Source organism: Eublepharis macularius, chromosome 5, assembly GCF_028583425.1.
Source record: "Eublepharis macularius isolate TG4126 chromosome 5, MPM_Emac_v1.0, whole genome shotgun sequence".
Classification (NCBI taxonomy): Eukaryota; Metazoa; Chordata; class Lepidosauria; order Squamata; family Eublepharidae; genus Eublepharis; species Eublepharis macularius.
In genome coordinates, this window is record NC_072794.1 from 24,421,820 (window position 1) to 24,493,908 (window position 72,089).

General features: G+C 43.7%; 1 protein-coding gene across 1 annotated transcript; it reads right to left on the reverse strand.

Annotated features, from left to right (window-relative positions):
• Positions 1 to 6,062: 6,062 nt before the first annotated feature.
• On the reverse strand, positions 6,063 to 46,088 carry LOC129330179 (flavin-containing monooxygenase 1-like). Its single transcript, XM_054980156.1, has 9 exons — positions 45,954 to 46,088; positions 24,992 to 25,180; positions 23,691 to 23,853; positions 22,335 to 22,477; positions 18,851 to 19,038; positions 15,694 to 16,049; positions 9,370 to 9,433; positions 6,746 to 6,754; positions 6,063 to 6,402 (listed from the first exon to the last, which is right to left on the reverse strand). The coding sequence occupies exons 1-9, from the start codon at positions 46,083 to 46,085 to the stop codon at positions 6,063 to 6,065; spliced, it is 1,584 nt and encodes a 527-aa protein (XP_054836131.1). The 5' UTR covers positions 46,086 to 46,088.
• Between the last annotated feature and the right edge of the window lie 26,001 nt (positions 46,089 to 72,089).

Genomic DNA, 72,089 nt, shown 5'->3' on the forward strand with positions numbered 1-72,089 from the left:
TCAGGATAAAGTTATCAGACTTTTACAGAACTGACACTTGGCTTTTCAAATTGACTTCTCAGCCATTTATTAGCCTGTTCTGCCATCTTGTGGCCACTGAATTGAACCTATGCTTCAATTTCACATGCCACTGTATGAAACTTTCACACTATTGTTCGGTCTTCAAGGACTTTTAAAAATGCAATCACACTCTTTAATTTCACTGCTAGGAACTTCTTCTTCCCCTGGACTGTGCCCCACGAGAGATAAATGACAGGAAAAAGATCCAACCCAAACTAAATTGGGTAACCAAAAATACTGAGGAAAAAGATCAAAATGAACAAAATGCAAACGCTAATACAGAAAATGAAAAGCTGATACAAAAATCTTCAATAACACGCATGAGGTGTACTGGAACATTATCAAGAGATACCAAATGGAGTAGGAAATACTTGATATACAAAGGGGAAAAACATAATTAAAACATAGGCTATATGTATAGCACCTAGGTAAGGGTAAAGGTATTAAAGGTAAAGGTATTAAAGGTGCAAACACCGAGTCATTACTGACCCATGGGGGGATGGGGGGGAAATCACAACATTTTCTTGGCAGACTTTTTACGGGGTGGTTTGCCATTGCCTTCCCCAGTCATCTACACTTTACCCCCAGAAACTGGGTACTCATTTTACCGACCTCAGAAGGATGGAAGGCTGAGTCAACCTTGAGCCGGCTACCTGAACCCAGCTTCCGCCGGGATCGAACTCAGGTCATGAGAAGAGCTTGGACTGCAGTACTGCAGCTTACCACTATGCGCCACGGGGCTAGGTATTAGATGGAAGAAATTTCAGGATCCATTTTTGAAAACACTTTGTGGCCTTCCCCTTGTATTGTATGAATAATGAACAAGATATAACAATATATACAAGGCTGTCATACAGATCACTTTCAAATGATGAGACACAACTTTATAATCATCAGCCCATAAGTCCTTCAGTGGCCATTAATGAATTGATGCACACTCTTTATCTGTTTATAGTTCAAGTTCAAGTTAGCCTTTATTGGCGTATAGCAGCAATTCAAGTTATCCATTTGCAAAAAAGAAAGAACAAAGTTATTTCCATGATATCCTTTGACGCAACTTCAAAGCAGAATAGAGAAACTTAGCCACCTTCTCAGTGACATCATGAAGGGAATCGTTCAACCATCTATAGACTTTGAGCGAGTCAGAGAAATCCATCATACTAGCTAAAACAGGTTTTAAGTATGTTTGACGTATACCAGCGTACAAATGAGAGTGCAAGATGACATGTGTAACTGACTCGACACATTTTAGTTCACATAAACAGCATCTAGCTGAATAGTCTATCCTGTTAAATCTGCCATGTAGAATGGCCGAAGGCATAGCATTGCACCTGGCCAAAGAAAAAGCTCTACGAAGTTGTGGCACTTGCAGGGAAGATAAATATGGGGGGATTCCGCATGATCAATTTTGATCGGACTTTCTGAGCAGTCATGCCACGGTGGAGTCCTACGAATCCACTTCTCCCCGATTCCACATTAGGCTTTTGTTTCGCACATTTCATCGGCTCAAAGTCCATCATGCGGAATTTTTGACAGGATAAAAATCGATTCCTCATCGCTTTTTCCGGGGGAAGTGTTGAATGATGCACATCTTCATTTTTTTTTATTCCCCCCCCCAAAATGTTGCTACACATAAACGTTGCATCAAACCAACACATTAGAAAAAAAATTCTCACAAAAAAACGTTGCTACACATAAATGTTGCATCAAATAAACATATTGGATAGGCAAGAGCACTTCCCGCCAATATTGTGGAAGAGTATTGGTTATTGACATTTGGAGGGAAAATTGTTACCAATGACCCCACGTCTATCTTTCCCGCTTTCTTCGTGAGCAGTGTGGTTTAGTGATAGGTGTTGTGTTGAGGACGGTCTCTTTCTCCCTCCATGAAATGCCTAGACCACTAGTTGAACGCTGAAGTCCCTCCATCACACTTTCACTCTACCTCAGAAGCTGTCGGCTGTCAGCGAGCAACAAGTAACAAATTTGGCGTGTTGTAAAATGGACCCGTTATTGGTCAGCTGTTGTCATGTGACACAGGATATGTTTCAGCATAGATTTGTAGAAACGTTGCAACGGTTTTTTTACATTATTTTTAAAAACAAAAAAAGAGGGGAAGGGAAAGGATAGTGGGTGTAGCTTAGAAAACATGATTGGCCAATCAAATTGAGTTGATTCGAAGGGCGAGAGAAAAGGGCAAGGGTGGGGAGAACATCAGATAAAGAATTCCGCATGATTAAAATCCCTAATCTGCTGCGCATGGACAAATAAGTCGGGGGAAAGCAGGATGGAAAAAAAACGGACAAAACGTGCAGTGACTTCAAATCTGCTGCTAGGATTGCCTTCCCACGTGTGGAAACACAAGAAAAAATCGAGGTCATTTAGAAGCTGAAGCAGGGAAAACCTTTCGTGCGGAATCACCCATGGAGCCATCCTCCCTACAGTGAGGGGGACTTCAAAGCTTAGGGGAGAGCAGGTTTTAGTAGCCAGGCTATATAACTTCTGGCACTCGATATCTAGCAACCTACTCTTAATTTGATGAAATGCAGTGTTTGATGTTAACATAGACAGTGAGTCCCCAGATATACCCCATGCCTTCCAAGGAAGGTTCTGCAGAGGAAGACAGTGGCAAACCATCTCTACATCTCACTTGCCTTAAAAACTCCTTGTTAGGGTCGCCATAAGTCAAGCGTGAATTGATGGCACTTTACACAAACAGTCAAGTTAGTAACCAACAAGGGTAGTGTACATGCGGTTAGTGTGTTAAACCAGGATCTAGGAGATCTGAGTTCAGATGCTGCCATGAACCACATTAGTTGCACTTGCGCTAATTGCTCTCTTTCAGCCTAACCTACCTAACAAGGAAGCTAACCCAGAGGAGGGGAGATCAATATATATAGTGCTGAGCTCATTGGAAGAAGGGAAGTATAAAAACATATTAGCAAGAGAGGACTGTTATTAGCCTTGGATCCAGTAAATATTTTGGTGGGATATTGGAAGTGCAACCCTAAGAAGAAAGCAACCTTTCTTAGTAGACTACGCAAGATTTTATTTTTATTTATTTTACTTCATCTATACCCTGCCTTTCTTCCCCAATGGGGACTCAAAGCAGCTCACACCATTCTCTTCTCCATTTTCCCCTCACAACAACCCTACAAAGTAGGTTATGCTGAGTGTGTGTGACTGGCCCAAGGTCACCCAGCAATCTTCCATGGCAGAGCGGGGAATCAAACCTGGGTCTCTCAGATCCTAGTCGTTTAGAAACCTGCTCAGGTCTACGCTGCAAGTCAGCTTTAGGGGGGCATTTCCAAACATTACCTCTCTCTTTGGAACATCATAATAGTTTTAAAAAATTCAATAACTTCTGATTGGTGCACTCCAGATGACTCAAAGAACGGTGACAACAACCAGAAATGACAAAATTTACTAAGAATGTCCAGTAGAAGGAAACCACCAATTTTGGAATAATTTTGGTTACTATATTAATTTTAGAAAAGATCAATGTAAGTACTATTACTGCTCTGGTAGATCACAAAGTCCTTAATTAGAACATTGTTTTCTTCTTATTTGGCCATTGTTAAAGATCTCAGTTTGAAAACATTTCATTTATTGTAATATTAGTTAATGATCCAGGTCTAAAAATCTAAAGCACTTTGTAAATTAAGTAACAAAAGCATGCACACAATTTTTATTTTGGTTGTGAGGACATCCAGGTCCAAATCCCAAATGAGCCCCATGCACATCAGGAGAAGAGGGCTGACAGTCTTCTTCATGCAGATTGTTTGAAAAAGAAATTCTACGAGGTCAAATGGATCACTGACTATTTGCCATCATAGCTCCAGAGAATCTCCACATACTGCACAGGAATAGCTCAGGATACCAATATAGGGTTGGTAACTCCACCATGGGAAATTCCTGGCAATTTGGGGGTGGAGCCTGGGGATGGGAGGGAGCTCAGTGAAGTATAATGCCATAGACTGGAGCACCCTCCAAAGCACCCACTTTATCTGGGGGAATTGATCTCTGTCAGCAGGAGATCAGTTGTAATTCTGGGAGATCCCCAGGTCCCACCTGGATGTTGGCAACTCTAATAGTTGGAAAGAGAAGCTCTATCTGGAGGGGACAGCAGTGGCCTTCATTCTCTTTTTGAGGCCTTCTTAAAAGCCCCTAGCAGGTCACAAGTAGAAGCCTGGTGCTGATCTTTGTTCTCTGCAAGTCTCTGCAGCTTCTTTCTTTATTAACCTTAAAGACGAAGATTTTAAAATGAAAAGCAGGGCTCTTCTTCCATCATTAACATTTTTATTGCATAATATTAATTACAGAGTAAATAATTGTTCTGAAAGTTATGGGCACTTGAAGTGAAGTAGAAATAGCATAGAGATCACAGCACTTGTAAAACTCCAAATATATAAAGTGCTTTGCTTAAAAACTGCATTAAAAAGAGCAGATATTGCAAAAAGAGGTAAATACAGAGCTGGTTGAGACAATATGGCAACTTTAAGTGTGCTAAGTAGTGGGAAAACATCTTACCCCTCCATCCACCTTGAGCTCTGGACTCTCTCATGCCAGGAGATTTCATAAAGTGGTATAAATGCAACTTGGTCAAATCCAGTGTACTCATGCACCACATGTGCAGCTGGATTAAATATAAGATTTCAACTGTGCGCGTGATATCAGAGGCCATGTTAGTCTGTTTCAGCAAAGTTAAACAGAGTTCTTCAAAGAGAACCAATCAAAGAGACTTTGTTCACCGAAGCTGCTGTCTAGAAGACTGGCATATAAGCACACTGTTATTAAAGGGAAATGATCCATTCCAAGTGAGCAAGTCTCACTCCCAAAAGTAGATGGCGGGACAAACCAGGACAAACATAGAATCAGATTCAGTCAAGGAAGGTGCAGCATGAGACATGATAAGCAGAACTCCCAGAAAGTATGGCCTATGCTGAGTTATTATTAGTACCTACGGTGAGCGATTTATCTGTTCCTGCTGAAACAATATTGTTCCTACTTTCTTTGTAACTCCCACCTATCTTTTGCTTGCATGTGCAACTGAATAAATGTTGTTAGTCTTTAAGCAGCCATTGGACACCTATGCTCATGGAAACTAGCCTGCATGGCTCAAGCTTGCCCAAATTCTAGATCTCTGAAGTTAAGCAGAATTGGCCTTGGATAGTACCTTGATGGGAGACCACCAAGGGTCGCTAGAGGCAGGAAGTTGCATACCACCTCTGTTAGTCTCTTGCCTTGAAACCCTAAGGGGTCACTATAAGACAGCTGCAACTTGATAGCATCTTCCACCACCACCACCACCACCACGGAAATTGTATAAGCTGGATTTGATTCCATCTACCTCTAAAACCACTGCTTGACTGCCTGCTGGTATGAGAAGTGAGACAACTTTGCATGGGAAGATTAAGCGCACTCTCCAACTCTGCCTTTTTCAGTGTAGGGCTAGCATATTGCCCAAATTAATTGAAAGAAAAGAGCATGCTAAGCATTTTCAGCCACCGTTTCCAATTCTTCCCAACTATTAAACTTATCCAAACAGTGCTAAGGTTAAGAAAACTTTTGAATCAACTCATCAGAAAGGCTAGTTTCCTTAAAGCATTCACAGGGCATTTGAATTTCAAGTAGGGCTGCTGAAGAAAACATTTTTGAATGTTACTCAAACTAAATCTCATATTTTAAATTTGTGAGCCAAAGTGTTGCATTTTAATGTCATACTGTTAATTTCCAAAATTTACCACTTTAATGTAACAGCTTTTAAAGTTGCAGTGAATTTTCTGGGTTAGGAATGGACTTTACTTTGCTGAGATCTCTCTTATGTATTGATATCGAGGAGACTTCCATTTTAAAAAGAGATATGTAGAAAAAGATATCTATACTGAAGTTGCCTGAATTTGAATTCTAGTTTGTCTAACTTGCCCTGTACGATTTGCTGAATACAGAAAGAAAGCCGATATCTGGAAAGGCCGCCAGCCATACCATAAAGCTGTCAGAACCTAATTGAAACCGTAGAGGATCCCAACAAAGACTGCGAACAGGGAAAGGGCTTTCAGCAAGTATCCAATGAAACTGGATGTGTCTACCACCCGGGTTCTCATAGGCTTCAAGGTCCGCTCCCACTGGCCCATGATGGCATTCCTGGCTCCATTCCACTTTCCAGGTCCAACCAGGCGGTACTGGTAGGGAGAGCAAGGCCCAAAGAAGATCTTAATGGCTAATTTTGGATCGCTGAGAAGTAGAGCTGGTACACTGGGCTTTGAGCCAATTGAGGAGGTCAGTTGGTCCATGTAAACAATCCAATTTGTTTGCAGAACCTCAGCAAAGCTGTAGCCAAACCTTCATCAAAGAACAAAAAAAGGGATAGGAGAAAGAAACAATAGCAGGTGAAAATAAATGGCTCCGCATTCAATGCTTTGTTCCTAATGGCTTGCCTAGGAAATCTGGAACTTAAGGTCTCTGACACAGGGCTCTTGAAGTGTTAAGATCCCTGAGAATGGGAATTTTTTACAGTTTCTCAGAAGAACCTATGTGGCAATAGATATGGTGAAGCCCCAGTGTCTCTGTGTGCATAAAAGCACTCCATTATGGCCTTTCTGTAAATATTCAAAATCAGCAGGCTGTGTTTTATTTATATTATTTATAGTCTGCCTTTTTCACCAAGACTCAAGGCAGATTACACCATTTGAGTCTGTACGGTCAGTTCTAAACACATTTCAATACACACATAATAGGGTATATACATACAAATTTGAAAGTTTTAAACCAGCAGTAATCTAATACAGAGTTCAAAAAATGCTGATACAGAGCACAAGCAATTCTAAGACTGACATATGAAACCATATAGGAGCTACTTTATAGGATCTTGCTTACAGCAATAGTAATAAAGTCTATAGTCACTCCCTATCCCTTTACTGATGCAACTTTTTGAGACTGCTTCCTTATTGTACAGCCCTCCTATTTGAAGGGGGAAAGCCCTCCATAATTTTTGGAAAGCAATGGTAGCAGTGGAATGAACTGGTAATGAAATGGTAATTTTAAGACTCTGGACTCCACGGTCATATGGAGTATGTGTGTGCTGAGCACTCTTTAGACAATAACTTCAACTCTCACTATAGAACATTTCACAACTTTGGCCCTCTATGCATGACCCCTCCCATGCTCAGTCATCACATGGAGGGGGGCAGGTAAAGATGTGCTGGCCCCTTACCCTCCTCTGTACAATCACCAACCCATGTGTGTACAACATGTATGTTGGCATACTCTTCATCCAAGGCGGCTTCTTGCAGCCTAAGGAACCTTCTTCCAACTTCATTGGCTCTCCCATTTGAAGAAGAAATGGGAGAAATTGGAGGAATCGTCTTTCAGCTGGAAGTTTGCTCATTGGAGTGGTAGGGTAAGGAAAGGGCCAATTTCATTCCTTCTCTGTGATGAGGGATCCTGCTTTCCAAAAGTTCTCGGTCACAGTGCCAGTGGTGTCAATGTGCTTATACTTCTCCTCTAAGTACAGGTGCCACGCATACTATTCAGTGATCAGATGGAGACAGGGAATTATCCTTTTCTCTATCCTGAATCTATTGCTCATCAACTTCACTGGATGCCTTGGGATTTAATATCCTGGGGGAGGCAGGAAATGTTCTCTCTGTCCAATGTCTCCAGTCCATGCATAATTTTATTATCGTTTCTTCTCTTGGTTGTTTTTTTTCTAAACTTTTTCTAAGAGTCCTCTGTGTGCCTCTTTGACTCTTCTCCAGAGGGCACAAGAGGAGGAGTTGCGCTGCTAGGGATCCAGCTAAGGCAGAGAGGCAAGTGCTTGTAGCTGCTCGGTTCTCTAAGTTAGCCCTGAGGGCAGAGGTGGCCTGAATCCTGGCCTCTCAACAGTGACATAGCATGGGGGGGGGCAGAGGGGTGGTTGATCTGGGTGCAAAATTCATGGGAGTGTACGAGACTATGCCACACCCTTGGGGAGGCAGGCCATACCACCTGTGCACCATTGGGGCAGCCGGCTCATCTCTGCCTCTCTCCACCCAGCCACCTGTGTCACTGCATCCAGCTCAGTGCCCAGCAAGCAAGCCACCCTATCAGTGCGCAGGTGGTGCAGGCAGCCTCCCCACAGGCACGGCACAGTTTTCACCTCCCTCTGCTGCAGCTGCCCATGCCACCACAGCCAGCACAGCTGCTGCAGGAAGGCCAGTTCTGTGCCCAGCTGCACTGTGCCCGTGGGGAGGCTGCCCACGCTGCCTCTGCACTGATGGGGCGACCGGTTCACTGGGTGCCAAGCTGGCTGCAGCAGGGAGGGCAGCTGCAGCGGAGGGGGGAGGCGCGTCCTGCATGATGACGTCACTGGAAGTGACGTAATATCATCGTGCGTGTGCTGTAGAGCAAAAAAAGCCACAATACTTGCCTTGCCTGGGGCGCACTTAACCCACGCTATGCCACTGCCTCTCAGACCTACTTTGCAGTATCATCTGAGACCATGACATTTCTCATGGTTCTTTGCCGTAGGAAGCAGATCTAGTTCATGGGAAGCAGATCTAGTTCATGACAGACTGCTCCAGTTATGGTTGGCAAGTGGCAGTATCTACACAATATTCAGGCAGCACATTCAGGACAGTCATATTAAAATTTTGCAACCATCCAGAGTTCTCGCCAGATAAACTGTGAGGCAAGGAAGGTGGGAAACCGCTTTCTATTTCAAAAAGGAACTTGGCATTGATTGAATGAAGCATCTCAATCAGGATCAGGGAACACAATTCTGTGGCATATACACTGGCTTCGCTTTTGTCTTCCTCCTCAGCTCCACAGGAACACTGGCCTTTGTAATGTGTCTTGTGGAAAGAGATTCACGGGCAATAGAATTCCTCTCTGTGCTACAAAAAGCTGATTTCTGCAGATCAAGAACCTGTTACAGATACAACAGCAAACCATCCAGATTTCTTTCAGATCAGTTGGCAACCATAAATTGCCCTCTCTTCCAACCAAGGAGGATGCAGCACAATACTGTAGCCTTACACACACATTACTGTGAACGCATTTGTAATCTATGTGATTTTTCTTTCTATGGGCACTGAGTAATTTTTACATTTCACTCAATGCACGTATAGCTAAATATTTGATGTAATCCCCACATTTATCCATCTACTGGTCCCCGATTTCATTTGGAATGTGAACATGAGTCAGCTTTTTCTTACAAACAGAGGTCTATGTGTGCATGCAAGATGTATGGACCTTGACTGTAACACGTGAATAGGGCCGAGTCTCACTTTTGTACAGAGGCTTTTCTGTACAGAGGCTTACCCTTTGGACTTCTTTTTCTTCTTTTCATTGACTTCTTCCAGCATTGTGTTCACTGGAGGCAACTTACATAAGCCTAAAAGACAGGAGGAGAAGGGTTTTTTTTTATAACCAACTTGTTTTTTAAAACAAAAACCTTACGCAAAAAGATAAAGAACTCTTTTGCAGTTAGTAACAACATACAGGATGTCTCCATACTAAACCACAGAGCCATGGTGGGGGGAGAGATAACATTATGTGGTGGTACTCACATTGGGTGATCCTGTGATTTGCTTATATTTGGGTTGAGTTGGGGTTTCTTGTGGGGGCTAGAGGGAATCTTTGCCTGGGGCATTCTGGTGGATGTTGGCTTCCCTGAAGATGGTCTGACTGTTACTGATCATCACAGTCTCTCTACACATTACTTCTTCTACAAATTCTCCATGAAGCCATCTTGTGCTCTGCACAGACATACATCACCTCGGGGGTTGGCTTCTATTTAAAAAAACAACAACATGCAAATGGGCTCAGAAAGATACGGCTGCAGGAGGGAAATCTGCCTTTTTCTCCCAAGCTTTTTCCCCCCATGCAAAAAAACTGCAGAAGGGAGACCTTTCCCCATTTCTACTGCTCCATGTGATGATATTCTGTGCATTTGAGGAAAGAGAAAGGGGGAAACTCTTCCACCTTGCACTGTTTTTGCATGAGGAAAAAAGCCTGGGAGAAAGGCAGGAGCTCTTCCTCTCCTGGCAACAGCTTTTCAATCTCATTTACAGTCTTGTTTTTTTAATAGAAGCCCATCTTCAATCTGATGTGTGTCTGAGTGGAGCACAGGTTGGCTCCATCGAGAACTTGTAAAAGAAGTAATGTGTAGAATGACTGTCAGTGTTGTGAGATTTTTCTCCCTATCTCACGGCTGCAGGGGGAGCCCAGCCAATCCTTTGGCTCCCCTTGGTTCGACGCCCAAGTTGTCCCTCAAACAAGGCAGGGCTTTTTTTCAGGGGGAACACGGTGGAACGGAGTTCCGGTACCTCTTGAAAATGGTCACATGGCCGGTGGCCCCGCCCCCTGATCTCCAGACAGAGGTGAGTTGAGCTTGCGGCGCGGAGGGCAATCTCAACTCCTCTCTGTCTGGAGATCAGGGGGCGGGGCCACCAGCCATGTGACCATTTTCTCTGAGGGCAACCCACTGAGTTCCACTACCTCTTTTCCCAGAAAAAGCCCTGAAACAAGGTAACCCTGTATAGTGAAACTAAACACACCTAACTGTCCCTTCCTTAAGAAATTTCAGTCTGTACAAAAGGTATAATGCTTAACCAAGGTTCAGAAGTTTATTGAATATAAATCAAAGAATATAAGTCAACTATAAGCAAAAGAAATCTCAACTTAACGCTAAAACTTAAAAGCTCTATGCATATAAACTTAAAAACTTAAACTATAGGTACTAATATGCAATATGCTCTATGCAATAAATCACTGTCCCATCCTCCCTTCTAAATTGAAAGCTTTCGGGCCACCCCCACCAACAGCTTGGAGAACCTCCTTAAAGGTAAAAGTCCCCTGCCGAATGGCAAGTGTGGCAAAGATGGGCTGTGAGCGCCTCCCCTTTATGGACACGAGTCAGAATGTGTTGTGTACAGAAGGTTACTGTCAGCAGGACTAGCTTGTTCCTCCTCAAGGACCAAATGGACTTCTACTTCTCACTTAACCTCCATCAGATGGAGAAAAGAATTACACACTCAGCTAGCCCAGGCTCTGTTTTGCTTTGCTTAGAACAAGAGAAAGGGACCTTAAAACCATTTATCAACATGACTTGCTAAAATTTAGAGGCAAGGCTAGAGACCTTGCATACCACTTAATGCCAACACCTCCAATTAGGCTAACATCCTCCCCCTCTTCTTCCCAGGAAAGGAATCTCCGGCCAGCCTTGAGAGGGACTGATACAGAAAACGAAAGTTAGAGGCCTCTTCTAAGGCTTTTGGGAGGTTCGTTACACAGATCCTGAGCTGGATCCGTTTTATTAGTGGCCTGGGCCGATTCCAGACGGCCCCATCCCGAAACGTCGTGCATTGTCGTGCGGAAAACGCGAAATATCGTGTTTTCCGCGTGACGTTTCGGGATGGGGAGGGCCATCTGGAATCGGCCCTGGTTTCAGATCCAGATTCCAAAATTCTTACCACAGTCAGCTTTTGCTTGATGTGGGATGAAGCAGAGTGTTAGGTACAACAGATTGATAATCAAGTGGTTCATACTACAAAAGTGGGAAATAGTGTAAATTATTGTCCCAACCTAGTTATGGAAATCCCCAACTAGATTAATTTTCTGTCAATGCAATAAATAAATAATCTATGTCAATGGTATTCGATTTATTGTATCTAGCCTTTGGCTGTTACAAGATTACAAAACCCTCAACAGTTAAGGGAGTGAATTATATACAAGCAATAGATCAGCAAATACACAAAGAATGAGATGTAAAACTGGAAACAAGTTTTAAAATACGACTACAAGCTCAGTACAATAGGGATAATAAAAAGAACTATTATCTAGGTAGCCTCCCTTCGCACTGCCACTTTGGAGCATATGTTCTTTGCAGCAAGGGCAAATAATGAAACTCTGTAATGACAAATAATGAAACTCCCATCCTACAGTCACTCCATTGGCTACCTATCAGTTACCATGCTCAATTCAAGGTATTGGTTATTACATACAAAGCTCTTCATGGCCTTGGTCCAGCAGACCTATGGGACCGCCTCTCTCCCTATGTCCCTCCATGGCAGTTTGGCTCATCTGAACAGGGTCTCTTTCAGGTGCCAGCCTGTACATGGGCGAAATCTACACAGCCCGTATATGGGCTTTCTCTATGGTGGCCCCTACCCTATGGAACAGCCTTCCTGAGGAGGTCAGGAGAGCCCCCATGCTCCTGGCTTTCGGTAAACAATGAAAAATTGAATTATTCAAAAAGGCTTTTACCTCAGATCAGAGGGAAGTATTATAGGGAGGGGTCTCAAATGCTTTGCTAATGCGTTAGGGACCACAGACTTCACCACTATGTTGCTTTGCATATTATCTGTTGCTCGAATATGTACTCTTATACTACCTGTACTTCATGTTTATCTAATGTCAGTCCTAGAATTGATTATGTTCTATTTCAACAATTCTTCAACTCTGTATTGGATCCTTGCTAATGCTGCATCTTTGTAAAATCCTATGACACTGTTATAGAAATATCCTTAACACTGTAAGGAAATGTCCTTGATGCTGTATGGAAATGTCCCCGATATTGATTGTTCTAATCTCATGCTATATAGTCCACCTTGAGTCTCAGTGAGAAAGGCGGACTATAAATGACATAAATAAATATAGAATACATAAGCATCTGTCTCAGATAACAAGAATGAAATTTTCTCCCCCAGTGAGTGTGACTTTAGTCTGGATAAGTTTCCTGCCAAAAATTTGGCCCTCGGGCTAAAGCAGGCAGAGGAGGATGTAATGAGGTAAGTCCTCGGGTACATGGGAAACACAGATACATAAGCATTGGGCCTTTGGGGTTTGGTTAAAGCGACCCTCCAGAAGTGCCATTGGCATTGATTGGAATCATAGAGAAGAGAAGGTCACTCTTAGTGCAAAGTAGGAGATATTGGCCGATTCCGCATGGCTTACCTGAAGCTGGAATGTTGCGGAACATGCTGGGAAAAACGCGGAAGATCGTGTTTTCTCGCGCGAGAAAACACGATCTTCTGCGTTTTTCCCGGCATGTTCCACAACGTTCCGGCTTCAGGTAAGCCGTGCAGAATCAGCCATTAACTAGATAGGGGGTTCTAGTATGGTCCAGTTTAATTAATTTAAACCATGGAGCTGTTTTTGATTTTAAAATTGAACAACGATCTAATCGGGCATTGAAGTCATATATCCAATTTCTAAGTTGGAAGTTGTCACTTGATGTTCCTAAAAGATCATCTGGGATGGAGTATCTTGGGAGAATGGTATTCCAAAATACAAGGTGTTGCAGATTCTTAGTTAACAATAAATTGAAGGATTGATAACTAAAGCTATTGGATCTCAATTTTTTTGCTCTTTTCCAATATCTAAGAATTATTAAATGGGCCCGAGTGTTGAGAGAAGGGATGCCAGTTTTAGCTCTCATCAGAGCAGCTGGAGACCCTTTGGGAATTTCCCTTACTAAGATGGGTCTGACAAGGATATTACACCAGCTCAGGGTTTATTGTAAAGAAGAAGCTCTTACTATCAACTTCGATAAAACTAAAGTAATGTTTTTTTTGGAAAAGAGCAAAAATCTCTTCCAGGAGTATCTTGGGCAACCCAATTAAACAATGCAACTCTTTTAAATATCTGAGTTACATTCAGAGAGACTCTAAATTGGTCTGCCCATCTGGCATCAGTCAAAGCGTCAGCATTAAGAATGGTTGGGTCTATCGTCAGTTTCTATTATTTTAAAGGTGGATGCCTCATAGATCTTGTTATAAAATTATATAATATTAAGGTTATACTTCATCTCTTTTATAGATTTGAAGTCTGGTGATAGATAATCTATGTGCACACTGTTGTAAGAGCAGATTTTCTCCATTGAAATTAATCGTGGTATTTATATACATGAGAAATCGACAGGACTTTTTTAACAGTGGTGCCTCACTTTTGGAATACCTTATTGGCATTTAAGTACCAGGCCAAAACATTTCTTTTTTTACTCAGACTTTTGACCGAGAGCTTTAATATTAATCATTCTTATACTGTTCCTACACCAGTTTGGTGTAGTGGTCAAAAGCAGAGGGACTTTAATCTGGAGAACCGGGTTTGATTCCCCACTCTTCCGCTTGAAACGAGCTGGGTGACCTTGAGTCAGTTACAGCTCTTCCAGAGCTCTCTCAGCCCCACCCACCTCATAGGGTAATTGTTGTGGGGATAATAATGACATTGTAAACTGTCCTGACTGGGCATTGTTGTCCTGAAGGGCGGTATATAAATCAAGTGTTGTTATTTTTATTATTTTATTTATGTCATTTATACTCCAACTTTCTCTCTGAGCCTCAAGGCAGATTACACAGTGTGAGATTAGTACAATCAATATCAGGAACAAAGGACCTGCAGGGGAAGCTCATCTTCCCTTGTTCCTCTCCCCTCATACTATTTCCTATTTTCCATCCCTGGTAGCCTCCAAGATCCCCCCATTTTCCTGCTTCCTTCTCTTCCACCAGCCAAACCTACATTTGCTTGCTCCCATGTTCATCTTTCCCTCCTTCCCTCCCCTGGCAGCCTCTCCATGGGAAAAGTCTGGCTCGGTTGCACACTGACCTGTGACACTGGACCAGGTGATATGAGTAATATGTCCCCAGTGGTCACCAACAGGCCTGCATCCAATGAGTCCTCCTCCATCGGGGGACATGAAATGAGAAGTGGGCAGGAACTGTACAAGGGTTGTTTTGTCCTAGTTCACCTCTGCTTCCCTCCCTTTCCCACCCCAGCTTCATTGTACAAAAACCAAGGCTTGAAAGGTTCAGCAATATTGTTATGGTTGCCTAGCAATCTGCAACATTGTGACTGAGACCTTTGTGGGCATTACTTTCTTAAAGCTACAGGCATTGTTTTTATTATTTTAGGGAGTTTCAATCCTCCAATGGATTGTTTCTAAGATTTCAGATATTTCTGCAAACTTGGGATTTCATTCAAGTTTGTGGAGAAACGCTCCCTCCTAATCTCTTGCTAACTTCATTTTGGTGATCTATGAATCCACACTCTGTAGCTCACTGCAGAATTAGACATATGATTGCATCGTTTTTACTTTGTGAGCCAATTCAGGGAAAATTTGGGAGAGGGAGAATATAAAATCTCCAAACAAATAAACCAGTGTTTGGTCTAAACAATAATAGGAAAATATTTTATTCTTGTTGTATATTTTGCAATGTGCACTTGTTTCCTTCGTCCTTCATTTAGTTTGCCTCATGTGGATAACCCACATATGAGGGTGAGGTCTCTACCTGCTCAAGGGACTCCTGAGGTATTCAAAAAATATGACTTTTTACAAAAGGAGGGGTGAGAGAGAAAACAAAAAAGCTTAACAAAGACGAAGCATGCCCCAGGAATGGATGGAAAATTGAGCACAGTCTTTTGAGTCTGTAGAGACATAGACTGCTATGCGGGAGTGAAAAAAACCAATGACTTAGATCCCACAGATCGGTTGTGCTAACAGCAGCACTCCCGAATGGAAGAAGCTGTCTTGTTTAGAACATGTGGTTGAGGGGAAGGCCCCTTCTGTCACAAAAAGGCGCTGTATTTACTTGGGATCCAGCCCCAGAGACATGACCTTGATTTTACGGAATTATTGTATTTCATCTTACCTACCATTAAAGATTCGGGTGACCCAGCGTGCTTGAATTTCATGAACTGGTATGACTGGCCCAAAAGGCCTGATGAAGCCTATGATGGCCAGTGTCGGCTTTTCCACACGGGGTGGGAAAATGTATTTGTACAAGGAGGCGTGTTTGTCTTCAACCTTAATAATGGACTCATCTATGAAAGGAAAAGAAGCTTTGTAGCCCGTGGCAAAGACAACAACATCCACTTCCTCTGCCTCCTGACTGCCCTCGAACACAACAGAGTTTTCCTTGAACTCCTTCACACCGGGCCTGACAGACACCTTCCCAGTCATGATGCATCCAGGGAGTTCATCATTCGATACTATGTCTCCCATCACAGACCTAACAGGGGGGGGGGAGGGGAGAGGGGGAGGGAAGGACAAAAAGAGAGACATTAGTATTTTGGTGAGGCATTTGTGCATGTTGTTGACCTGGTTTAACAAAATGAAATGAAGAATCTCAGGTTAACTTTTCTTCACTGGCTTTCATTTTTTTACTACGCGTTTGGAAAGTATAAAGAATAAGTCTGCCCTGTCAGAACAAGGATCTGTGTTTTCCAGTATCTTGCTTTATTCCAGGAACCAGTCAGGCATTTCCAGGAAGTGCACAAGCAACGCATGAGTTAAACAGACCATTCTCATTGTTGGCCTCTCAGTATTTCTTATTCTCAGGTATGCTGCCTCTGAATACGGAAGCGTCATTTATCATAGCTATTTTCCCAGAGAGTTTTTAAACACCTCTCAGCCAATGCTACACTGTCCGTAGTGGCAGTGAATTCCAAACACTGAAGTGAAGAAGTCTGTCCTGAATCAACTGCTAATCAACCCCAGTTTGAATTTTCTGAGGAAAGCCAAAACAAACCCTGATCTTTCAGTTCCAGAATGGGGAAAAAAGATACACTATGTAATAAAATAAAATATTGGTGTGAATCAAAAACCTATAAACAGTTCCATGTATGGATAGAGAATATCTCCACATATCCAGGGCAATCCATTGGTTTGCAGAAAAATCTTTAAAAATTGTTAAAGGAGGGTGTAAAATAAAACAAAAATGCCATCTCACAACTTATCTCACAAGATTCTGGCAACCATTTCGAGTTGACTTGGCAACCAATGTTATGTATAATTGCCTATCAGAGACTGCCAGCTTAGATCTCAAATAACTTCACTGCATGAATCCAAGTATGCATTGATAACCTAAGAGTTCAGTACAGAAAATCTTCTTGATAGGAATGGCTGTCCCCTCCCCCTGTTAAGTATTAAATTCTTCAGGCACTACTCACCCCTTCAGGCATTAACTACTCTACTCCCCCAGGCATCCTGGGAACACGTGTGGTGTGCATACTCCCAGCGGACAGGACAATGTCACTTTTTGAAGTGACATCATTATGCCTGCTGTGGGAGTGCTCCCGCACATGATTTGGGGCTGATTTTGGCCCCACATGCACAGATTCTTGAAGAATCAGTTCTGTGCAGAGTGTGGGAATGCCCCTGCAGCTGGCATAAAGATGTCACTTCTGGAAGTGACATCCTCACACAAGGGTCAGGAGCATGCATGAGTGAAGAAAAGACATGTAGAAGGCATTACATAAGTGCCAGGTCCCACTATGCTGCTGGGAGTGTAAAGGGACTTGGTAACCCTAAGACGCCCATCTAGGTGGCATAAGCCACCAGAAAATTCAGTGCATACCTCTCTGAAATTGATTATTTGCAGCTCATGTGCGTTGCAGTGAGGCTTGCACAAGAGAACTATAACAAAAAAATTGTATACCAGGCTCTCTGACTCTTGAGATGGCTCCCTATATTCATACAAATATCCTACTATATAAAAGAGTAAGCATGTCCTAGATGACTCACTTCCTACCCTGGCATGCCACCAGAGGGTGCTGCTGCAGCAGGAAACCCAGGCTGGGATCAGGAGCAGAGCAGGTGGAAATGCCCGCCCTTGCTGTCACCTAAACAGGATCAGGAGCAGAGCAGGTGCCAATGCTCCCCCCCTGCCTTCACCTGGCTGGGAACAGGCACAGAACAGGAGGCAATGTCCCCCCCCGCCGCCGCCTTCTCCCGGCTGGGATCAGGTGCAGAGTGGGTGGCAATGCCCACACCTTGCCTTTACTTGGCCAGGATCAGGCGTGGAGCAGGTGGCAATGCCCACCCCTCACCTTCACCTGGCTGGGATCAGAAGCCAAGCAGGTGGCAATGCTCCTGCCCACCTTCACTCAGCCAGGATCAGGCACGGAGTAGGTGGCAATGCTCTCCCCCGCCTTCACTCAGATGTGATCAGGAGCGGAGCAGGGGGCAATGCACGCTCCCTGCCCTCACTGGACTGGGATTAGGATCAGAGCAGGTGGCAATGCCTGCCCTCGCCTTCACCCAGCTAGGAACAGGAGTGGATCAGGTGGCAATACCCGTCCCCTGTTTTCATTCAGCTGGGATCAGAAGCAGAGGTGGAAGCAATACCCGTCCCCTGCCTTTACCCAGCTGGGATCTGGTGTGAAGCAAGCGGCAATGACCACTCCCTTCCTTCACCCAGCCGGGATTAGGGGCAGAGGTGGAGACAATGCCCCCCTGCCTTCACCCGGCTGGGATTAGGATCAGAGCAGGTGGTAATGCCTGGCCTATGTCTTCTTCGCCCAGCCAGGAACAGGAGCAGAGCAGGTGGCAATGCTTGTCCCCGTCTTCACCCAGCTGGGAGAGGGAGAGGGGGAGGCGGAGGCAATGCCCACCCTCCACTCAGCCAAGATCAGGCACAGAGCAAGGGGCAATGCCCACCCTTTGCCTTCACTTGGCCGAGATCAGACGCGGATGTGGAGGCAGTTCCTGCCTGCCTGCCTTCCCCTTTCTAGAGCCCGTTGTATTTTTTCGCACAATAGGCTTTGTTGCTAGTATTAAATCGATTTTTTAAAAACCCAAAACTTTCTTGACGAATAGTGTCTACTGTTCATCAGGGAGGGGATGTAGATTTTCCACCTGAGGGATCAAAATGCCTTAGACCATTTTCTTCTGTGGGGTCCTTCGGTGAGCATGTTAATTTTACTTTTTGGAATACCCCTTAGACATTCACTTCCCTTATGCACACACAAATCCGTTTGCATTCTTTACTTTTTCTTTTCCCTCTTCAACATCCAGTTTGGTCCCAAGTACCTGTCCTTTGGGACCACCCCATAGTTTGAATGGTTCACTTGAGGTGCGATGAGCCAGCCAGTTACATTGCCTGGGAGGAAATTACGGACAATATTCAAAAAACGAGTGAAGAACACCATGTCCCATGGGTAGCCATCATCGAATACACAACTCAGCACCCTAGCACCTTTGTTTGTGCTGATCATCACCTAGAAAAAAGACAAGATCGTGAAAACACAGCCGCATCTGCTGATAAGCAACAGCCAAAATATATAAGCAAGACCATAGACTTAAATGAGCTTTAGAGTGTAAACTACCTAAAAATTATTTGAAGCAAAGGCAAAGAGACATTGCCCCTGTTCACAGAAGGGTACACTTTCTTGGTGAGCCTGGCAGTTAGACAGAATGTGGTAAAATATTGATTTAGGTCTGTTTCTACTCCATTGGACCAAGAGGCAGAGCCCAAAGAACATGCTCTACAGCTTCTGCTTGCGCTTACAAGCCTCCTGCCACCAAACATTACAATACACAAACAATATCAAAGATTAATGTAAGACTAGACCTATGCCACTCTCAGAAATCAGAAAATAAATTAACCTGCATTCAAAGTAGATAATTCAAGAAAGTGAGCCAAGCTGCTGACTACAAGTCAAGTCATAAAATTATGTAAAAAATATGCAGAAAACATTTTATAGATGGACAACACTGAGACAAAGACTGGGGCCTAGAACAAATTTAAGGACGAGGCAAAGAATTTAATATACCCAAAGAATATAATCTCATGCAGAAGCCACAATGAACATCACATTCCTGAAAAGTGGGATATACATATTCAAAATAAGATAAATACAAATAATTTAGAAGACAGACACAGAGAGATTATTGAAGAAAACATATGCATCTGATTTTGTCAAAGAATTAAACCAGACCTGAACATGCATCACTATGGGCCAAGCTACAAGTTTATTTATTTATTTTTATTTTATTTTATCATATTTGTATTCCGCCCTCCCTGCAAGCAGGCTCAGGGCGGATAACAGCATTAAGAACATTTAAAACATTCCATATTAAAACATTTAAAAACATCATACAAAAATATAAAAAATAGCAGCACTCTTTTTCCTGATGGTGGCAATACAGTTAATAACAAATAATGCAACAGTACAATTGAACGTAGCAGCAGCTTGAGAACAGTGGTGGGAAGCTCTCATAGGGAGGGGGGTAGATGTTATATCCTCCAGCCAGCGGAGGCCCAGCCTCAACCATAAGCCTGGTGGAACTACTCTGTCTTACAGGCCAGGTGGAAAGATAGTAGATCCTGCCGGGCCCTGGTCTCAGTAGACAGAGCATTCCACCAGGTAGGAGCCCAGACTGAGAAAGCTCTGGCTCTAGTAGAGGCCAGGCAGGCCTCCTTGGAGCCAGAGACTGATAACAATTTCTTTCCTCCCGATCGGAGGGTCCTCTGGGGGATATACGGGGAGAGATGGTCCCTCAAGTACACTGGCCCCAGTCCACACAGGGCATTATAGGTCAATACCAAGACCTTGAACCTGATCCAATACTCCACTGGCAACCAATGCCGCTCGTGCAATATTGGTGTAATATGTGCCCTATTTGGTGCTTTCATAACGATGCGCGCCGCTGCATTTTGCACCAGCTGTAATCTTTGGGTCAGGCTCAAGGGTAGGCCCACGTAGAGCGAGTTACAGTAATCTAACCTAGAGATGACCGTTGCCTGGATCACTGTAGTTAAGTCACAGGTAGACAAGTAAGGGACAGGTTGCCTGGTCTGCCACAGGTGGAAAAAAGAAGACCTGACAACCGCTGTGACCTGTGCCTCCATTTTCAGGGAGGCATCTAGGATCACCCCCAGGCTCTTAACCCTCGGAACTGGCGAATGACACTTGATCAAGTAGAGCGCAAGTGAATAGAGAGGAATACACGTGAGTCTGTTCACTTGCAAGGCAAGTGTCATTCGTCACATGTAGCTTGGCCCTATAACTCTCAAGTACACACATGGAGCACATATATACAAGTCTTACATGACACATGCTACAATCCTAAAGACACTTTGCTGAGAGTAAGCCCCACTGAATGACATGAGACATACTTCCCACTAGATTTGCTTAGGATTACTTCCAAACTCAATCACAAGGCAACATCCAGAGTCAACGAAGACATTCACTCTTTCGCTAGCATGGGTAATTAAGACCCTTGATGAATTCTGAAAATGCAGCTATATTTACTTTCCGCAGGATGATAGTTGGCCCTTCTTAAAAAAATGGCATTTACCTACATGTCATGATGAACACTTTCCTTAAAGAAATAATAACTTCCCTTGTCTTTTCAGCTTTAAGTAGTCTGCCAAACTCACAGCTGTGGTTGCTCAAAGAAGATTTTATTTCAGGAAGATACAAACAAGATAAAGGTGATAGCGTTCTTGAGACATCCATCCCAAGTCAAGGAAACCTTGGGTTGACAGAACAAGGTAAGCCATTTGGGTGGAGTTTGGAGCATTCAGTCATGAGAGAGATCTAGCCAGCATTGTTTTTAACTGCAAACTTTCCTATTCTAAAACAAGCTCTCCTTCTTGAAAAAGATACATTCCTGCCCCAAGTTTAAAGGGAAATGTCTATGGGGTTGGGGCAGTATGTCCACCAGGTCCTATCCTGGCTCAATCCAGGCTTTGCTTTACACGTTCCTTTAGAAGATCAGAACATGCAAAACGAAAAATGTTCTCAAGGGTTTCAGCTGTGGTATTTGCTGCTTACTTTGCATTGGGGCAGTACTGAAACCTGTCTGCCACAAAGGTCTTCCACAGCTTCTGACTGCACTTTGGGGGAGAGGCTGTGGCTCAGTGGTAGAGCATCTACTTGGCATGCAGAAGGTCCCAAGTTCAATTCCCAGCATCTCCAGTTAAAAAGATCAGGTAGCTGGTGATGTGAAAGGCCCCTGCCAAAGATTCTGGAGAGCTACTGCCAGTCAGTGGAGACAATACTGACCTTAATAAACCAGTGGTTTGACTCAGTTTAAGGAATCTTCACGTGTGCACTCATTAATGCTCCAGCACTTTCAAAAATCATTACAATTCAAAACAGAAGCAATTCTCCGCAATTGCACGTTAATTTTTACACTTTGAGCTGTTTGTAAGGAACACTGATGCCCTGCAGCTGCAAATTAGCAAGAGGAGGATGTGATGTCACTTCTAGGTGATACTCTATGAATTTCCTCTAAGCTGTATGATAAATACCATAGAGATTAGGGGAAATTCCTAGAGGCTATTTTGCCTCCCGCTCCTCAAATTCTCAAAGGCAGGAGATTGGGGTTAGGGACTGGGAATTCACCTCCGGGACCAGGCAGCTGTGATGCTTCGTTATAAACTGTGACTTTACAAGATAAAACAAATGCTAAGAGAAGTGGAACTCTGTTCCTCCTTTCCAAAACTTAAAAAGGAAGGGTAGTGTAGCCCAATTCCAAAGCACAAAATGACTGAGAAGAAAAGTACCTTTTTTGCTGTGCAAGTGGCTTCCACGGCAATCTCAATTCCTGAATGTCCCATGCCAATCACAAGGACTTTTTTACCCGCGAATACCTCTGGAGTTTTGTAGTCCCGACTATGGAAATACTGCCCATTAAACTTGTCTATACCTGGGTAGAAACAAGAAGGAAACTTGAAACAAAAGCGGCCTTTGCTTAGATATTTGGGTTGTCTGATGCTGTTCAAAGTGCAAGTCACAAATTTTGATTCCCCCCCCCCCAACAGATAAAGATGAGATTTCTGCTTGGCACAAATATTAGGAATACAAGGTAAGATTGGGGGGGGGGGGGCGGAATCTCCAGTCTATTTGGAGATAGAAAGAGATCTCAGAGACAGAGAAAGGGAGAGCACAGATTTAAAGGCGAGGAATTTCAGCTAAGTGAGATTGATTGGATAGGCAAGCTCATAATTTTATAATTAAATAATGTAAACCTGTCTATTTGGCTCCCACATTTTATTTTCATCAGAAAACAATACCTTGAGGTATCCAACTGATACCTTGAGGTAATCGACTGGGCCACACAATTGGGTGAGAGAAAAAGAATCATTAACATGTCTCTCTGTTCAAATCCTGAGCATGAAGCAAAACACTTTGCTAAACCTGCATGGGAGAAATGCCTTCCAAGGCAAGTGCAACCATCCTACTTCTTGAGGTGGATCCTGTCCTACTACTCTACTGAGCTAAGCCTGAGGCCTTCCTCCAGGGTAAGGAGCCTTCCTCCAAGTTAACTGGAGCTTCCATTGGAGGAAGAGACACAAACAGGAGGAAGACTCCTTTGGCTGGAGGAAGGCTTCTTGGAAGATGGTTGGATCCACCCCAATATCCTATCTCATGTTATATTTACTCACAATAGAGCTCATGTATACAGGTGGAAAATGTACGTATCTCCTTGCCTGTTCAAATACCTGGTGGGGGAACTCACATGAGTGAATATCCCTCCCCCATATTAAAAAGAAATGATCTCCCTGCACATAGAAAATGAATATGTCAGTCTCAAAGGTATTAGCTCTAGCTAATAGCCATTTTTTTTTAATGGGAACGTCGTCAGACATTAGACACTACATACACATTGCACAGTGTTAATGAGTTTGTTGTCAACATCTTTGAACTGTAGTCCTGGGAAAAACACATAGAAAACATTGCTGAAAAAACAACCCACACTTCAAAAGGCCTCTTCTAAGAAATTACAAAAACATCTTTGCATAAGAGAATATAATAAATGGAAACAACATGTGGGTGTTTCTGTTGTTTTTTTGCCAGACCCATGGAAGAGCTTTATGAATGTCAGCACTAAACAGAGGGAAACCCAGCATTGACTGTACCAGGGAAAGAGTCGAGGGGCAGCGAGGGCTCACTGCGGAAACCAACACAAACCATCACCGCATCAAAGATGGCTGACTTCTGCTTCCCATTGGTCTCTGTGATGACATCCCACTGGCCACTAGTCGAGAAGTCGGGGCGCTTCTTTATGCTGATCACTGTAGTCTGAAACATTTCAAGAAATTGTGATGATGTGTCCAGAAAGCAGTGGGCTCACAAATGTATGCGACTGGGATTTAGTTATCTGATTTTTACTAAGGTCACAGGCATATTTTCAAACAGTGAAAGAATGTTTGTCCGCATAAGAAAAAAGGGGATGAAAGAGTTACATTTACCCCGCTACAGGCCAGGCTTATTGGATTACCCTGGAAATGTCTTGGCAATCAGGACAATCTACTTGCTATGCCACTGTGCCAGTGATTGTCAACATGGTGCTCATGGGCACCATGGCATCTGCCAATGTGCTTCCAGGAGCCCATTCCAGGCATCTTGGATTTCCTGCACTTTAATGGAGAAAAGAAAATGTCAGAAGATATCAGCTTTGTGGGTAAAGGGGACACCCATTTGGAAACAGCTGCCTCCATCAAAGGATGACACTTGGGTTGGAACCTCAATATTTTGTGGAATCTCCCCAAGTTCCCTGACAGCACATGGTCCTCAAAGCAGTGTAGAGTCTTTGGGAATTTTGATGACATCAAATGGGCTTCAATTTTTTTTAAAAAAGTTCATAAAAAGAAAATTACACAATAACACTGCCATAGTCAAAGAGGATAGGTTTATCTCTAAATAATAAATTTACATAGCACGGTTAGTACTCCCCGGAATAAAAAACTGTTTTTGTAGATGCTTTCTATAGATGTTTGCATGTAACCGGTAAAAAATAATTGTCAAATTACATTATTTATGTCAAACAAATGCCATATAATACCTTTTTAAAAGCGCAAAAAAATGACACAAAACAGCATACTAGCTTTTTGATGTTCTTAAAAAAAGGTATCCCCCCATAACTTTTTAAAAAAAATTAGCTGGAAGAACACAGCTTCCTGGAAATAATTTCACCGCTAATTTCTAGTATGGATGACATGCTTGGTGATCATATAAAATTTGTAGTGCAGTGCTAAGTAGAGTTACAGCCTTCTAAGTTCATAGAAGTCACTGGGCTGAGAAGGGTGTAACTGTGCTTAGCATGACATTGCCAGTGCTCTGGGAGCTTTTGCATTTGAGTTGCAACAAACTAAGGGACACACATCAGAACATACATTTGAGCCCAAATTTGAACTGAAGCAAAGTCACAACTGCTTACGTGGAACTGAATATGCTTCCAGAGATTGAAGTGTTTTGTGTACAGACGCAGATATTCCAGTAACTTAGCATGGGGTAAAAAGACTGGGAAATCTTCCGGGAAGGGGAAGTCTGTGAAGGCCGACATCTCCTTAGAAGAGTGAGTAACCAGAGATTTGTAGATGCTGGGTCTTCCCTCTTCCACATACTCCTGTCCATGCAACAACAACACAAAGACTTTTCTCAAAACCTTTAATTGCCTTTATAGATATCCCTTAACATGACATTTTCAATGCCTTTAACCTTATTGATTTCCTTATTGCAGTTTTCAAAATGTAGGACAGGTAGGTTTGCCAGCCTCCAAATGATAGTGGCGATCTCTTTGAATTTCAGTTTCAGTTTCCAGACTACTGGGGTCAGTTCCCTCAGAGAAAATGGTAGCTGTGTGTAGGCCGGAGTAGGCATGCCACACAGCCTCCATTAATTGCTCTTTACATTTCTACATTCCTGATCTCCTGGTCAGTTGGCATGCCACACGGGAAGACTCAGGGAGTAGTTTAAATGTGTAACAATAAATCTTTCATCATTCACAGAGCACAACATTCCCATACACTCTAAGTAATATTCTTCTACGCTCAGAAGCTCATGATGATGTACCTTTCTTTCTGTTATGCTTCCTAGATAAGACAAAAGTCTGATCATAGCATATTTTGCTTAGTTGGCTGAGAATGGAATGTGTAACTTGTAACTGTTGCTATAGCCATATTTGGACATCCGGGACTTCTTGAATACAAGCTAATAAAACTCTCGCCTCCATCTTTGGAGGGACAGACTTTGCATCCAGATCTCGGTCTCGTGTCGTTACTACATCTGGCACCCGAGCAGCCAAGGACCCTCCCCCATCTACCAGCGCCTGGAACAGGCCCCTCATCGAGTGCACTCCATCACTTCTGCGGACCCTTGTCAACTGGTAAGCATGGGAAATTCGTTGACGCTGCCTCAGCAAAGGCATGTGAAAGAATTGTGTTTTTTAGTCAAGAAGTCTGGCGGGACCAGCACTTCAGCTCATATAACATCTCATTCAACATCTTCACCTCCATTGTCCGGCATATCCGGAAGGAGGTTCCCTGAACCTACGGGACTGGGAGGAAGTAGGGAGAATTTTGCACATGGAGCCACGAGCTCTGGTGGAATTGCTGCAAACTTGGCACCAATGTCGCCATGCTGTGGAGTGCTTTAGCTCGCCTTCAAAACCTCCAGCAGCTTCCCTTCTAAACGTCCCCCCTTCATCTTCCCCCTGCCATCTCTTGCCTCCTTCGGCACCTGCTGTTCCTTCAGCACCTCCTTCTGCAGTCTTAAAACCTCAGATTCAGCCAACAAACACCCTGTTAGATTCCCCTTCTCCAAAGGCTTCAGAATGTAAGCTAGTTGCTCCTTCAGCTCAATTATCTAAGGAATGTCCACCAAAGTATGCTGAGGTGCAGTTGCTTCCTCCAGCACAGCTCAGCTCTTCCTCTCCTCCACAACCTTCTGCACCCCCCAGTAAAGATTTCAATCCTCCACCTTCTGCTGGAAAAATCTCAGCAGGTCTTGTGAGGGAGGTACTGGAACAAGATCGCCTCCAGGCTGCTCTAGCCAAGGCTCCCACTGAAAGCATTCCAGAATCGACAGAAATGCTGTCAGTGAGCTCAGTGCATTTCACAGGGAATGTGGATGCTGCAGAATTAACTGAAATGGCTAAATCTGAGGATGTGGCAGAATTAACTGAGATGCTTGCTATCTGCCCAGTTCATGTAATGAATCAAGTTACTGATCAGAGCCACCAGACTGTGGAATATAAGCCTCTCTTATACTGTTCTTACTGCGCTGAGAAAAACCACAGAGCCCTATCCAGATTTTATCAAGCTTCAAGTTGATGACACTGACTCTCAAGAAAAGTTACTCCTTAACTTGGCTAAAGAGAATGCTACTTCTGAGTACCGAAGGGTTATTGCAGGTCTGGGAAAACCCCCGGAGTTGGCAGACATGGTTAGAGCTTGCCAAGAGATAGGAAATCCCTTTCATCAAGACTTTTTGCGGGGCGTGGCGTCGGCTCTGACAGGGATGGACGCTTGAAGCGCGGGCTCCCTCTCAGCTCCACCTTGAAGCCTCTTTAACCTTCCATGGTTTGCGTTCCTAATATCTTAATATGAAGGGTAAGCACGATCAGAATATTAAAAAACAGAATTTAAAAGCTACAAAGTGCTTACAAAGCTTTTTCACAGCGTCACAGCAATCGGCTCTTACGGGAGAGGCAGAGGAAGCAGCAGATAACATGGCGGCCGCGGGAAGCGCGGTAGCTGCTCAAGAAGTCCTCGCCTCTGATCCAGCATTAAAAGTTATGCTGAAGGATTTAGAAAAGAGCATTTTGGATAAAATATCAGTTATGTTAAACCCCTTAACTGAACAAATAAACGAGCTTACTATGGCAATGAATACTGTTATCCAAAAAACGGACTGCGCGTTAGATCAATCCGTGGCATTACAAGAAGATATACGAGTGCTACAAAAAGAAAGTGACAGTGCTCAGTCCAGGATTTTGTATCTTGAACTCCAGGTCCGGAGCCAGAATTTGAAGTTCAGGGGTTTGGATGAATCTATTACTGCAAAGTTCGACCTCTCCCATTTTCTATCTACTTGGCTGGCGGAATTGCTGCAGCTGGAGGAGGGTGCAGTTCCAGTCATATCTAAGGCTTACAGGGTTGGTCCTGTGAAGTCAGAAAAACGAAAAGGCCCTAGGGATATAATAGCGGTTTTTACTGACTGGAGGTTAAGGAAGAAAATCTTGGAGATGGCAAGGACACAGAAATTGTTAACATACAAGGAAATGAGAGTGTCTGTGTATACTGATTTACCCAAGGAAGTTTTAGAAAAAAGGAAAAGACTTAAACAAATAACTGACGAGCTGCAAAAAGCCCATATGGAATATCGCTGGGTGAATCTTTGTAATCTCCGTGTCAAGTTTAATGGCAAGATATTTTATGCTTCTGATCTGGATTCAGGTTTTCTTCCCTTACAACAAGTTGGAATATCACCTGCAATGGAACTGGAACTTACATCTCAAAAAAGAAAAAGGAGCCAGCCTTTAACCCCTCAGAAGGGTAGTAAAATTCCAGTTCTTAATAACTAATAATTACTATTGATGTCTGTGGATATAAGAATGTAAATGGAACGTGACTCTTTTAATTTGCTTTGTATGATCATGAGGCTTGTGGGTGGAGTTGAGATGTTTAAGCCTGCCTAATAGCCTCTGAAGAGACAGTCCTTTTTGTTGGGTTTTTATACGATAACTTCAGTGAGAAGACCTTCTTGCTGGGTTATTAAGGGCTGTTTAGTATTTTCTTTAGATTTCATAACTATATACACGAATTGATAATACTGTTATTTAATAAGTAATTAATATATAGTAGTTTATTAGCTTGTTATATTTAGAATTTATAAGGTAGTTAAGTTGTGTTCTTAAGATTAGATGTAAATCCTTTAGATAAGTTTGAATTGATAATACTGTTATTTAATAAGTAATTAATATATAGTAGTTTATTAGCTTGTTATATTTAGAATTTATAAGGTAGTTAAGTTGTGTTCTTAAGATTAGGTGTAAATCCTTTAGATAAGTTTTTTTTTCTTTTTTGTTTGTTTGTTTGTTCGTTAAGATTTCCCAAATTGTAGCTTTGTTAAATTGTAATAGTTTACACACATTAGGAGTAGTATTTCCACTTTTAAGAAGTTTTTCAGAGTTATATAGACAAATTTAACTTAAGGGGGGAAGAAAGGGGGGGAAACTTTACTGTTAAGAATTCTGGTTATAACATATTTGGAATAAGTGTTGTCATATTAGATTAAGGATTTTGTTTATTAAAGACTTTTTTGGTGTTGTTAATTCACGATTGCTGAATTAAACCTGTTCATTTAAAACTCTAAAAAAAAAGAGAGAGGGAGAGAGAGAGAGAGAGAGAGTGAGAAGCGAGGAGTAAGGGGGAGAAGAAAGGTCAATTGGCTAGAGACAGTGTGTAGTTGATATAACAAGGAAAGCATTTGATTTGCCTTATATCAGGGTCTGAATACATAGGAATGGCTACTATTTCGAATCTAAATATTATTTCTCAGAATGTTCGTGGTTTAAATAATTTAGTTAAGAGAAAACGTATTATGTCCAATCTGTCAAAAATTAATACGGATATAGCTTTCTTACAAGAAACTCATCTTCATGCGACAAATGAAGCAGAGCTTAAAGCTGCATGGCTGCAATATCAATATCACGCTAAAGGATCCTCAAAGTCTAGGGGAGTTGCAATCTTGTTGTCTAAAAATATTCAATTTTTCCATAAAGCTACATTAAAGGACACGAGAGGGCGATATTTATTTGTCAAAGGGCAGATCAATGGTCATTTATATACCTTAGTATCGATGTATGCACCCAATTTTAACCAATTGGCATTTATAGAGGATACATTTCAAAAATTAAAAAAATTTCAGGAGGGTTCTGTCATAGTGGGTGGAGACCTTAACTATATAGCAAACTATACTATGGATAAATCTCATTTCAAAAATAGGAAATTTAAAAATTCTAAACAAGACACACGACTACCTGCAATATTTAATCAATTTCATTTAGTAGACATTTGGAGGGAACAAAACAAATTAGAAAAAGATTTCACTTATTTTTCGCCTCGCCATAATATTTACACTAGAATAGATTACATACTCTTATCTGATAATCTGGTTAAAAAAACGCAACAAGTTAAAATAGGAAATATTGAGTATTCTGATCATGCTTGGGTACGATGTGTATTATCTATGGATACAGATGTTATAAAGGAAAGACACTGGACATTTAATAAAAATTTGATATTTAATGAAAGTAATGTAAAAGCGATCGAACAATATATTAATCAGTATCTTGTAGAAAATCAAACTGAAACAATCTCTCCACATCTGGTATGGGACGCTCTTAAAGTGGTGATTCGAGGTCAATTAATAGCTCTGTCAGCATATTTAAACAAGAAGAAAAAACTTCAGAAACAAGAAATCTTGAATAGAATTCAATGTCTAGAAAACCTACATAAAGAAAGGGGTAGTAAGAAAATTTACAAACAACTGTTAAATGAACGAAAATTGTTAGATTCTTTGGAATCAAATCAGATTCAAAGAAATCTATTGTTTTTAAAACAAAAATATTGGTATAATTCTCCAAGGACTTTACGTTATTTATCTTGGAAAGTAAAAGAAAAGAGGATTGTAAGATCTATTAGAATTATTCAAGATGATACTGGCCAATGTCATACTAAGCCGGCAGAAATAGTGCAGGTCTTTAAAGATTTTTACTCTAAATTATATTCATCTAGTAATCCCAATAAGACAAAGATTGAAGAATTTTTGTTAAACCATAAAGCTATTAGGAAAATAACAGAAGCACATCGTCAAATATTAGAAAATCCAATTTCTAGTTCAGAAGTATTAGACTCAATTAAAAATTTAAAGAACAATAAGGCATCAGGGCCAGATGGCTATTCATCTGAGTTTTATAAGAAGTTTGCAACGATATTGACCCCTCCATTAGTGTCTGTGTGTAATAACATATTTAAATCAGGTACACTTCCCCATTCTTGGTCAGAGGCTACTATAACAATGATTCCCAAACAGGGTAAAAATATCTTACAACCTGGTTCTTATAGACCAATATCACTTTTAAACGTAGATTATAAGATTTTTACGTCCATATTAGCTAAACGTCTCAGTTCATTTGTTGGGAATTATATACATCATGATCAAGTAGGGTTTATACCCAAAAGAGATATATCTGATAATATCTATAAAGCCCTCAATATTCTTTCGTTTAGTAAATTGCTTCAAACTCAAACATTGTTTTTGTCATTAGATATTGAAAAAGCGTTTGATTCATTGGAAATTTCTTATTTAAAAGCACTTCTCCATCATATGAACTTTGGTAATAATTTTCTACAAGCCATAAGGGCGATATATTCGCATCCTCAAGCTAAAATCAAAGCTAATGGTATGTTATCAGAACCCATTAGACTGCAGAGAGGTACAAGACAAGGTTGCCCACTGTCCCCTATTTTGTTTGTGATTGCTATAGAACCACTGGCAGAGGCAATAAGAAATAACACTCAAATTCATGGTATTGTCCTTAGTAATAATACTTACAAATTAAATTTGTTTGCAGACGATATCCTTTTATATATTACAAAACCATTTGTATCATTGCAATATCTGCAGTATGAGTTATCGAAATTTGGCCAAGTTTCAGGATTACTAATTAATCAGAGTAAATCTAGTATGTTACCCATTAATTTGGAAGGAACAACTCAAAATTTACTTAAACAAAAATATAAATATCAATGGGCTACTTCGCAATTCTCTTATCTTGGTATACAAATCCCTTCTGATTTGAATCAATTAATTCGAGTTAATCATATCCAAAAAATGAAAGAAATCAAAGACATTTTACATAAATGGAATAAACAACAACTATCATGGTTTGAAAGGTTTCACCTAATAAAATCTTTTATTTTTCCCAAAATTCTTTTTCTTTTTAGAACAGTTCCTATTGAAATTCCCCTTAAACTAATCAAAAAATGGCAAACCATGTTAAACCGATTTTTATGGCAATTTAAACGTCCAAGAATTGCTTTTAAAGTTTTAAGAAAACAAACACAGCAAGGAGGCTTTAATTATCCAGATTTGGAACTTTATAATGTCGCTTCCAGATTGGTAGATATTATTCAGATAGTACAAAAGAAAGGAACAACCGATTGGATTAATATATTAAATGCATTGCATTATCCTAAAACGACACTTGATATAATTTGGTCTAAACATAATATTCGTCCACTTTCTATTAATAACAATATTTTCTTTAGAGCAATTATTAAAACTTGGGACAAATATAAAAAAAAATTATTACCAGAAATATCTAGATTTTCAACAATAACATCACATAAGAGTTTTCCCATCCAATATAGCCTCTTGTGCTCTAAGACTTGGGAACATTTTAAATCTTTACGCCTGCTAGATATAGCTACCAAAAATGGCTTAATGGAAAGGTCTGATTTAGAGTTAAAACTCGGTAGAGATATACCTTGGTTTTTATATTTTCAATTAAGTTATCTATTAAGCGAACTTAAAATTAAAGATGTTATGAAAAGCTCTGAAACGGAATTAGAGCAAATTCTAAAAGCACCAGAGTTTATTCGTAAAGGCTTATTGTCCAAGATTTATAATATCCTTGTTTGTAATATAAAATCTTTTAACACAATATTACAGCAAAAATGGCAAAAAGATTGTGGAAACACTATTTCAGATAAAGACTGGGAACAAATTTGGAAATCTAAAATAGTTATCTCTCCAATTATTAATATAAGACTTCAGACTTACAAAATTATTCAACGATGGTATTTTACCCCACAGAAATTGGCTAAAATCTATTCAAATAGATCCCCTCTTTGCTGGAAGCGTTGTGGTGAACAAGGGTCTTATGCACATTGCTGGTGGAAATGTAATTATGTTGCAGAATTTTGGCATTCGGTTTTTCACCAAATTTTTTTAATCACATCTTATTCAATTCCCTTTAAACCGGAATTAATTTTTTTGAATATCTGGGGGAACTATCCAATACCACAAATAAGGAAAGATTTAATTTTAATATTGTTGTCAGCAGCTAAAAATGCGATTGCGTCACGATGGAAATCGCATTTCCCCCCAAATCTCACTACGTGGTATATGAAGGTATGGGATCATTTGATCATGGAGAAAATAACAGATAGGATGCAGTTACAAATGAACCCTGCCAAATCTTCAGATTTTTATGAGAAGTGGTTTCCTTTCCTGGATTTCCTCTCTAAGGAAAATCTACTCATTACAAAGCTACCATATTATGAGATTGTTAACCCAGAAATTTAATTTTTTGAATGAAACATAGTATTATATCGGTAGTAATTGTATCAATCTAGTTACAGTGTTGTATTGGAAATTTTATCACTACCACTGTTTAGCTATATGATCTTTGTTACGATAACACTGTACGGTAAAGCGATCATTTCTTTATTTATTGTATTTTTTTTTCCTTAATAAAAATTAAAATTAAAAAAAAAAAGACTTTTTGCTTGCTGCCGCTCTCCCTCAGGGAGAATGCCAGGATCCTGGGGGAGGAGGTGTAAAACCAAGACCTACCAGCCCGACTGGAAATGGAACCCCCCACACACACTTGTAGCTTTACAACAGCTTCTGGGTACTCTAAATTGGGTCAATCCCTCTTTTGCTCTTCCTACCAGTCTCCTGAGCCTCCTGTTCTCTTCACTGACCACTGCAAAACATCCAAGTGATGTTATTCAAGTCTTACAATCAGTTAATGGCATCCTGGCTCAGCAGTGTGTCAATCAGATTCCTTCCATGACTTCAGGATTTTTCCTTGTGCATTTTTTCTACCCCCCAGACTCCTACAGGAGTTTTAGCAATTTCTCAAGAGTCTCACACTTTTCTGGTTAAGAGAGAGGATATCCTGGTGGCTGCACCCCAGATTGCCACCAGGGTCTCTCCAATGCCACCACAGTCTCTCCAATCTTATGGCCTCATTGTAGCTCCTGAATCTCCGCTTACCCTCGTTGCTTTGCAGCAGCTCCTAAGCAACCTCAATTGGGTGCAACCTTATTTTTCTTTATCTACCAGTCTGTTGAGTCCAGTGTTTTCCTCGCTTACTACCACGAAACATCCCAGCAATCTTATCACTGCTCCCCTGCCAGCCCAGGTAGCTTTACAACAAGTAAACAAGATTTTAGCTCAGCAGTGTGCTAACAGAATCCCTGTGGGACTTGATGGCCTTCATCTTTTCATCCTCCCCACACTCCCACTGGAGTTCTGGGAATACTATGGGAATGTCTTTCTTGTAAAATGATTGTATTTCTCTCTCATGGGTCTCACAAAAATGTTTATACCATGGCTGATCTCTGTGCTATAGCACGAAAGTGTGCTATTGAGCACACTGGTTATGTTTTGCTGTTCATAAATCTGCTTTTTCCTAAAAATGATTTAAATCACCTCCTGTGTAATTCTGTGCAGTTCCAGACTGCTCTTGCAAACTTTGTGGAATCTCCTCAGCCGCTGCACGCTGCAGTTTTTTCTAATAGTAGCCACTCCCAGAAGAGCTATTGTGTTTCACAGCAAAGGTTGCTGAATTACTAAATATTCTCTTCAAGCTCATCTCTAACTCACACTATGTTTATAAACTAATCAGCTGTCTTCTTGGCGCTTATTTAGCACCCCCTATCAATTGTAATCTTATAGCTCTGCTTCTACACTCCTTCTTTCACTGTTATAAGTGACATTCTATCTTAAAATCTTCTGCCTTGTAGGATCAACAGAAATCCTGGTATCAAAGTACACAAAGCCTAAAAATTTTCTGAAAGCTCTCTGTCATCTGCCTCAAAACTTCTTTGGTTTGATTGGTTGTCTGTTCCTTAATTATTCACATTATTTCTAGTCTGTCTTTCTCACTGAAACTCCAGGTGAATTACAGCATAGGTCTGTATGCTTAAATCTCTAAAGCAGCTTGTTTAGCAAGTGTTTACTTTCAGTCAAAAGAAATAAAAGTTCAACTGTTTGTGTTACTTATTTGCATGTAACCACTTAAGTTTTCTAGTAAGGATTCCCACCATGGAAAGGGGAGTCTCTATTCTTCATGAAATAGAATTAGAATTCTCCATTAGACCACTCCTCAGAGGGAAGAAACTGCTTCTCATGTTCTTTCCCATCTCCTGGGATATAACACTGACAGCTACTCTAGAATATAACAAAACAAAATTAAATGTTTATTTTTCAAAAAGCATATTGGTTTCATTAAAGTAGTTCTTACTTCTTAAAGTTACTTCATCCAAACTCATTCACACAAATCTCTTATAAGGTTTTACACACAGCTATCCTCTCTGACTCTTATTCACAGATAATATTTCTCTCATCACCACTTCAACATATTCAGGCAGCGCACAGCTAGCCTGCTTTCTTCTCACCCCCCCCTCCTCCTCACTCCCACAAACAAAGCTAAGTTAGTGAACATTCCTGAGGTGGGGTGCTGCTTGACTCTCAGCTTGCCAGCCACTGTTTCCAAGCGGCTCAGCCATTGTTCTTACTCATAAAATCCCTTACAATTCTACAGGTCAGGCGATTGTAAAACAAGCTAATCGCTCTATTAAAACCCTCCTCTCTAAACAATTACAACAAAGGGGGAGGAGGGTCCCAACGCTGGGAATGAATACAGCAAATTCATAAATGTTTATTCACGTATAATCAGCTTAATTTTTCGTAGCCACAAGCTGCTGCCTCCCCAAATACCTCTGCCGTTGATAGACATTTCTGGCAGAAACCACAGTTACCTACTCCACAGGTGTACTATCGGAGCCTGCCAGATAAGACCTGGCAGGGGCCAGTCCCCCTGTTAACTTGGGGGAAAGGGTATGTTTCTGTTTTGTCATCCACAGGTCCTTTGTGGGTCCCTACCAGGCGTATCCAGCCAGCTCATGGCATCCAAGTGGCAACCAACCCGAAATGGAAAAAAGTCAGCCTGAAGCAAACCTCAGACTGCCAATTCACTTCTCATTCCTTGTGTGCTGTCCTCGCAACTTAATGTATCACCTTTTGCCTTGAGGAGTCTACTGATTAATTGCTTCTCTGTTGAAAAGTGCTATGCTAGATTCCAGCTGTGACTCTACAGTGAATCTCCTAAGTGATGAGAGGCCTTGGCTCTTGCAGTCTATGTTGGTCTTCCAGTGCTCACCATTGTGAACCATCGAACTCTTAGCAGAATAGCTTGCAGCCTGACTAAGACAATGAATGCAACTTCTATTGTAATTGCTGCCCTGAATGCTGAGCTCATAGAGCTCAGACGTGCTGCTTTGGACAATTGTGCTGCCATCTTTGCGGTTATTACTGCAAATTCTACACTCATTCTGTGTGTGCTCCTCTGTTTTCTACCAATGACTGTACACGCTGAAGTCCAGCCTCTGCAAGAACGTCTCCAATACAATTTGTGGAAACAGCTTGCTGCACAAATGAACAGTTCCACCTTTTATTTGCAGCAAACAAATGACATGAACTTATTGCTAGCTTCTTATTCCTGTGTGTACCCCTCTTGCCTTGCTTTTGAATGACACATCTTTAAGCATGTTTTTGAAACATAGTAACATGAAATATACTCAAATGTATGATTGGGGTCCAGCTGTGCCCCGACTTCCATTGTTTGCAATGTCTCTTTACACTCCTTATGTAGCTTCCAATTCATCACAAAATCAAACTGTCTGCGCTCAAATAGTGAACTGCACCAAGCACAAATCCAAGCCTCATTGTCTTTCTGTAGGACCAAATGTTCTTAATTGTTCAAAAACAGAAAATGTTTCTTTTGCATATGCATATACCCAATTACCCCAAGGTTGGTTCTTTACCTGTGGTTCAAGAACTTTTAATTACATACCTGCTAATTTGTCTGACTCTCTTTGCTGCCTAAGTCGTTTAGCTATTGCTTTACCTTCCAAAGCCATGCTTACTGCTTCTCGTGAATATCACTGTTACTCTTGATGCTACATGCTCTGAAGAAACCTTTCTTATTAATAAAGCTGAAGCTGTTGCTTTAGGAGCCTCTTTAACAGGGGTTCCAGCTCTTGCTATACTTAATGCTAACAATTTAAGGCACTTAGCTTGCAACTTAGCTAAAACTATTAATGCCACCTCTGTAGCTTTAGCAGCACTAAATTCTGAGCAACAAAAACTTTGCAATGCTGTTTTAGACAATAGAGCTGCTATTAGCTGTGAATCTGTAAAGAATATGTGTTGTTTTAATTTGTCTGATAATTCAAAAACTGTAAGCAAGCAACTGCAACAACTATCTCACTTACAAACTTCCATAAAAGAAGATATTTTACCCTCCTGGTGGACAGCTCTATGGAGCTGGCTGCCAGGTGGCCTCTTAGGTACCATTGTACAATATGGTGCATATGCTCTAATAGCGCTTATTGTAGGATGCTGTTGTATTCAATGTATTCAATGTACTTGTTGCTTTAGTAATTCCAAAACCACATCCTGCTGCATATTCCGTTACCACTTCTGTATCTAGTGTCCCAGCCTCCTGGCTTACATCCTCTGATGATGAGGATGAGGAGGAAGAATGCTCTTGGAATGATGTAGAGAATGCCCCTTTGTTACCACTTTAATTAAATAAATAAAAAAGAGTGAAATGTAGGCTGGAGTAGGCATGCCACACAGCCTCCATTAATTGCTCTTTACATTTCTACATTCCTGATCTCCTGGTCAGTTGGCATGCCACACGGGAAGACTCAGGGAGTAGTTTAAATGTGTAACAATAAATCTTTCATCATTCACAGAGCACAACATTCCCATACACTCTAAGTAATATTCTTCTATGCTCAGAAGCTCATGATGTACCTTTCTTTCCATTATGCTTCCTAGATAAGACGAAAGTCTGATCACAGCATATTTTGCTTAGTTGGCTGAGAATGGAATGTGTAACTTGTAACTGTTGCTATAACCATATTTGGGCATCCGGGACTTCTTGAATACAAGCTAATAAAACTCTCGCCTCCATCTTTGGAGGGACAGACTTTGCATCCAGATCTCGGTCTCGTGTTGTTACTACAGCTGTGGAAGATATTCTATGATATTCTACTTTGCTGAGGTCCCTCCCTTTCCCGAACCCCATCTTCCCTAGGCTCTACCTCCAGAATCTCCAGGAATTTCCCAACCTGTCGTTGGCAACACTAAGAATAGAACCCCAAATGGGCCACAACTCTCATGCTGGTAGGCCACAAGGCCAAGAAGAAGAACAGGGTACAAGACGATCTGGGAGAAGAGGTTTTGGGAAGTGCGATGATAGGTTGCCTCTGCAGAATGAGCAAAAACGGCCACAAAATTCCACTTGCTGTTCAACATTGTTAATAAACTATTGAAGTGCTAATTAATTGCAAATTAAAAATAAAGTATTGATTGATTGATTGATTGATTGATTGATTGATTGATTGATTGATTGATTGATTGATTGATTGATTGATTGATTGGATTTATAATCTGCTTTCCCCATGAACTGGCTCAGAGCAGATAACATCAGTATTAAAATTATGATAAAATTTGCATTAAAACCACAAATAAACATATATTCAGTAATAAAACAACTCTAGATGGTGGCCCATATTTCCCAGCCCCAATCAAACATCCTGAGAGGTGGAAGATGAAAGAATGGCAGTGGTCCACCTGATGGAAAAATCAGGCTGGGGATTGCACTACCCCTCTCCCCCCACACACACACCACCAGGAGACCAGCAGAATGGCCTGCCAGCTGAGTGGGCATTAATACCAATCCAGAAGACATCCAAGGGGCCTCCAGTACCCATACGGTGTCAACTGTGTCCAGCAGGTCACAGTGGAGAGATAAGATTTTACCTGCAAAAAAGCTCCCAAAAGCCTCACAGCCAGGGCTCATTTGGAGGCGGAACGCACCGGAACGGTGTTCCGGTAGCTCTGAAAAGAAGTCACGTGAGTTTTGGCCCCACCCACGTGATTCCTTTTCCTCCTGGCTGTCTTCGTCTTTAGCAGCAGGCTCTGCTGCTTTATTTTCATTTGTGACTTGTGTGAGAGAAAGAGAAAGAGAAAGTGAGTGAATGAGTGCAAGCCAAGTGGGGTTGGGCTCCGGAGGAACATAAGCTGCTTAGAATTCATTCTGCTCTGCTTGCTTTATTTTCATTTGTGACTCGTGGGAGAGAGAGTGAGGGATAGAGAAAATGAGTGAGTGAGTGCAAGCCGAGTGGGGCTAGGCTCTAAAGGAACGTAAGCTGCTTTGAATTCATTTTGCTGCTTTATTTTCATTTGTGACTTGTGAGAGAGAGTGTGTGCATGCATGCAAGCAAGCAAGCAAGCAGGGCTGGCTCTCCAGAGGAGGGTAAGCTGCTTTCATTCTGCTTTAAGGAAATACCTGGAGATTTTTGGGGAAAGGGGCCTGAGGGGTGGATGATGCCTTCTGACACACTTCTGGTGAAGTCAGGGGGTGTGGCATATGCTAATGAGATATTCTAATGAGTCCCTGCTGTTCTTTTTCTAGGAAATGACCCCTGCTCACAGCTAATTTCCAAATTCATAATTTGACAGTTTCCCTGTTTATAGAGAGACCAAGGATTGAACCACCTGAAACAATTTTGCTGGGCCTGAGCTTGTGGATGCAGTAGAAGGTCACATAGAAATCCTTCTTTGCTGCCTTCATAGCCATCTCAGGTTTTCATAGATGTCTTATAAAAATATTCTTGCCTATTTGTCCCAACACCACTGCTGTCTTAGCTCCTGTTTTATCCGTTGTATAAACTTGCTCAATGTTAATTTATGTGAGACTAGAAACAGAGCCCGTTGTGCAAATAAATACAGCGGGCTCTAGAAAGCTGGGGAGGGCTGGGGGGGAGGTGGTTAGGAAGGGCTGGCAGGTGGGGGGCAAGGGGGGTCTGGGGAGAGGTGAAAAGCAGGAGGGGTCTGGGGAGGGATGGCAGGTAGGGAGGCAATGGGGGTTTGGGGAGGGTGGAGAGGCAGAAGAGGCCTGGGGAGTATTGGCAGGTAGGGAGGCAATAGGGGTTTGGGGAAGGCCGAGAGGCAGGTGGGGTGCAGGGAGGAATGACAGGTAGGGAGGCAAATGGGGGTTTGGGGAGGGTGGAGATGCAGGAGGGGTCTGGGGAGAGATGGCAGGTAGGGAGGCAATGGGGGTTTGGGGAGAGTGGAAAGGCAGGAGGGCTGTGGGGCGGGATGGCAGGTAGGAAGGGCAAGGGGGGTTGGGGAGGGTGGAGAAGCAGAAGGGGTCTGGGGAGGGATGGCAGGTAGGGAGGCAATGGTGGTTTGGGGAGGGTGGAAAGGCAGGAAGGGTGTGGGGCGAGATGGCAGGTAGGAAGGGCAAGGGGGTGGGGAGGGTGGAAGGGCAGGAAGGGTGTGGGGCGGGATGGCAGGTAGGAAGGGCAAGGGGGATTGGGGAGGGTGGAGAAGCAGGAGAGGTCTGGGGAGGGATGGCAGGTAAGGAAGCAATGGGGGTTTAGGGAGAGTGGAAAGGCAGGAGGGCTGTGGGGCGGGATGGCAGGTAGGAAGGGCAAGGGGGATTGGGGAGGGTGGAGAAGCAGGAGAGGTCTGGGGAGGGATGGCAGGTAGGGAGGCAATTGGTGTTTGTGGAGGGTGGAAAGGCAGGAGGGGTGTGGAGTGGGATGGCAGGTAGGAAGGGCAGGGGTGGTTTAGGGAGGGTGGAAAGGTAGGAAGGGTGTGGAGCGGGATGGCAGGTAGGAAGGGCAGGGGTGGTTTAGGGAGGGTGGAAAGGCAGGAGGGGTCTAGGGAGGCCTGGAAAGCAGCGTGTGGAGCTAAGGAGGGAGGGCAGAGCATGTTCGCTCTTCCCTCTGCATGCCCAGCTCCTGTGGGCCTCGCAGGGCGATGGGCGCATTGCTCATGCCCCATCGCCCTGTCCCTGCTGAGAGCGCCGCGGCGCAGTGCAGCTCTGAGGGGGATGGGCGTTTCACCCGCCCGGGCCCTGCTGAGAGCGCTGTGGCACGGTGCAGCAGGGCTCCGAGAGCGGCAGGCGCTTCGCCTGCCCCATCCCTGCCCGCAGCGCAGCTCTGCAGGGCTCGGAGGGCGAGGGGTGTTTTGCCTCTGCCCGGCCCCCGGTGAGAGCGGCATGGTGGGGCTCCGAGGGGGACGGGTGCTTTGCCTGCCCGGGCCCCGCCAACAGGGTCGGATCTACATATTTTTTGAGGGGGGGCAAAAGTGAAAAATGGCACCCCCTTATATTTTTTCTTTATATATACATATATGATCAATGTTTTAATATAGATATATAATAAACAACTCTTAAACCACCGAATAAATTGTCTTGACTTCTATGAATTGTTAATAATAACAACTTTACATTATCTTATCCATCATTAGCTAAGCATTCCTCCTAGAATTCCTTTTGTTGTAGGGAGCCAAGAGAGTTCATAGGCAGACATGCATGTTAGATATTAGGAAGACAGAGTTTAAGGAACTCAGAGGCCTGATGAGAGTCATTCCATGGCAAAAAATACTGGAAGGGAGAGGAGCAAGCGAAGGGTGGGCTCTCCTAAAACAAGAGCTATTGCGAGCTCAAGCTGTCAATGTTCCAGTAAGACAAATGTGGTAGGGAACTCACAATGACAGGGGAAATTTAAAATCCAACAATGGAAGCCCACTACCCAAATAAAGAAAATAGATTCAAATTCTTAATTCTAGAAAAATAACATTTATTGGTTAGCCAAGGCAAGTTTCTAACACCCAAAAGAATCCACAGCAGATGCAAAGTAGAGATATATGAAAAGTAAACTCTCTTGCTAGGGCATCATGTCCTTAGGAGAAAATGCAGATAACTACTTAACTTCAACTAAAAGTGAACTTTTCTGGCTTTTTTTCCTGCAAAACTTCTCACAGCATCATCATAATTTATGGTATTTGCCACACCACTTTCAATAGACAATATAGCCAGTCTTGACAAACACTCCTGATACATTGCTGACCTGAGATAATCTCTTTTGGCTGGAGATCAGATCTAATTCTGGGAGATTTCCAGCCTGGAAGCTGGCAACCACCATACCATAAGGCTGGATGCTAAGGACTGTTCTTACTAGTGGTGTAAAATTTCCACAAGTTTTGAAGCCATAGGAAAAAGCTCCCCCCTCCTTTTTTTTTTTTTTTTGCTACATAACCTGGGAAGTTTGGGGGGAAACTGATATGTATGCAATTCATTAACTTACTTTCCTGACAAATCATGTCTTATTTTATTGATTTAACAACTTAGCATATAGAAGTGTGCTATGTGGAATAATTAAATTTAAAAGTATAAAGTATATTAGTATTAGTATCCCACGCCCCTACCTTCCTGCCTTGGTTTGATCATCTCCCTCTGTGCTGATCTCTAAGCAAATACAGCAAATAGAATGGTGCCTGCCAGCTGGTGGGGTGATGGAGGAGCCCCCCTCCCCCTCCATGCGCACCTTTTGGCGCGGTGGCACTTCAAGCTCTTCTCATCCCAGGCAGCAGCGCGCACATGCAGAGACAGGAAAAAAGCGAGTGAGCCAGGCACAAGCGCCTATTTGCTGGGAAGAGAGGCGAATGCAGATCCCCCTCCTTGCCGGCGCACAGGCCGCTCTCTCTTTGATGGAGCAAATGGAGGCAGCTGCTGGCTGCCGGGGCCTGGGGGGGGGGGTGGCAGTGGAGCCCTTCCCCTTCCCCCCCCCCTTCACACACACATGCCTTCTGCTGGCTGTCCCACCGTTTGGTGTGCTTTGCTCTTGAGAGTTGAGGCAGAAAAAAAAACAAGAGGGAGAGCTGGGCACGAGCGGCTGTTTGCTGGGAAGGAGAACTCGGATTCTTCTCTTTGCCCATTTGCCGCCCCCTCTTTGATGGCGCCCAGGGCAGGCAACCCCCCTGCCCCCCCCCCAAGATCCGGCCTTGCCCACCAAGAGCAGTGTGGCGTGGCTCGGCAGGGCTCCGAGGGCGATGGGCGTTTTGCCTGCCCAGGCCCCGCTGAGAGTGGCGCGGTGCGGCATGGCTCAGTGGAGCTCCGAGGGGGACGGGCGCTTCGCCATCTCCCGGCTCCACCGGGGCTTGAGCGTGTCGCTCTTCCTGCGCCGCCCTCTTCCTCCAGCTGCGCTACCGAGCCCGCACCCTCCATTGGCGGCCTTTCCTGGCACCCTTTTATGTTTGTGCGCCCCGCGCAGGTGCAGCAGCATCAATGTGAGTCGTCGGATAGATGCTAAGGGAATTATATAGTAGGATTCCTGTATTTTATGTCAGGAAGGGGGAGAGTAGCTTGGAATTACCTCGTAAGTCTATCCCCCCCCTCCTTCCCTTCAAAAAGCTTGAGTACCAGCAAAGTTTGTTTGCTTGAGCACTCTTCCCCTCGCAGTAGATTCACCCCACTGACTCTCAGCTTTAACTAGTTTGCAGAATTGTGGTGAGATTAAATTGAGGGGGGGGAGGAAAATACCATATAAAACACCATGAACTCTTTGGACAAAGACAGGATAACAAACCAACAAAATCTTTTTTTTTCTCTTTTGATTAACTTATAAAGACACTTTTCTGCATATCTAGAGGGAGTCCCCCAAATAGGTTAGGATCTTCTCAATGGTCTAATTTCGCTGCTTTTACAAAAAAAAATTGGGGCTGATCTATTTATCATTGAATAAAGCTGGGGCCCACTAGCTACTATGGGAGAAAGAACAATTTGGATGTTCCCCACTTGAAAAATGCCCTCCCCACCAGGATTCTCTAAGCTCAGGGCCTTGAGAGACTGGCTTCTCTTCCCCCTGTTTTTCCTCTTTGAATAAAACTGAGGTGTTCTCAGAGTTCTGCGTTCCTGGGACATCTTCAGTTCTCCTCAAGCTGCCCCCCCTACCCCCGTTTTTGGTTAATTTCCAAAGTCATATTTTTCCCCACACCTGCAATCTCCAATTATGTAGAGACATTTATTTATGGATGGCCTACTTTGGGGTGGCTTTTAACATCCACACAGGAGCCCAACAAATGATGGTTTCAGTCATTATGATTTAGCATTCTCATTTTACATACCAGGAAAGCATACGACACCCAATCATCTTGATAAATGTCATTGCCATTTTGTGTGAATTTTGAACCAATTACAATGACAGACCTTAACACGATCCTGGCCTCTATGAAATCCACTACTTATGCACCTGATCATTGCCCATCTTGGCTGTTAAAAACAAGTAAAGATCACATAAGTGAACCACTGAGATCTATTGTAAATCAATTACTAACTCAGGGCACCTTCTCCCGGCCACACAGACAGTTTTCCATCCACTAATTAAAAAAAAAATCCCTAGACAAAACTGATGTGGCCAATTATCATCCAGTCTCTAATCTGCCCTTTCTGGGCAAAGTGATTGAGAGAGCAGTAGCTGACCAACTCTAGATCTTCTTGGAAAACTCTAGTGCGCTAGACCCTTTTCAGTCTGGATTCAGACCAGGACATGGGACAGAGACGCCTCTAGAAGCATTAGTAGATGATCTCCATCTGAATATAGACAAAGGCCATGCCTCCTTATTGCTCCTCCCAGATCTATCTGCAGCCTTTGACACAGTAGACCATGCCATCCTGTTGAGGCATCTAGAAACAGAAATGGGCATCAGAGGATGTGCCCTGGACTGGTTTAAATCTTTTCTCATGGAACAGACTCAAAGGGTTGCCATCGGAGATCAGCTATCTCCAGAATGGGAACTATCTTGTGGGGGTTCCTCAGAGCGCAATCTTATCTCCCATGTTATTCAACCTCTACGTAAAACCTTTAGGAGAACTCATTCGCAGCTATGGAGCTGGATGTCATCAATATTCAGATGACACTCAACTCTATATCTCGCTATCCAGGTCCCCACAGGATGCAGTAGAAATCTTAGATCGCTGCCTGACAGCCATGGTGAAATGGCTGAAAAATAACAAATTGAAATTGAACCCAGACAAGGCTGAAGTGATGCTTGTTGGGAAGTTAGAGATCTTGAAAGACTTACTCCTCACTTTCGATGGAGTTCATCTGACGCTTGCAAACTCGGTTAAGAGCCTAAAGATTATACTGGATCCAGTGCTACTACTAGAAAAACTAGCCTGGAAGATGGCTTCTTATCTTGACAGTGCCAACCTGGCCACCTGGATCCATGTTATGGTAACATCAAAACTTAACTATTGTAATGCTCTATACATTGGTCTCCCATCTAAGTTAACTAGGAGGCTCCAATTGGAGCAAAATGCTGCAGCTTGACTGTTAGTAGGAGTGTGCAGGAGCATGAACATCACTCCCATCCTATAGTCACACCTATCAGTTACTGTGCTCAATTACATACAAAGCTCTTCATGGCCTTGGCCCAGCATACCTACAAGATCGCCTCACTCCTTATGTCCCTCCGTGGCAGCTTCGTTCATCCGAATAGGGTCTCTTGCAGGTGCCAGCCTGCACATGGGCAAAATCAACAGCAACCTACACACGGGCTTTCTCTGTGGTGGCCCCCACCCTATGGAACGGTCTGCCTGAGGAGGTCAGGAGAGCCCTCACTCTCCTGGCTTTCGGCAAATGGTGCAAAACAGAATTATTCAAAAAGGCTATTTACTCAGATTGGAGTGAAGTATTATAGGGAGGGGTCTCAACTCTCAAATGCTTCGCTAATGAGTTAGGGACCATAGACTTTACCACTACGTTGCCTTCCATATTATCTGTTGCTTTAAATATGTACTCCTATGTACTACTTGTGCTTCATGTTGTCTAATGTCATCCTAGAATTGATTATGTTCTGTTTCAGCAATTCTTCAACTCCGTATTGGATCCTTGCTAATGCTATGTCCTTGTAAACTTGTATTCATTTACCCTTTGACATTGTTTATGGAAATGTCCTTGACACTGTATGGAAATGTCTGCACTTGTCCTTGCTACTGATTGTACTAATCTCACACTATGTAATCCACCTTGAGTCTCAGTGAGAAAGGCAGACTATAAATGACATAAGTAAATAAAATAATAAATAAATAAATAAATAAATAAATGATACATCGTTCTGTGTATTGAAGCTGGAAAATATGTGTTGTTCTGTTGCCGTTTACATATGTTCCGTTAAAGTCGGTCTAAATACATTTGCTCTGGAGTACAGCTGGAAAAATAATCACAAGCATTTAAAAAAACAGCCAACATTTCAAATGTTGCCATGCAAATGTTTGAACATGAAACTGCGACTCGATTTTCAAATCTGAATTTTTGCACTCTCCAGGGCAAGCAGGATGGCGCTTGCACAACTTAACCCCTCCCCCTGCAGCCCCATTTGCCCTCCCCCAGATATGCCACCAGGGGTCAACGGGCTCAGAGACAGTGCAGGGGACGCCTGCCATTCCAGCTCACCGTGTACCTCCACACTCCCCCGATGTCACTGGTCCTCTCAAAGCAGGTGGGCTCCAACCCCTCTTCCAGGCAGCACTTGATAGAGGCCAGTCCACTCACACCCGCCCCAACGATGGCTACTCTCTTGGCCATGGTCCCTTGAAAAAGCAGAGGAAACACATAGGAGGTATTTAAAGGGTGACCGACATTCCTGAATTAGCTCCTCATAGGGGCTGGCTCTTGATGAAGAAGTGTAAGCCTTAATGCCACACTTGTTCAAAGACTGCAAGTTTTTAAACCACACCTTTTAAAAGACCATTTTCTGAAGTATCCTTGAATAATTATACCCTCTCAGATAGCATAACATTCAAGATGCATAACAATAACAATAACTACCACAACAATAATAATAACATTCAATTTATATACCACCCTTCAGGATAACTTAATACCTACTCAGAATGGTTTACAAAGTGTGTTATCTCCAAAACAATCACCCTGTGAGGTGAGTGGGGCTGAGAGAGCTCTGAGAGAGCTGTGACTGACCCAAGGACACCCAGCTGGCTTCAAGTGGAGGACTGGGGAATCAAACCCGGCTCTCCAGATTAGAGTCCTGCCACTCTTAACTACTATACCAAACTGGCTGTCCGGGGAAGAGTCTTTCTACTACCAGAAAGCACTTCTGCTAGTGGAATAGATCCAGATGCTCCTACTCAGAATATATGAGTGTGTATTTACAGCATCTTAATGTATTCAATGCACCATACATACACTATCTCAGTTAACCTCACAATCCTTGATATCACTGTGGTTTTTCTAAGTTTACGAGGTGAGTTTTCAAATGAGACAAAGCCTGAGCTAAGGATTTCCTAGCTGATCAATTCATTTGATTAACATATGGGTTAAAAATTTGCTGTTGGCCATAATAGATACTGTATTTACTTGAAAGGAAGACAACCCCAAATGTAAGATCATCCCTTAAAAATGTTATACATACAAAAAAATGTTATGGGACATAACCAGCCCTTTTTTTCAGGGGGAATGCGGTGGAACGGAGTTCCGGCACCTCTTGAAAATGGTCACATGGCCGGTGGCCCCACCCCCTGATCTCCAGACAGAGGGGAGTTTAGATTGCCCTCTGTCTGGAGATCAGGAGGTGGGGCCACCGGCCATGTGACCATTTTTGCCAAGGGCGGTTTAAACTTTAAAAAACTCCCCCCTTGTTCCAGCTGACCCAAAGTGACGTCATTGTGCAGTCCTGAGTTCCACCACCTCTTTTCCCAGAAAAAAAGCCCTGGACATAACTGTAACCTGTATGTAAATATAAGACATCCCTTTCCCCTTTTGACAGCATACCTGGGGAAAAACAGTCTTTCCTTTCAGTAAATACTCTACTTGTTAATATTCTGTAGCCATTCCATCAAGGAAAGATTTAAAGTCTATAAATTAATAGTCATATCCTATCCGGTTTAAGTGCAACAGAGTTCTGGTAGAAAAGGGGAGGGGGAATAGAGATTATTCGATGAATGAAACTCTTGATTCCTAATTCAGAAATTATGTCTGTTTCTTCAGGAGAAATGAGATGCTCCTCAAATTGGGGTTAGGGCAGGACAGCTGGATTTCTGTATGGGAGAGAAGAGAGCCTTTTTACATGGGGAAATAAAGGGTAAAGCACACTGGAAGTATTCTAAGTGATCGCCCGCAATCCTCAATATGGCCGCTAGGGGGCCATGGTATGCCCCAATGTGTTCCCTGGCTCCTGCTTGCCCATACCAAAGCTGGAAAGTACGGGAGACTGTGCATATCAAGAAGATTTTGGATAGTGTGATCTCCCCTTACACATGGTTTGAGCATCAATATAGTAACAACTGAAAAGGAATTGAGTCTAACTTTTCCGGCCTCTTACAATTTCTTTACAGTTTAGTAATTATGCCCCAGAGAGCAATTAACCGAAACTGGAAGTTGTAAGCAACTATTTACATTTTTCAGGTTTAAAATCATAGGCTGGGTGCCTAATTGACATATTACGACTTGCATCATCGGCAATGAGGTGTTATGTCAAAGTACTCAGTGGCTGAGAGTCAATATAACATAATTAAGATAAGCAATACAAAGAAAAAAACTACAGAGAGAGGCCTTGCCTTATGTGCTAAATAACATGTATAAAAACTCTGCATCTCGTTTCTCTGCTCTTCTTCAGTTAACTGACTAACTCCTTAGTGACTCACTAAAATACTCAGATGTATCATATTCCTACTCTCTGCTCAGTAAATAACAGAGGGCTTTGTATAGAGCAGCAGATTAAATGCAAGGACTTTATCATGTTTAATTTTAAGAAACGAACTATTTACTTATTTAAATATTTATCCTCTCCTTTTTCCTGCCTCCATTTTATCCAACCACCCTGTAAAGTAGATTAGGCTGAGAGAGAGTGACAGGTCTAGACTTGCCATGTCTCTTACCGACCTGGCTGGATGGGACGGGGGGGCTGGCATCACCTTCCTTTTGCCCCTCATTCATGCTGGCTGGTGACAGAGAAGCTTCCTCCAAAACCAGAGGAATGGCTAAAGTTCATTAACATCAGTTGAGATTATTTGGGGGTGGAGACATGGGGGACCACAACGTCATCTGCACTGCTATTTCACTTGCAGGGGAAACCTGGAAGTTATGTAGGGTAGCTCTAGGAATTACTGGAACTCTATGGTAAAACTTTATAATTTCCCTCAGAAGTAATGGAGCTACAGAGATGACGTTGCCATTTTTAATCTCCTGCCGCTGATCTGTAACTAGGACTGCAGGTGGGTGGCCTCCAGATGTAGCGGAAGAACTGGCAGCCCTAGAACTTGAGCATGGACTCTTGCTTTGTAACTTAAAGTATGATAGCGTGTTGGAAGCAGCAACACTGAGTGTACAAAGATAAAGAGAAGACGGCTCACCGGGGGCAGTAAAGATTAGTTAGTTAGGAGTGTGAGGAGGACAGTGCCTCTCTTTCTTTTAGTGTCCCTTCCTTGTCTTCTCTCCTGCTTCTTCTCAGGGCCAAACTACAAGTGATGAATGACACAGGTTGGACACTTGTCAGCTTCCCTCAAGATTGATGGGAAATGTAGGCTGCTTGGTGGAATGTTGGACAAGTGACAGTTGAAAAGTCCATTGGACAGCAGTCGGAGAGCCAAGCTGCAAGCTACATTTCCCATCAAAACTTGAGGGAAGCTGACAAGTGTCCAACTAGTGTCAGGCGTCACTTGTAGTTTGGCCCTCAGTACTCTCTCTCTCTCTCTCTTAGTCAGCTAGATAGCTATACACTGTCTCTATCTTGCCACTTCACTATCTAAGCATGTAGGTTCTTTACATTTAATGCATGGCTATTGCTGTGTAAGGCATTCTGCCAACATATTGAACCATGATAGTAAATCATAACCTTAAATATGGTTAGTGGGCCATAATAGACTTAATCTCTGCCCTAATCTATACCACAAAGAGAGAACAATTCTACTCAAGTGTACTCAATGGCGCATACTCCCAGGAAAGTGCTCATAGGATTGCACTGTAATTCTGTTGATGGAAGGACACACTGTGAAACACTGACCTACAATCTCATGGTGTGGAAGTGCCAAGAAGAGATTTTTCCTTCATGGCCTGCATACTTTAAGGACTGCCTCTCCCTGCATGTGCACATGAGGCAGCTTCATTCTTCCCAGCAGGATCCACTCAGGCCTGAGGCTTTTCAGTAGCCCACCCATGCCTTTGGAACAGCCTCCTGGAAGAGGTCATGAGGCTCCTGTTCTCCTGGCTTTGTGGCCAGGCAGCAAAACAGAGCTGTACCAGAGATTTTTTGGGACAGCCTATGCTTGTGCAGAAGAAGAATACCGGTGGGTGGGTGGCATAAGATGGTTGTAATGGTTTTATATATGTTGATTTATTTTTACGTTATTATTGCCCATCTTGGGTCCTCCTGAGCTGCTCAATAAATAAAATTTATGCCAGCATTGTCAGGGGTGTTGGCACAACACCACCAGTTTTGACATAGCACTGGAAGTAAGAGGTTCCATCATACCTGATTCCAAGCATGCCAAGAACAGTGTGTTTAAGCTAGTAAGAGAAGAGCACGCTAAGGGACTGTGGCAGGCAGTTCTTGCTGAGAGGTGAAGACAGCTTGAAAGAGAGATTGCTGCTTTTGGTATGTTCACTCACCCTATCTAAACAAGTGAGGCTGGTTTTCGTATTGTGATGTGGTCAACTGATGTTGACACTCGGACAAAAAGACAAGGTTCCCCATGGAAATTGATGCCTCTCCCAAATTCTAAACAGGTTGTGCCTGTCTCTGGATATATAGTCCTCAAATATTCATTGTGACGGCATGTCAGAAATTTCATTTTATACATTGCATGATACTACCATAAGTAGTATCTACCATAAGTAGTATCTACCGTACTACCATAAGTGCCTCATTACTTGTTTATAGGGGTGTGCAAAACAAAACGCCTGAGCTGAAAATGTACACAGAAATCGTTGTTTTGGATCATTATGTTGATAATTTGGAACAGTAATACAAATTCAAGATGCTTGCTAACGTATCTCAGCCATCCACCACCAGGTACTGACACTCAAAATTAAGACTCTACCACACGGGACAGCTGAAAATTAAGACGGTATTCCAAAAGATAACTGCAAAAGATAAGCTCCTTCGGTATCAAGTTTAAGTAGATGCCGCACCAAGAATCCAACTAGATGTAGCTGAGTCAGGAGGACCATCCATCCATCTTATTCAGCCAGGTCTCAATGACACCTGCCAGATCAAGAGTTGCACTCTTCTAAGCCCATTGACTTGAATGGACTCAACAGGTGCAGCTGTGCTTAGGACTGCACTGTAAATTCTGCATGGTAGCTGACCTTGCATGGTATTCAGTTACAACACTGCAAGAGTTGATGGCATGCGGATATGACAGCTATGGTTTTGTGGGCAGAGAGTAGGACTGGACAGAGCCTTGCCTATTGAACTCTCTACCACAGCATCTCTCTTTACCACAACTTTTGTTAGCCGTATAGATGCTACTGGGCTCTCTCTGTCTTTTCTACTGATGTTTAATATGTTATTCATAGAATTGCATATGCTCCATTGCAGCATTTCTTCAGCTCCGTATCGAATTTCTTCTGGTTTTGAAATCTTTGCAAATTTGCACGTTTCCACCCCTTGCATGTTTATTGAAATGACTTTGATACTGACTGTACTGTCTCACACTGTAATACGACTTGAGTGAGAAAGGAAGAATATACATAACTTAAATAAAAATAATAAAGAAATAAACCCAGCCCAGCTTAATACAAGCAGCCACAAAGGGCAAATTTTAAGCCTAGAATCCATTTCATCAGATTTCATCAACTTTTATTAGGTTGTAAATCTGGTTCTCCTTGTAACATTTCTCTCCCATCCCCCATTGCCTTTCTCTTGTAAATGTAAAGACATCAGCATAATGGATTTACACTCCAATTCATGTGTTGAAGTGAGCTCTGACTCATAAAGCTGATTCTGAAACATATTTTGTTAGTCATAAGGTGTCACTGGACTCCTGTTTTGTTGTACCACACAGAAATAAATGAAGCAAAGCCTTTCGTGACATGCAGATAAGGTGTGGAAAAGTTTCATTGCAGAGTATAAATCTGCTGTTGAAGTCCCTGTGAGAGAAATGAAATCCAAAACGGGATGTGTCTGTCTTCAGTTAGGAACAAATCTATCCCTCATGTCCATCTTGTTCCACCTAAGGTTATCTTTTCAAACAAGACTGTCAATTTTTCAGTTGCACCTTTATCTGCTTAATGTATAAAAACTAGCAGATGATTGTACCTCTTTCCAAGGTATGAAGAATTTCAAGACCTATTTTCTCCGCCTCCTCTAGCTGTCAAAGACACAAGAGCATGTCTGGACAGTGGTCAACTGGCAACCTTGCTCCTTTCCTTTTTAATTCATTTTTTAAAATCTTACAGAAAGCCGAGAATTACATAGAACAAATGAACAAACAAAAGAAAATAAATTATGATAGTTCAAAGAAGACATCGGGTTGGATACACTCCTTAAGCTTTTTTTCCCCACAACGTGACAAAGGAAGTTCAAGAAATTCTTCCACAAATAAAATATTTATTACATAACAACTATCTCAAATATGTTAATTATGTCAAATATGTTATCTTCTCAAATGTCTATAACCATTCTGAAGTTGTGGGGATTTCTGTACATGTCCAAAAAACCATAATATACAATTGTGCAGTAATTAGCAGGTTTAACAACATTTCTAAACTGACTTTTTTGTACTACATCTTTGAGGTAAAATACTACAGGGTTCAAAGAAATCTCCTATCTAATAACTTCAGATATTAATTTAAATATTAATTTCTGGATCTCTGTACGAGTGAAATTGAACACAATTGAACACAAACAAATATTCACTGGAACCTTATATATGAGTTTGTGGAGTCACATTATAACCCTATGATCAAGATTTCAGGGCATGCATTGCGAGAAAATACCACCCCCTGCCCCCACTTCCACACACACATTTAAACAGAGACATACAAATTGACCATTTTTCTGTTTCCCTTCTCTAGACAGGGAGACTGATAGACTGCTTCTCCCTTACCTCGTTTGCAAATGTGGATGGATGCCTTGTGGGAATCTGCTGTGATTTCCCAAGCTTGCTTAGGCAGCTCCGAATATATTTATTCCTAACCGAAGCCGCACAAATATTTGAGATGTAGCAGCTGATTGTGACACAATGGGGAAGGGAGGCAGTCCTGTGGAGAAAACACCCCTTTGGGGTGGTGTTGTCTGAGTGAATCTTGTCTGGATGTGGAAACAAAACCTTTGATCACTGTCCAGATTTGATGCCAGTGACCCAGACTTGCACTTATGCCAAACTGAAAGACATCAGGCCCCGCCCTTCTGACTCTTAGCCATTTTGTGCCTGTTTCGGCCTGGAATGGGGCCAAAATGGCTCGGATCAGGCCTCTGATGGGTGGTGGATCACTCTCCCGCACAGCAGCGGCCTGATCCTGACGATTTTGGGCCCCTTTTTGGCCATTTTCAGCCCCTTTTTGCCATCTTGGGCCCAATTTCAGCCCTGAATGTCCAGGATTGGGTCTAAAACAGCCAGGATAGGTGATGTCAGGGGTTGTGGCATATGCAAATCAGTTGTGCTAATGACACACTTCCAGTGATGTCAAGGAGCGTGGCATATGCTAATGAGTTATGTTAATGAGTTCCTCTGACTCTTTTTCTATGAAATGACCCCTCTGCAAAACCAATAATGTTAAATAACATGTCTGTCAAGAAAAGATGGTCCCCAAACTGGTTCTAAAGCCTATATGATCTCCATGAAGTGGAGGTAGACCTGCCAAATGTGATGTTGGTTTCAGTCCTTCACCTTTAAGATCAACTTCCATACTCCAAGATTAGCAGGTGATAACATCAATCTTTCTGTCAAAAAAAATCTCCACTTGTATATCACACCAAAGACATACTCTGGCTATTTATTTTCCAGAACGCTTGACAATCCGAGGAAGAGAAAAACTGAGTAGCTGTCTTACTTACAAAGCTGGCCTTTGACATCCATTATTTAAATCATAAACATTATAGAGGTGATCGAGCGGACTCGTGGGAGCGAGGTAAAGCAAGCCCCACGATGTCGAAAAAAGAGTGGCAAACGGCTATAGAGAACTTGGATAAAAAACTTTCAGAAGCGATTAAAGAACTCAAGGATATGAAACCTGAGCTGGTGAAAGAGGTTAAAGAGACAGTAAAGAATGAACTGGCAGAAGTGAAGAAGGGAATGGAAACAATACAAAATGACCTGCAGGTGACACAGCAAAGAGTCAATGTAGTGGAAAATGCGGTGGAGAACCTTGCAGACACGCAACGAACAGAGATGAGGGTGATGAGGGGAAGAATGGCAGTTGCGGAGAGCAAGCATATGGAGAAGCAGCTGAGGTTTTGTGGCTTGCCGGAGGTAGAAGGAAAGACGGCCCAAGAACAGATTACTGAGGTGTTAGCTGAATACCTGGGAAAGGAGGAGGAGGAAACTGTGGCTATTCTAGATGTGGTGTATCGAATAAATTCAAGATTTGCGACCCAAAGGAAATTACCAAGAGACGTGATTGTGCAATTTACGACTAGAAATATAAGAGAAATGATTGTGAGTAAACAATTTCAAGAACCATTGGAGGTTGATGGCAAGACGGTTATTATTATGAAGGAGTTACCCAGATCGGTGTTGCTAGATCGGAAAAAATATAAAGCCTTAGTCCAGACTTTGAAGGACATGAAAATAAGGTACAGATGGGAATTACCAGAAGGAATGTCCTTTGAATTTGGAGGAGTGAAAAAGCGCATCAGATCTGAACTAGAAATGGAAAAGTTTATGAGGGACAATGAAAAGGACTTACGAACAACAAGGTTATGAATATGGAGTGTAAAGTGTTATCTTGGAATGTAAACGGACTTAACTCACCGAATAAGAGAAAAAGTATTTTCCACTGGCTATTAAAACAAAAATGTGATATTGTGTGTTTGCAAGAGACTCATATTAGAAAGCAGGATGTAAAATATCTTAAACTGAACAAATTGGGTAATGACTTCGTAGCGGCCTCAAAAAAGAAAAAAGGGGAGTGGCATTGTATATAAAAGAGGAACTACAGACCAGATCATGTTGCGGTGGAAGAGGAAATGCCTGCCCCGCCTGCCCTGCCCTTTCTAGAGCCTGTTGGTTCCCCCCCCCCCCACAACGGGCTTTGTTGCTAGTCCTACTTTATAATTCCCTTAGTGGGTTTCCGATGCAACCAGTAAGTGCACCAGGCAGGCCGCTTCTGGAGGGTGCCGCTCGATGCTGCAGGTTTCACAGTCCGTTCGGAGGGCGGTGGCAGCGGCACGGGAAGGGCGGTGCGTCGGCAAGCCCTGGGGGAGCAACGGCGGGAGAGAAGCCCGCCACCCTCTGATCCATGCTGGAGCCAAGCCGCACCGCTTTCAGAAGGGACGGGGTGACAGGGCGAGGGCGAAGTGCTCGCTGCCGCGTCAGCCCTGCCGGAGCCAGGTGTGCCACTTTGCAAAGATCCGGGGCTTTGCACAGCAGCAGCACTCCGCTCAGCCCTTGCACCACAGCGGTGCCCCTCTCAGCCCTTCCTGCGGTGGCAGGAGAGAAGCCTGCTGCCCTCTGACCCCTGCCAGAACTGCGCCGCGCTGCTTTCGGCAGGGACAGGACGAGGGCAAAGCACCCGCTGCCATGTCAGCCCTGCCGGAGCCGGGCACACCACTCTGCAAAGACCCGGGGCCTTGCATGGCAGCGATGCTCCTCTTGCGGCGTCTCAACCCGGGTTCGAGAAGAGCAGTGCACACGGTTCCTGGGGCCTCGCAGGGCAGCAGTTCTCCACTCTCCTTGGGCCCGGGGAAAGGCGGCGTGAGCGGAGTGCCAATGCCCTGCAAGGCCTCTGGAGCCACGGCATTCCGCTCTCCTATCCAAACCCCCATTGCCTCCCTCCCTGCCTTTCCTTTCCACACCCCACCTGCCTCTGACCCCTCCCGAAAACCCCATTGCCTCCCTCCCTGCCTTTCCCCTCCACACCTCACCTGGCTCTCAGCCCTTCCCAAAACCCCATTGCCTCCCTACCTGCCATTTCCCCACCCCCACCTGCCTCTGAGGCGGGGCGGGGGGCCTCGGGGGGAGCGGCGCAGCCGCGACCCCCGGGGGCCCCCGGCCCGCCGCAGGCGGGGCGGGGGGCCTCGGGGGGAGCGGCGCAGCCGCGACCCCCGGGGGCCCCCGGCCCGCCGCAGGCGGGGCGGGGGGCCTCGGGGGGAGCGGCGCAGCCGCGACCCCCGGGGGCCCCCGGCCCGCCGCAGGCGGGGCGGGGGGCCTCGGGGGGAGCGGCGCAGCCGCGACCCCCGGGGGCCCCCGGCCCGCCGCAGGCGGGGCGGGGGGCCTCGGGGGGAGCGGCGCAGCCGCGACCCCCGGGGGCCCCCGGCCCGCCGCAGGCGGGGCGGGGGGCCTCGGGGGGAGCGGCGCAGCCGCGACCCCCGGGGGCCCCCGGCCCGCCGCAGGCGGGGCGGGGGGCCTCGGGGGGAGCGGCGCAGCCGCGACCCCCGGGGGCCCCCGGCCCGCCGCAGGCGGGGCGGGGGGCCTCGGGGGGAGCGGCGCAGCCGCGACCCCCGGGGGCCCCCGGCCCGCCGCAGGCGGGGCGGGGGGCCTCGGGGGGAGCGGCGCAGCCGCGACCCCCGGGGGCCCCCGGCCCGCCGCAGGCGGGGCGGGGGGCCTCGGGGGGAGCGGCGCAGCCGCGACCCCCGGGGGCCCCCGGCCCGCCGCAGGCGGGGCGGGGGGCCTCGGGGGGAGCGGCGCAGCCGCGACCCCCGGGGGCCCCCGGCCCGCCGCAGGCGGGGCGGGGGGCCTCGGGGGGAGCGGCGCAGCCGCGACCCCCGGGGGCCCCCGGCCCGCCGCAGGCGGGGCGGGGGGCCTCGGGGGGAGCGGCGCAGCCGCGACCCCCGGGGGCCCCCGGCCCGCCGCAGGCGGGGCGGGGGGCCTCGGGGGGAGCGGCGCAGCCGCGACCCCCGGGGGCCCCCGGCCCGCCGCAGGCGGGGCGGGGGGCCTCGGGGGGAGCGGCGCAGCCGCGACCCCCGGGGGCCCCCGGCCCGCCGCAGGCGGGGCGGGGGGCCTCGGGGGGAGCGGCGCAGCCGCGACCCCCGGGGGCCCCCGGCCCGCCGCAGGCGGGGCGGGGGGCCTCGGGGGGAGCGGCGCAGCCGCGACCCCCGGGGGCCCCCGGCCCGCCGCAGGCGGGGCGGGGGGCCTCGGGGGGAGCGGCGCAGCCGCGACCCCCGGGGGCCCGGCTGTCTTTGTCTTTGTCTTTGTCTTTGTCTTTGTCTTTGTCTTTGTCTTTGTCTTTGTCTTTGTCTTTGTCTTTGTCTTTGTCTTTGTCTTTGTCTTTGTCTTTGTCTTTGTCTTTGTCTTTGTCTTTGTCTTTGTCTTTGTCTTTGTCTTTGTCTTTGTCTTTGTCTTTGTCTTTGTCTTTGTCTTTGTCTTTGTCTTTGTCTTTGTCTTTGTCTTTGTCTTTGTCTTTGTCTTTGTCTTTGTCTTTGTCTTTGTCTTTGTCTTTGTCTTTGTCTTTGTCTTTGTCTTTGTCTTTGTCTTTGTCTTTGTCTTTGTCTTTGTCTTTGTCTTTGTCTTTGTCTTTGTCTTTGTCTTTGTCTTTGTCTTTGTCTTTGTCTTTGTCTTTGTCTTTGTCTTTGTCTTTGTCTTTGTCTTTGTCTTTGTCTTTGTCTTTGTCTTTGTCTTTGTCTTTGTCTTTGTCTTTGTCTTTGTCTTTGTCTTTGTCTTTGTCTTTGTCTTTGTCTTTGTCTTTGTCTTTGTCTTTGTCTTTGTCTTTGTCTTTGTCTTTGTCTTTGTCTTTGTCTTTGTCTTTGTCTTTGTCTTTGTCTTTGTCTTTGTCTTTGTCTTTGTCTTTGTCTTTGTCTTTGTCTTTGTCTTTGTCTTTGTCTTTGTCTTTGTCTTTGTCTTTGTCTTTGTCTTTGTCTTTGTCTTTGTCTTTGTCTTTGTCTTTGTCTTTGTCTTTGTCTTTGTCTTTGTCTTTGTCTTTGTCTTTGTCTTTGTCTTTGTCTTTGTCTTTGTCTTTGTCTTTGTCTTTGTCTTTGTCTTTGTCTTTGTCTTTGTCTTTGTCTTTGTCTTTGTCTTTGTCTTTGTCTTTGTCTTTGTCTTTGTCTTTGTCTTTGTCTTTGTCTTTGTCTTTGTCTTTGTCTTTGTCTTTGTCTTTGTCTTTGTCTTTGTCTTTGTCTTTGTCTTTGTCTTTGTCTTTGTCTTTGTCTTTGTCTTTGTCTTTGTCTTTGTCTTTGTCTTTGTCTTTGTCTTTGTCTTTGTCTTTGTCTTTGTCTTTGTCTTTGTCTTTGTCTTTGTCTTTGTCTTTGTCTTTGTCTTTGTCTTTGTCTTTGTCTTTGTCTTTGTCTTTGTCTTTGTCTTTGTCTTTGTCTTTGTCTTTGTCTTTGTCTTTGTCTTCGTCTTCGTCTTCGTCTTCGTCTTCGTCTTCGTCTTCGTCTTCGTCTTCGTCTTCGTCTTCGTCTTCGTCTTCGTCTTCGTCTTCGTCTTCGTCTTCGTCTTCGTCTTCGTCTTCGTCTTCGTCTTCGTCTTCGTCTTCGTCTTCGTCTTCGTCTTCGTCTTCGTCTTCGTCTTCGTCTTCGTCTTCGTCTTCGTCTTCGTCTTCGTCTTCGTCTTCGTCTTCGTGGCCCTTCGGCCCTCAGGGCATGGGCATGGGCATGGGCATGGGCAATTTTATTTTTGGCTACCTCTTCTACATGCAAAACTTTTTTGGTACAAAGTTGTAATGTTATAAAATGGTAAAAAATTCGTAAAATTGTAATTTTACTAACAATCCAACTCAAATAAGTTTATAGACAATTCAAACAGTATTGCTTTTATAATCATATTAGGCATAAATATTAAACATAACTTTTAAACATTAAGTAAAAAGTATTAAACCCTCGGTAGAGATGGGTTGAAGGTTTTATCTTAAATCTTGAGCAGCTTGAAACCTTCAAGTGAGAACTGAAAACATGTTTCTCTGTTTTAGAGAAACTGCTTTTCAGTACAAAATAAACGGGATGTATGTTTTTATTGCACTCTCCCAACCAGGAGACAGACTCCTCCTAAGAGTTTAATGGCTTCTTTCATTAACAAACGCTAGTCGTTTTCATTACATGAGGTATCAAAACATAAATGCTTATTTAAATAAAACATAGAAAAATAGAACAGATGAACGCAACAAGAATTAAGTTTCCTAACATTTCTTAATGAAATCTAACTCAGTCAGATTAATGATGAAATGCATTCAAGTTACCGTAGCACATATTACAAGGGTAAGTTTCCTGCCTAGATCTTCATGAGATTTCTTTTGGCCAAAACCCTGATCTGCTATTTGGATTACCATTTTTATATGTTATCTTATGCAGAAATCTAAGATCTTTTCATATGATAACAAAGATAAATATCAAACCAATCATAATTTAATTCTTTTTTACTATTTCCAATCATGTGACATTTTACCTAGCCAAAAGTACCACTATGCCCAGCTGTAAGATAAGAGATATGGATAGTAAAAGTGACAAGAAAAGTTACATGACCAGATCATCCTTGGTCTCTGCTAACAATTACAGAACATGTATCTGATACTGTTCACTATTTTTAATTGGCTGTCAAAGATAAAGAAGCACCAGTTATACACCATACTAGAAAAAGAACTACAGTGATGTTCATTCAGTGTTATTTAGAATGCATATGTTTCACTAAGTATGTGTTCTAAACCATAATCAGCAGTCTACTGGTTTGAATCCCACTACTGACATGAGTTCAGTAGGTGGCCTTGGGTCAGCCACTCCTCTCAGCCCCAGCTCCATTGTGGGGATAAGAATAACACTAACTTGTTCACTGCTCTGGGTGAGGCACTAATATGTGTAGAAGAGTGGTATATAAGCACGGTTATTATTATTATTTATATTTCCATGACACCATCCCTTGACCTCTGAAATTAAGTATTTTGATAAATATGAAAGTGATACCAAATATAAATGCATTGCATAATGTGTGAGTGTACATATACAAACTTTAAAAATTGTATTGGATAATACCGCAAAGCATGATTACTGAGAAAGCTGCTTTCACTGCTTTCAGTGTGGAGAGCTGCTTGTAGATCAAAACAACCTGATGAGCTGTCTTCATGCAGAGTGCGCTTGATTCTCTTGGCTTTCAATTCTGCTTTCGTTCAACATGGGTAAATCGATGTGTCAGCAGTAAACATTTGTATCACTCCTCTCTGAATGACCTTTTAAATTTTACTGCCTATCGTGTCAAAGCGATTAAAATTAACAATACAGTTACTAAGCAGCTAAGATCAATTAATGGCTCTTAGGCTTTATTTATTGATCTAGTGACATCTTCAAAACCCACTGGTAACAGACTATACATACTTCTCTTCTATCCACAATATATACACAAGGATTGATTACATATTCTTATCTTCTAAATTACATATTTAAATGACATATTCTTAACTCCTAAATTAATTAGTCAAACTCTTACATCAAGGATTGGTGACAAGTTGTGGACAGACTATGCTTGGACAGAATGTACACTGAGAATAAATGACATCAAACAAATTGGAAACTAAATAAATCACTTTTATTTAACAAATAAATTTCTTCTGAAGTCTCTTTAGAAATTAAACAATAGAAACAAACTATGTGGCATTCCTCAAATCCACGTGTAGGATGCTATGGAAGTGGTACTTAGAGGGAAATTAATCTCCGTTGCCTCCTGTCATGAAGAGCAAAAAGAAAACATTAGAAATGAAATGATATCTAGAATAAGAAAACTAGAAGATAAACACAAAAAAGGCCACCCAATCTATAAACTTGCTTGCATGAAAATTAGAGGAAAAAACCTCCTCACATTCTATACAAGCTATTAAAGGCACCCAGGAAAAACTCAAACTAATTCTGTAAAATTAGCCGATGTATTTGCTGAATACTACCAAACCATTTGTACATCAGACAGTCCTGACACTAATCATATTTTAAATTATTTATCATCACAGGAAATTTGGAAAAAAACCTCACAAGAACATAAACAATATCTGGACCAACCAGTCACAACAGAAGATGTTACAGTCACTATCAAATCCTTGAAAAAAATAACAAAGCTTCAGACAGGGATGGATTCCCTGCCAAATTTTTACAAAAAAATACATTCACCTTCTTTCAACTCCACTAACTGCCACGTGCAACTCTGTTATGTTAGGAGGTAGCATCCCTCTATCTTGGTCAGAGGCTGAAATAGTAGTTACTCCAAAAAAGGACAACCATATTACAAATACTAAATCTTCTCAACCAATACCCTTCCTGAATGAAGACCAAAAGATCTTTACAAGCATATTTGCCAAAACATTGTCTAAATTTAAATAACCAACTACATTCACCTTGACCAGACAATACACGTAACACTTTAACTATAATTAATTTCTGTGAAGCATACAAAACCCCTGCATTACTTCTGGCCTTTGATATAGAGAAGGCATTTGGTTAAGTGGAAATACCATATCTAAAACTTTTACTTCAAAAAATGGGTTTTGGCGACCAATTCTAAAATGCCATTAATGCTCTTTATCTTTCTCCAAAAGCTACAGTTAGGACTAACAATGTACATTCAATAGATATCCATATAGCAAGGGGAACTAGACAAGGCTGTCCCCTTTCCCCATTTCTGTTTGCCATAACTATAGACAGGGCCGGTGCTACCATTAGACCAACTAGGCAGCCGCCTTGGGCACAGTCCTCAAGAGGGGCGTAGTTTTATACAGATTACTTTCTTGAAAAAAATGCAACTGAGAAAACCTATTGAGCACCCCCTAAATGGTCCTGTCCACAGACATCAAGCAGCTCAAAAGCTCACCGTAACTTTTTTATTTATTTATTTATTTATTTGATGTATACCCTGCCCTCCCCACAGATGGGCTAAGGGTGGCTAACAACATTAAAAAATACATTAAAATCACAGAAACATAAAATCAATATTTATTTAAAAATAATTAAAATGGTCCAGGAGCAGGCTATTTAAACAAATATTGGGAGTCCGTATACAGGCATGGCAGATGGCTGAGGGCAGCTCCGGAAGAAATGGTGGTCTTAGATGGAAGAAGAAGGACACTCGCTGGCACTCAGCCAAAGGCCCAGCAGAACATCTCCGTTTTACAAGCCCTGCAAAACTGTAACAGGTCCCACAGGGCCCAGATCTCCAGCGGGAGAGCATTCCACCAGGCCAGGGCCAGGGCAGAAAAAGCCCTCGCCCTGGTTGAGGCCAGATGGATGTCCTTTGGGCCAGGGACCACCAGGAGTTGCTTGTCTGCAGAGTGCAACACCCTGCAGGGGACGTAATGGAAGAGGCAGTCCCGCAGGTATGGAGGTCCCAGTCCATGAAGGGCTTTAAATACCAAGGTTAACACCTTGAACCAGATCTGGAACTCCACTGGAACCCAGTGCAGCTGGCACAGCACATGATGAATGTGCGCTTGGATGGGCGTTCCGGTAAGGACACATGCCGCTGCATTCTGGATCAGCTGTAACTTCCGGGTCAGACCCAAGGGCAGTCCAGGATAGAGTGAGTTGCAATAGTCTAGCCTGGAGGTGACCGTTGCATGGATTACTGTGGCCAGGTCCTGTGGTGAAAGATAGGGCGCCAGTTCCCTGCCCTGTCGAAGATGAAAAAAGGTAGACCTGGCAACAGTCATGACCTGGGCCTCCATTGAAAGTGTAGCATCGAAGGTCACACCCAGACTCCTCACCATCAGGGAAGGTTTCAATTGTACCCCATTAACAGCTGGGAGCCGGTTCCCAGCTCGATTGCCCCATGATCCAGACACAGAACCTCTGTCTTCAGGGGATTCAATTTCAGGCGACTCTGATGTAACCATACCGTCACAGCCTCAAGACCCTTGACCAAGGAATCCAAAGCAAGATCAGACTGGCCATCTGTAATGATTCCAAGTAAATGTGTGCATGTATCTTTAAATGCTTGATGAGATAGGTGAAGAGTGGGGGGTGAAGGAGATGGATGAGTGAATGATATGTGTCAGGCTATGGCATTCCATACTTGATATTCTGTTTCACTCCCCTCTGCAAGAAGACGAGGTCTTTTGATTTCAAAAGGTTTATTGTGAAAGACAGCATTCAAGCCCAGACGTGCATATTCCAGGATTAGAGATCCTGGCCGAGCAAATCGTTGCTAGGAATGAATCATAGAGCAAAGGTTGTTACATTTCACACTCCCGGAGCCCAGCCTCCCCCCCAAGTTCATACAGCAAAACTTCTCAGAGGTGTGCTGAGCTGGCCAAGGTCGAAACAGCAGATAAGACAGGATCCTTTCCCATGGAATCAGCTCCTTGCAGGTGTTGCCTGGAGGGAAAGAAGTCTAAACACTACACGATTAAATATGGCGTTACTTAGGTTAAAACAGTTTCTGACAATATGATTGGTTGAGGACTGAGAGGGTGGGTGGAGTGAATGCAGTTTGAGACAGAGAGTAGAGAGAAAATTTTTAGTCAGAAGAAAGCAGGCTAGCTATGTGCTGCCTGAATATGTTGAAGTGTTTATGAGAGAAATATAACCTGTGTGGAACCTGAACTGAGCATGTTTGTGAAAGGACACTCAGTCAGGGAAAGAGAGGCCAGCTGTGTGAATGAGAGTAAATGAAGTAACTTTAAGAACCGAGAACTACGTTTATGAAACCGATACACTTCTTGACTAAATAAAAGTTTATTTTTGTTTTGCTATATCCCAGTATAGCTGTCATTGCTATATCCCATTCTTATCTTTTTTAAAAAATTTTTTTTAATTTTTACAGCATACTACAAAACACTACAATAACACTACACAAGACTATCACAAGGGAAGGGAAAGGATGAAGAGAAAGGGAAGGGACGGGGAAAATGGGACATAAAGGGAAGGATAAACTACATTCAACACTACACTTCAATGTTTTCCCTTCATACTGCCATAGTAGAAAAAGATAGCTCAATAAAATGATGATGGGGTGGTTAATCATACAAAATACACATTTCAAATTCTAATTAAACTTTCCTCCCCCTTCTAGGTCCCGGACGCAATTCTCTCTGTGCAACCGCAGCTGCGGTGTTCTCCTCCTCCCCCCCCTCAGGCTTCTCCTTTTCTTCGTTCTTGGTGCAGCGGAATTCCGGGTTTTTATCCTCAAAATCCTTTAGTTGATCTTCTGATAATATCTTATGGACTTGATCTTTATGTCTAAACCATATTCCTTCCAGAAGTAACCATTTATACTTTATTCCATGGTCCCTCAGAAGAGCTGCGAACTTTTTATACTTAAAACGTCTTTTCCGGACTAGAAATGGAACGTCCTTCAAAATCTTGACTTTAAGACCCATAAAGTCCAAATCCGCATTGTATGAGTTATATAGGATAGTGTCCCGAATCTTTTTAAATGAAAAGTCAATGATGATCTCGCCAGGCAGCTGTCGCTTTGTTGCATATTTGGAAGAAGCCCGACGGACTTCCAAAATGGCGCTTTTAACCTCTTCTTTGGTTGTCCTCGCGGGTATCGCCAATAGTTCCGAGACCAGATCCCACAGATCCTCATTTTCCTCCTCTTTCACGTTTTGGAGACGCAAAGTTGTCTGCGTTCGTTCCACCTGTAGCCCGATCAGCTGGTTCTTGATCAGCTTCAGCTCTTTTTTCGTAGCCTTCACAAGTGACGCACTTTCCAGAGCAGACTTCTCTGCCCCCCCCCGCTACTTCCTTAATGGTTTTCACTTCGCTTTCAATTGAGCCCACCCTTTGATCAGTTTCGTTCAGCTTGTCAACAAAGGGTTTTATGGCTTTCACCACCGCCCTGCGCACCAACTCTTCGAGCGACTCTCCCTTCTGCAAGGTAGCCGAAATTGACTTACCGAGAGCAGGACTTTGCTTCTTTGCTGCCATTGGGGGGGGGGCGCCAGCCAAATTCTGGAACTCACCGAAGGGGAAGAGCGAGTCTTCTTCAGATCAACCTCTCCTTCACCAACGCTTGTAAAACAGAAGGGATTCGCTTGTTTACAGGCTTCCGCCTGTTTCTTTTATTTGCCGTTTCTCGTTGCCCGGCGGCACTCAAGGTGCCGCGCACGTCTGCCGGCCTCCATAGGGACAAACGGGCAATTCCCCCCCCGCATTGATTTCGGGGAGTTCTTCCCGCAGCGTCCCGGACCCTGCCTCCCTCACTGGGAGTCCTGGGGGCTAATCCTTGCAGATCAGCCGCCTGGTCAGGGTGCCCGGTCGCTTCCTCCTGGACCGGCCGAGAGGAGCGTCCGGCATGGCTGAGAAAGCGAAACCGAATCTATATCCCATTCTTATCTTCAGGGCCACATAGAACCACGAAGGAGCCTGACGCTTAGGAACGTTACCAAAGGGAAAATTTAAATAAAATATCTTGGAATAAAATATTCCGGGTGGCAGCAGACTACCCAGAGGGTTAAGGGATAGATTAAAAGAAAAATATACCCTAAAGAAAGTAAAGGTCATAACACCATCCATCAGCAGATAGAGCTGAGTGTCATCCGCATACCAGTGACAACCTAGCCCAAAGCTGCGGGCTAACAGGGCAAGGGGGCACATATAGATGTTAAATGGCATCGGGGAAAGAATCGCCCCCTGAGGGATGCCACATACCAAAGAATGGTAAGCAGACATCTGTTCCCTGAGTGCCACTCTCTGTCCTAGATTGTGAAGGAAGGAGTTCAGCCACTGCAGGGCTGTTCCACAAATCCCCACATTGGCAAGGGAATGGGTCAGAAGATTATGACTCACCATGTCAAATGCTGCTGTAAGATCTAAAAGTATCAGCAGTGCCGACCCACTCCAGTCTAGGTGTCGCCGCAGACCATCTGTGAGGGCAACCAGAGCCGTCTCTGTACCATGGCCAGGCCTGAAGCTGGACTGGAATGGATCCAGGATAGAGGCATCACCCAGGTATACCTGCAGCTGTTCCGCTACTGCCCTCTCAGTTACCTAACCCAGGAACAGAATATTCGAAACTGGGCGATAATTGGCTGGATCAGCAGGATCCAGTGATGGTTTCTTTAAGAAGGACCGCACCACTGCCTCTTTCAGTGAGTCTGTAAAAAAACCAGAACTCAGAGAAAGATTAATGATGTCAGCTAACGGTGCCCAAATCCCATCACCACCACTTTTCACCAGCCATGATGGCATGGGTCCAGTGAGCTCGTGGTAGGTTTCACAGCATGAAGAACCCTGCCCACCTCCTCCTGGGAGAGTGGCCTGAATTGATCTAATATCAACCCTGAGGATGACCAAGGGGCCTCCAGTACACATACTGCATCAACTGTGGTGGACAGATCCCAGCGGAGTGACAAGATATTATTCGCAAAATAGTCTCCAAAAGCCTCACAGCTTATTACCGAATTTACATTTTTATTTGTCCCATGTGTGAGGGACGTTAAAGACCAAATCACTCTGGAAAGTTGTGCTGGGCAAGAACTAGTAGACGCAGTGGAAGCTGCATAGTAGTCTCTCTTTGCAGCTTTCAGTGCCATCTCATAGGCCTTCATAAACGTCCTATAAGATGTTCTTGTCATTTCATCATGGAGTCGCCGCCACACTCGCTCTAGCCTTCTCAGCTCCCATTTGATTTGTCATAGCTCATCAGTATACCAAGGAGCTACTCTAGTTCGGGGGCGGAGAGAGCAATGGGGAGCGATCTCATCAATAGCTTCAGAGAAACGGACATTCCAGTCCTCTATCAGCTCATCCAATGAGCCACCAGGGGGCATCGGATCCTGCAGAGTGTTCTGCAATTCAATTGGATCCATTTGACTCCACGGGTGAGCATAAATCAGCTCATCACCCAAGCAGGAGGGGGTCATGGTGCCCAGACAAGCCCTCAGGATGAGGTGGTCTGACCATGGCACTGCTATAGCTTCATCCAGATCCACCTGTACCCCGAACCCAAAGATCAAATCCTGTGTGTGTCCTGCTCGATGTGTGGGCATTGATACAAACTGGGAGAGTCCTAATGCTGCCATGGAGGCTATCATGTCCATGGCCTGTGAGGAGGTAGCATCATCAGCATGGACACTGATGTCCCCTAAGACCAGAAGCCTGGGGTACTCCAAGGCCCAGCCAGCCACCGCCTCTAACAGGCCAGGCACAGCATCTGCTGGTGCGCTGGGCAATCGGTACACCAGACAGATGGCTATACTCTCCTCGGCATCCCACACCAGGCCCACACAATCAATGCCAGCAATCTTTGGCAAAGGGAGCAGCCTCATGGAGAAAGACTCGAATGAGCACCACTACCTCAACAAGACATTTCCCAATATGTAAAACAAATATGAGAAACCTGTACCATAAATGTGTTGGAATATATGTGTGTTGCAAGGTCTGAGATTCACTCATTATGGGGTTAATGTGTTTACCTACCATGCTATTGTTTAGATTGACCTGGAAGGGGAACTTGGCTCAAAGCCAATAATCTGCAAGCCCAGAAAACTTTAGTGTTTGTAAACTGTTATTGGTCAACAGGTCAGGTGATTTTCTTTCAGGGTCAAGAAGACAGAGGAAGAAGAAGATTCTCCATTCAGTTATCCCAGCTCTTTGTTTGTAACCAGTAGTGAGAATGTAGCTCCAGGCATTTGTTATTTTGTAGGCAATCCTGTTAACTTTTTTTCCTTTAGAAGTAAATGATTTTAAAAGCTAAACTCGTGTGCTGACTCTCTATTGATTCAAGATCCATTGCACCTCTGAAGAAAAGCTATTTTTTAACCTTTTCCCCCAACAAAGTGGACCAGTTGAAGTAATTATTAAGGTGAAAAAGATGCTAGCGATTCGTGTATATTGTTCTTTGAATAACAGCAGTATGGTATGGCTTTGAATAGGCAATATGAGATCATTAACTCTCAAAAAAGGCAAACCTTATGAGTTATAACATCTTGCTTTCAGATAACACTGCCAGTCATTGCTGCATCTCAAAATAGTCTAGGAGACTCAAAATTATCTCAGAAGTCTCAGTCAACTTGAGAGGAACAATCCTTACTGAAACTACTCCTTTTTAGCTCTCCAGAGAGCCAGCTAAAAAGAAGAAAGCAAACAAACTAAGTAACTGCAGACAAAGTATCTCATTTTCAAGTACAACATAATTCTCTCTCTCATTGTCTCACAGCAAACATGAGAAGGGGGTGGGAGTAGAAGACAGCCTGTTGTGCCAGCCAGGAAAAACGTGGGGAAATAGCTTCCAATGTAGCTGAAGGAAATACCAATTGTTTAATTACTAATAGATTGCAAATGCTGAGTGCCATTAATACTGAATGATTAAAATGAAAAATAAACTTTGTTCTCACATTTTACAGTAGCCTGCATTCAAAGTGAAAGAGGAAGCTATGTAGACATGCTTATCTAAAATAGCCTGCATTCAAAGTAAAAGTGGAAGCAATGAGGACATGTTTATCTAAAATGTCAGTTGAAGTGCCTCGCTGTTAGATGGGAAAACAGATACATTCTAGCTAAAATGAGCTTAGCTTACCTGACACCAACACCATGTGATGTGTCTATATGCTGTATGTATAAAATGAGGAACTGTGAATGAATCGGGAGCTCAGTTCTTTGTGGCACTAGTCATGCTGAGCTCTGCCGGCAATAAACATCATTCCTTCGTGAAGATTCTGTCTAGTCTCAATTCTTGGGAACAGTGAACCCTGCTACATTTTTGGGGGCTCATTCTTCTGGGATTGAGGGGACCCTTGGGGTACCCCCTTGACCCCCAGTCCGTGGCCGCTGGTTCTAGACTGGTAGTGGACCTGTGGGCACCCCCTGAGTTTTTCAGGAGCAGGCCCTGCCTTCCTCGGGTGTCAGCGGTGCGCCACTGGGGCGTCAACGACCCGGTGACGGAATCAGGAACAAGTGATCCAGGAAAGTCCCGGGACATGTGAGTATGGAGTAATTGGGGTTACCGTTCCACTTTGGAGCGAAGAGGGGCTTGATCACCCCCTAGCACAGCCCAAGTAAATGAGTCAGAGGGACTCAACTGAACCCGCTGGTGCTTGTAGGAACTGGGATGGAAACTTGTCATGTGAATGACATGAATGGAACACCTAGGGCGATTGGTGTGTGAATCTCCGAGACGCATTTCCTGGCTGGGCGACTTCGTCAGGTCGTCAAAGACGAGAAGCGAGTGCGTAGGGCCTCGTGAGAAGCAGACCCCTTACTGCTTTCTCACTGTTATTAATCCCTAGACTGTCTCGTCTTGTCTGGGCTCTGTGTTGATAATGGGTGGTTCATGCTCATCCCCAGAAACAACCCCCTTGAAATTGATGTTGAAACATTTCCAGGAGGTGTATGGAGGATGGGTCCAGTCAGGGGAGAATCCAACCCCTGAGCTGTTGGAAATTTTCTGGCCTACATTTGATTTAGGCTGTCCAAAGGAAGGGACTTTTGACGAAACAACTGCCCTAAATGTTTATCTCTTTACTCTTAAGTAACATGATGATCAGATTATATATGCACAGTCATGGTTTGATACTTGTTTGAATCCCCCTCCCTGGGTTAAGAACTGGCCGGGGTACCGGGCTAGGAAGAAGGAGGTGCAGCTTATGGCCCTAGGGAAAGGAAGGAGGATGAATCCATAGTCAAGAAGGCGACCACCAAAGGGAGGCATCTACCCGGTGGTGCCAGTAAAGCGAGATACTGCCTGCCCCACTGCCCCTCTAGAAGCTAGGCTCCAGCCGAAGTCTAAGCCTGTTCAACAAACCCAAGAAGAAGAGGTGCCCCCACCACCATATGCTCCCTCACTGCCTAGAGGAGGAGAGAGAGTGGAAGGGCCTGTAGAAGAGCAAGTAAGGGGAGCTGGGGGTGGACCAAGAAACCCCTCCAATGCTACCCCTGCCAAAACCAGATCTTAGACACGGAAAGAAAATGTAGAGGCAGAAGATGAGTATAAAGATATCCCAGAGCTAGAAAAAGAAGGGGAAGAGAGCAATGTCTATCCCTTGAAGAAAACTAAAGCCTGTCCCTTAAGAGAGACAGTGGACCCTCGCTCAGGGACCTCGCATTTAATATATATACCCTTTCCAACTACTGATCTGTACAATTAGAAGACTCACACACCTCCATTCTCAGATCAGCCAGAACTGGTGACTACTTTGTTTCAGTCCATAATTAATAGCCATAAACCAACTTGGCAGGACTGTAACAAGCTCCTAATCACGTTCTTCAATACAGAGGAACGCAAACGTATTATGCAAGGAGCTAGGAAATACCTAGCAAAGCTAGTGAAAGAAGGGGAGGATGCAGAAACAAAAGGTGAAAGAGGCATTTCCTATGGCAGATCCGAACTGGGATGCCAATGAAGAGGGAGGCATGGCTAAACTAACCGGGTACCAGCAGGCCCTGATGCAAGGGATAAAGGCTGCAGGAAAAAGGGCAACCGATATGAGAAAAATACAAGAGTGTCAACAAGGACCAAATGAGCCTCCTGGTGCTTTCCTAGAAAGGGTCTACCAGACCTACCGTCAATACACTCCCTATGACCCAGAAGCAGAAGAAAATAGTAGAATGGTTTTGAACACTTTTGTCACCCAAGCAGCCGGGGACATTAGAAGGAAAATACAGAAGCAAGAAGGGTTCCTGGGAATGAATATAGAGCAGCTGCTTGAAATTGCCCATAAAGTTTTTTCTAATCGTGAACAGGAAGCACAAAGAGAGACCGATAGAAAAATGAAAAAGAAGGCAGAATTGCTGGCTGTAGCACTGGCCCAGCAGCCCCAACACGGACAGTACCCCCCTGGAAGGGGACGTATGGGGGGCACCCTGAGAGAGAGGAGGCAGGCAGCCCCTAGATTTTGAAACATGTGCGTGGTGTTTTAAAAGAGGGCATTAGAAAGATGAGTGCAAAGAGAGGCTACAGAGTATCAGGGGATGTGGAAGAGGACGAGATGATAGAAGAAGAAAAAGATGGGACCCCCAGAGCCAAGGGGAAGTCTGAGATGGAATGTATAAAAGATGAGGACCAGCCATGGAAGCAGCATTGAGAGAGGACAAATATGGATGGCAAATAGACTCTGAATGGGACGAAGAATGGGAGGCATAAGCCAGACTGAGCACCTTCAATCTTGGCCCCCAGGAGCCCATGGTTGAAATTTGCATGAGGAGCCAAAATATTTCTTTCTTAGTGGACACTGGAGCTGAACGTTCAGTAGTAACTCAGCCAGTAGTCCCCGTGACAGATAAAACAATCATTAGCACCTTTAAGACTAACCAATTTTATTATAGCATAAGCTTTCGAGAATCAAGTTCTCTTCATCAGATGCCTGATCAAAACTGGGCAGATACAGAAGAGGAGGGGGAAAGAGAGAGAAAAGGGAGGGGGCATAAATCACAAGAAGACAGAATGCAATTAGCATAGAGGCAATCAAAACATTCCTTTGCTTGGAAATGTAAACATCTCCTTTTGGTGTGCAGTCAGTTTGTAGCAGTGAAGGTATCCAATTCCTATGTAGTATAAGACATTAGATGAAGATTTGAAAATTGCTTTAGTCTTATGCTCACTCCCAGAGAGTTACTCCAGTTTCACCAGTTCTGTTACTACACAAGGTGTTACTCTGGAGGAAGTGTTGGCTAAGATAAGATCAGAGTACAACAAGCAAAGATCTTATCATGAGAAAAGGAAATGCAAGACTGACTCAAATTACATGGTCAGAGAGGCCAGACCCAGAGGGGCAGGACCTAGGCAAATGGATTACAGGCAAAGAGCCAATCCTAGAGAAAGGCAGACTCCTCCCTTCTGCCACAAATGCAATAAGCCCGGTCACCTCCAGAGGGAGTGTTTTAGCAACAGGAGCTACAGCCACAAGGGCAGAAACAATTATGCTGCTGCAAGCAGGAACCAACAGGCAGAGAGAAACAGAAGATTTTTCAAAAGCAAGAGCTAGTAATTTTAGAGGTTTTCCTCAAACAAGGGCTGATAGTAATTATCATGTGTCTCATATTGCTCGAATAAATGATAGCCCACAATGCTGGGTTTTAGATAGTGGCGCCTCAGCGCATATGGTTTCAGATATTAATCTGTTCCACTTACTACACAGACTACAGTGAGAAACTATGCAACACCTTATCCAGGAAACTCTTAATTCACCTCATTGGACTGATGTACAGCAAGCAACAATGGATCAAGCAAGAGGTCTCTGAACTAGACTCTTCCATGAAGTGCACCCCCTCTGCACAGACCGGTAACTGGGAGATGTTTGCCACAACCAGAGAAACTATTTATTGTAATCTATTCACTGAATTACAGAACAAGAAGGAGAAGAAATTCTCAAAACTCCTGCCTGCAACAGAGAGCAAAAACACTTGGGATCCAAGCAACATCATCAATCTTTCCAGTTACAAGCTGAGCCCAGCAGAGGAATCAGTCGTCTCACGTGGACTATCCTTTTGCCCAGCCAGACCCACACAAACCATACAACTTTGTGGAGACCTGGAGGCCTATTTTAGACGCCTAAGACTGAAAGAATTCTTCAACTACTCTGCTGGACAAAACGACGAACAAAGCACTGAACAGACACCATCACAGCAGC

Bases quoted from the DNA above. Each gene is read 5' to 3' on its own strand.
- LOC129330179 (XM_054980156.1), bottom strand. From the start codon at position 46,085: ATGGCCAAGAGAGTAGCCATCGTTGGGGCGGGTGTGAGTGGACTGGCC. The intron at 16,050-18,850 runs GTACTTGGGACC...CCCCCCTGTTAG, and splicing joins GGGGTGGTCCCAAAGGACAG to GTCTGTGATGGGAGACATAG. The intron at 9,434-15,693 runs GTAGGTAAGATG...CCTGTCTTTTAG, and splicing joins GGTCACCCGAATCTTTAATG to GCTTATGTAAGTTGCCTCCA.